Here is a 63,068-nt window from a genome sequence, read left to right as displayed (position 1 = left end):
AGCAGTGGATGCTGCTGGGAGGGAAAAGAGCTTGGGGCCTCCCAGCCAAAGGTGGTGGTGTGTGTCCCTGGAGAAGAGGATGCCAGTGCACTGCTTACCTGGGCGTTGAGCTCGTCCACTTCTCTTCTATATTCAGAACAGAGCTGCTGGGTCTCCTGAAGAGCAGAACGAAGCTGAGTCACCTGAGTGTTCAGTGCCAGGTTCTTTTCTTCCAGCGATCTGAGGCACAGGTTCTTTTCCTCCAGAGACAGAATCAGCCTAGAAGGGAAGCATGCAACTCCTTACTTCATGATATCACATTCCATGAATCCTTAGTACTTCCATCACCTCAGGGAGAAATGCTCTGTCTGATGAGGTTTCTCTAAACAACTTGGCTGTTTGTTCCCCCTGCAGTCCCAGCCCAGCATGTGCCCACTCTGCTTTTGTTCCTGAAAGAACAGGGAGTTCCTGCCTACATGCCCAAACTTCTTTTTGAGATGGGAATGTGAGTACAAACCTAACAAAGTCTTGCAATGAAGACATTAGGGGAGAGGAAGAATTTGCTTCTAACTAACCATGCTCCAAGGGGGAGAGGTTGGGCCAAAATGGAAGAGACATTTCCTTCCCCCATCTTGTATGTCCAGGCAGGAGGAGCAGCACCCTACAGCCAGGGGATCTCTGGCAAGTTCCCTAAGATTTACCAGCACCCATCCTACTGTCAGCTGCAGGAACAAAGGCCAAAGGCAGAAGTGACAACGGAGGCTTGAAGCACAGCCTGATGGCAGATGCAGAAACCTCCAGGCAAGCAAGAGTGCCCTGCCTCTGCTTTGTCGTCGTCTTCTTGGAAGAAGAATCCGGTGGCACTGAAGACTGGCAGGACTTGATCAGCTGGAGGAGCCCCCCTAACCCTGGTCTTGTTTCTTGCATTCTCTGCACAGTCACTAACGCCTGTGACTGTGGAGGGTGTCAGGGACCCTGCTTGACCCCTCTGGGCACTGGGGGCATTTTATGAGGAACAATGCAATGGAGACATTCTGGTTTCTTGGGTGCCTCTGAGGGCAGTCTGGCCTAGGTCTGCAGTCAGGGCCTTAAGATGGTTCTGCCCAGCAAAGGCATCAGACGCCAGGCTGATCCAGATCCCAAGGGCTTCAAGTTACAGCAGCCAAGGTGCAGCTGATGGATGTATCCAGCTCCTTGCACTGCAGCTTGGGCAGTGTTAACACACCCACCTAACGTACACAACACAACATTCCCTGGAGGGAAGGAGCTACCCCCAAAGCCTTGCTTTGCAGAAAAACTCTAACTGGAGGTTTAAAGGGAAAGAAAATGAAGGTAAAGACAATGACACCTGTCAGCACGGACAATTCACTTACCTGGCTTTTTCACTCTCTAGGGCATTCACAGAAGCCTGCAATTCTGAATTTTGCCATGCCACTTCTGCCCAATGACTCCTTTCCCTCTCCAAGTTCTGCAGGTGCACTTGCAGCTCATTTTTCTGATCTTCTACTTCCTCCAGCATCTTCTGGACTCGCTCATCCCCCAACAGCTTCTGCCTTGACTCTTCCTGGGCCTCCCTCACAACTTGCTGGGCTCTCTGGACAATTCTTTCCTGGGACTCTCGGGAGGCTGCCAGCTGGGATGTCAACTCTCCCACCTGCAGTCAAGCAGAACAGAGCAATCAGAGGCTACAGCCACAGCCTGTCACTGTCAGCCACAGCAGAGGCTGTGAGGAAAGGGAAAGGACAACTTTCCATTGCTCCCAGTCCTGAGAGCACCAGATTCACAATGGATATGGACAAGGTGTTTCAATCTCGAAGTGGCCCACCAAGGGCAACTGAAAAAGCACCTCCAAAACCAAGGCCAGCAGTAGAAGGCCAGCAGGAATGCATGCTGGTGGTTCCCTGGCCAACAGCCCAGAAGACTAGCCCAGCTGTCCAGGGCAGCAGCTGAGATTCAGCAGAGCAAAACCTCTGCTGTGTATTTGCCAAATCTACCACATACCCCAGAACTGAGACTGTGTGACAGACCGTCGGAAACAAGCCCTTCTCTCGCAGCTCTCCTGTAACACCCAACGCAAACCTCCCCTTGTACAGCCTGGGGCCATTTCCTCTTGTCCTGTCCCTTGTTCCCTGGGAGCAGAGCCCGACCCTCACCTGGCTGCACCTTCCTGTCACAGGGAGTTGTAAAGAGCAAGAAGGTGCCCCCGGAGCCTCCTTTCCTCCAGGCTGAGCCCCTCCAGCTCCCTCAGCTGCTCCTCATCACACCTGTGCTCCAGACCCTTCCCCAGCTCTGTTCCCTGTTTTAGAGGCTCTGTGGCTGCCCAAAGCAACAAATTCTGCAGAAGCAGGCAACACTTTGCTCATGAACATGCCTATCCCTGGCTAATAAATGCGTATGCCGCCTTCAGCCAGGTGTGCACCGCAGTGTCCCTGTCTTCTACTGCCAGAAACAGTATCTGGGCTGAAGTGCTTGGCACAACTCCCAGTCCCACGGGTGCTGCCTCGGAATAAGGTGTCCAGAGCCACGGTAACATCATCCTTCTTTTGCCCCAGCAGATTCCTCTGAAGCTGCAATTACTCCAATGTCTGCCTCTTGACTTCCCACTGGCTCTGCAATGATGGGTCTTGTCCCTCGAGTGCAGCCAAGTCCTCCACTGTACAAGAAGGGCCAAGACAAGTTTTCAACGGAAAACCAGTCTCATTTCCAAAACCAACCTCCATCCTGTCCTGCTGCTCTGCCTTTTCTGCCTGGGCTGACGCTTCCTTCTGCTGCTTGGTGTTCTTCTGACGCAGAAAAAAGGCTCCTGGCTCCGGGATCCCAATGCATTGATGCAGCATTTCCTTGGACTTCTCAAAGTTTTCACAGTCACTGCAGAGGCAAGGCACAGTCAGAAGAACCAAGAGGCCCGAAGAGTTCCCAATCCCATTTTCAGCACTCCAGCATGGAGCAGGGGGCAGTGGGCTAAGGAAGACCTTGCTCTTTCCCTCCCAGGAAATCCTCCAGAGGCAAAGGGAAAGGAAGGCAGGACTTTGCCTTCTTGCAGCGAGAAGCAGTGGCTGGGCAGGGGCACACAAAGAACAGAATTCAGGGAAGCAGCACAACCAGAAGGAGTCTTCTGTGCCAACATGGCTGTGCACCTCCCACACGGCCTTGGGAGTCACAGTAGAGCATGAAAAACCCAGACAGGAGGAGGAGGGGGAAATGCTCACCTTCTTATTTCTTCTACCAGACAGTCTATGTTCTCATGGCGGCTTCTGAGCGTCCGGCATTTCTCTGCCATTAGCTCAAAACGTCTCTGCAAGCGCTCACAATTCTCCGTGGCTTTCCGAACCAATTTAAAGGGATACTGCGCATCAGTGGATGTCAGAGTTGAGAAGGTGCTCCCAGTTGAGATGATGGAATTGGCCATGCTGTCACTGTTGTCTAACAGCCCCTGCAAGCCCACGTCCAGCTGTTAGTCAGGTATTCTGTTCCTATTCCAAAGTACCACTGAGATGCCTCTTCTGCTCCCACAAGAAGCAGTGTCCGTTAACGGAGAAGCGGTTTCAAAATCCCGGCCAGCTCAGCACAGTTTACTCACCTCAGGGGCTCGGGAGGAACGTCCCTGGTGAGAAAGCCCTCGAGCTCCCTGGAAGAGCACAGGGAAGAGCATGCTCAGACTGCATGGCTGCCCCTGAGGCAGTGGCCTCTAAGTGCTTCCCAGCCTGTCCCAGAGCACAGCAATTCCAGCAGAGCTCTTCTTCCCCCCCCCCCCCCCCCCCCCGGGGAATATTTTCAGCCCAGTAGTTTGACAGCAGCACAAATGAACATGCTGGAAGGTGTCTCATCACTTCTAAGAGCACCAGGAGGGGAACTGCCCGGAGCCCCATCCAACCCGGCCTTGAACACTCTCAGGGATCCAGGGGCAGTCACAGCTTCTCTGGGCAACCTGTGCCAGGGCCTCAGCACCCTCACAGGGCAGATTTCCCTCCCAATATCCCATCCACCCCTGCTCTGTCTCAGTGGTAAGCCACTGTCTCTTGTCCTGTCCCTGCAGGCTCCTGGCTTAAGTCCCTCTCCAGCTATCCTGAAGCCCCTTCATGCATTGCAAGAGGCTGTAAGGTCATCCTGGAACCTTCTCTAGGCTGGACATCTCCAACTTTGCATCCTTTCCCCTTGGCACAGGTGCTCCAGCCCCTGGAGCATCTTCCTGTTATCCCTGTGGCCTCCTCCAGGCCACTGGAGATCATCTCGGACATGTCTGGGAGAAACCCATTCTTGCCTCTGGGAAGCGCTGAGGCTGTGCTGTAAATTGGGCTGAGGGGAAGGCAAGGAAAAGCTGCTCCCTTGTTTGTGCCCACGGCCTCCAGGGGGACAAGGATGGAGGAGGCGATGTGGCTGTGCTCTGGGATGGCCAGGAGCCTCCCATTCCCTCCCACGCCTGTCCCCATGGAAAGCACCAAAGCTACTGCCAGCTCTGAAACAGCCAACTGTGAATCCCTTGCTCTTCCCAAAGGGAACCGTTCCACACGGCATAGCCCAGGCCCACCCAGGCCCCTGCTGGGCTTGGCACAAGGAGAGCAGCAGCTTTCTCACTCACCCGCCGGGTCTCCATCCGCCTGTTGGCACGAGCAGTGACCAAAAGTAAGTGTCCAAAGGTCCTTGGCCTTTGCAGGGTCTAAACACCAGTGTCCAAAGGCCTTTGGCCTTTGCAGGGTCTAAACGCCAGTGCCCAAAGGCCTTTGGCCTTTGCGGGGTCTAAACACCAATCTCCAAAGGTCCTTGGCCTTTGCGGGGTCTAGACACCAATCTCCAAAGGTCCTTGGCCTTTGCAGGGTCAACAGCACACAAAGTGCTGTCAGTATTTGCAAAGTCCAAGCACCAAGGTTCGCCAGCTGTTGACAGCTCCAGGGTCTAAACCCCAATAGCCAGGAGCTGTTGATTGTTGCCAGGGTCCACCCCCCAACATTCCATGGCCTGTTGACAGTTGCCAGGGTCTAACCTCCAACATTCCATGGCCTGTTGACGGTTGCTGGGGTAAGAAGCCCAGCATTCCAGGGGCTGTTGGAGAAGCCCTTCCTGGCTCTCCCCCATCCCAGCTCCCTGCTGGCCCTGGCACCTGCCCTACCTTCCCCCGTGTCCCCAGAGCCCTGCTGGGCAGGGACCTGGCTCATAGCATGAGTTCAAAGTTGCTGGTCCAGACAACATCAGTTTTAAGGCTCAGCATTCTCACGACCTGCATGCTCTTTAGGGATGTGCTTAGTTCCTGAGTCACAGAAATTCTGTCTTCCCTGACAAAGGGGAGATGTAAGAAAAAGGCTAAAAAGGTTCTTGGTGCTTACAAATACTCATGGAAAGTAAAGGTTTGCATTTAGAACGGCCACATGACGAGAAAAATGGTGTTTGAGGGGCTTTTCAGATTCCTACAGAGAAAAGCCGAGAGCTGCAGTGTTTAAGGCTCATAAAATGGATTAAGAATCCTGAGACAGCCACAAGTGCATTTTTTTCCTCTGCTATCTCTTTGGCAATATATCATTAGGTGCTCTAGGCAGAAGAAAAGTCTTGCTGCTTACATCAAAGATTCCTCACTAGGCCCAGACCTTCAAGAACCATATGGGTCTGTTTGGAAAAGCGTCGGCAAGTGGTTTTTGCCCTCATCTTTGGCAGTGTTTGCCTGTGTCCTAGGAGGATTTGTGTGTCCCAGTTGACAGGAACTGGCTTCTGAGCAGGGCACAAATCCTCCGTGGAAGAGAAGAGCTGCACCTGCCTTCTCCAGGGCCTGACTCTCCCGAGACTGACGGCCCAAGGATGTCACTGCCAAGTAAAGCTTCAGAGACCAAGGCAGATTCAAGTCTCTTCTTTCACAAGAGCAGCCTGGGACTCCTTGAGCAGAGCTGCAAAGGAGCACGACAGCTCCTGCTGAAGGTCTGACAGCTCCTGACTGGTCCTTGCACAGCTCTCAATGTAGTTCTTCCCATGCTGCTTCCCTCTGCTTCCCTCTGTGATAAACTAAGATTAGACAACGCCGAGTAAAGGAAGTTACTAGTTGTAAGTTATGAGGTTCCATACATTAGAGGTTAAAACGTCGTTTATAAAAGCTGTAAAATCCCCGTTCCGTACCCCAGATCCTGTCCCCTCCCTCCTCCCTTGGAAACCCCACTTACCTGTCTCATCGTCCTAGGCTACCGACCCCATGCTGAACGTTCAAGTTGAAAAGTTACTAACTATACCCCATTAGTGGTTACATGCTATATTTATCCCAGTTGTGCCCATGAATTGTTACACGTTATATGTATCCCAGCCCGAGTTTTTTCTTCCTTGAGCTGCAAGTTTTGTACCCCTTTTGAAACCCCTTAGAATGCCGTAGCAATTCTCCCAAGTTGGACTGCTGCTGCTGCCCTGCTGGCTTCCCGCCAGCCATCCTTCTATTTCCTGCTAGCCATCTTCCTCCATCCTGTCAGCCCCAGCCTGCCTATCAAGCTGCTGTTGCCACCCCTATGGAAATTATGGAGCCCCACTGCAAACTGGGACAGAACTGACCCCAACAGTCCCCGGCCCAGTCGAATGTACAAAGAATTCAATCCCCCGGAGGACAGCAGTGGACTGTGGACACCTTGAAGTGTTGGCTGACTGATCCTGGTGTCTGGCCGTGACCTCAAAGACACTCCGAGGGAAAGACACCCCTAGACTCGAGGAGCCCCAAGGAGTTCCTGAGGGCTCCCGTGTGCTGAGCGAACTCCCGGATCTGCAGCGGTCTCCGCAGCACCGACTCGGCACCACCTCCTCAGCGGTGGAAGCGAGACTCCCCAGCGGCCGGTGTAGGGCATGCCTCTGACCCAGCCCCTTTCTAATAAAGGCAATTAAGGAGGAAACATTGTCTCCTGCCCATTTTTAGCACCCTCTACTTCCCTTCCAGAGCTACTGGAGGACTCTTGTACTTGAGCTGCTGCACAGCCATGCCAGACATGAGGGGAACGTGGTGCTTGGGGTCTTTTGGTGCTTTCTGGAGGCCTTTTAGCACCCCAAGCCCCATTCTACACGCCCCCATTTTTTTATTATACGTTAACTCTGGCTTTAACTGATTTATATTTTTTCATATTCATTATGCTTCTAGTCAACTTTACTTCACTTCCAGGGACTCTTAAAGGTGTTTTGGAGGTTTTCTTGGTTTTGCCACCTTTGAGTGCGCAATCTGCCTTTTCCCCCCGCCATTGTTTAAATATAACAAAAATATAGCCTTGAGTATTTCACAGTTATTCACATGTATTCCGTTTGTGTCAGTCTTGTTGAAATTTTGAGGAGGTTTTGAGGCTGTTTTGGGTCCCGGCCCAGCCGCTCCCTGAGGGGAGTTTGTCTGAGGCGGGGCCCGCTCCTGCCCCGCCCCCATCCCGCCCAGCCAATCCCTGAGGGCACTTTTCCCCGCCCGCGGGTTGGGCGGGAGCCGCCGCCCCCCCACTGTCAGTCCCTGAGGGGCTTCGGCTGAGGCGGGAACTTCTCCCCGCCGGCCCCCGGCCGATCGCTCCCGCCCCTGCCCTGCCTGGCTCCCAGTGGGCCCCAGTGACTCTGAATTTTCCCCAGCTGCCCCAGTCTGGACTGCTCTCCACTGGTTTATTCTCCTCCCTCCCCAGGTAGGGGAGATCCGGCGCCCTCCGCTCCCACCCCCCAGAGCGTAAAATTCACATCGCTAGAGGTTCGTGTCCACAAAGGAGGCAGAGGAGTCCTGTAAAAGTCCCTGGAGTCAAACAAAGGGACAATGTCCATCAGGCCTGCATCCAACGGGGTCTTTCTCAATTAACTGGAGCAAGTAACCTTCTTTTCTCCTCATTGCCTTTCTCCCTTGGCTGAGGTACTGGCATGATACCGGGAATTTCCTGATCCACCTATCCATGTCCCCCCGTACTATGTGCCCTCTGTAAAACACATGATCCACAATTGCCACTAGATAAATCCATTGAAATTTTTTAGTAAGCTTTATTAATTGACATGGACTGCTCCTCAGCCAAGGTCATGCTAAACTCCTGAACTTGGGGAAGAGGAATAAAGACTTTATGGGATTTTGAGGATGAGGTGATATTTTGCTGAAGCCAAAAGGTTCTTAAGTTAAAGAAGGAAAGTTGTTGGTTCCGTGTGTTGCTCTTTGTGGCTTGGATATGTTCTGGATGGTTTGTTGCGTGTTGCTGTGAGCTGGGAGAGGGGTGGGGTTGAAGATCTGACTAAAAAGGCAGTAGGATGAGAGGGGAGGGGACAGAAGAGTAGGCAGTGGGAGAGAGTGGAAGTTCCCTTGTACCCAGGCAATGGGAAAGGGGACAGGGACCGCCCCGGCCAGGAAGGCTATAAAATTGTCCTGGGTTGTAGTATAGGATGTGCACCGAGTATCCTATCACCATCTTCATGAACTGTTGAATCCAGGTGGGGCAGTGTTTTTCCAGACCCCCTCCCTCTGGGCCATTACCTTCTCTTAATGGCCCATCAAATGCCTTGCCCATGACTCATGGAGAACTCCCTCCAGGAGCTATCTCTGTTTAATGGGCCATCAGGGACCCCCTGCATGACTCATCATCCCATTGTGAGATGCTCCGCCCAGGGGGAGGAACCAAGCATTCCAGCCTGGATATAATCTGGGATGTGGGACAGTACAAGCAGCCCTTACCCACTGGATTCCCAGAGGACCAGAGCTACCAGACCTTTCTACGGGATCACTGCTTCAGGAAGACCACCTCACCTGGACTGCTTCCATCACCCTGCTCAAGTTGTATTCTGACTCTGTCAGTGGTCTTCTGTATTATTGCATCTATTTTATTTTACTTTCTTTCCTTTCTTCCTATTAAAATGTATCTCTGACTTGGAGCCTCTCATTTATTTTGCTTTCAAACCACGACACTGACGAATGGCAAGACATTGCCATTTGGGTAGAGAAGCTACCTGTGAAAGTCTGCAGGTAGATGCCCATGTCCCCAAGAGTTGGGCTAATGAGGAACACTGAAACAACGAGCAGGTGGATCGGGCTGCAAAAATCGAGGTGTTACAGATAGATTTGGATTGGCAACACACGGGACAATTGTTCCTTGCTTGATGGGCCCTGATGCCTCAGGCCATCAGGGCAGAGATGCCACCTATAAGTAGGCACGAGACCGAAGGGTGGATCTAACCATGGGCAGCATCTCCCAGGTTATCCCCGCTTGTGAGATGTGAGCTCAGATCAAGCAAGCAAAGTGAGTGAAGCCCCTGTGATATGGGGGGCCGTGCTCCAAACATAAGTATGGGGAAGCCTGTCAGATTGATTACATTACACTGCCCCAGACCCACCAAGGCAAGTGCTACATGCTCACAGTGGTAGAAGCCACCAGTGGATGGCTGGAGACCTAGCCGGTCACACTACTGCCCGGAACACCATCCTGGGTCTTGAAAAGCAGGTCCTTTGGAGGCATGGTACCCACAAGAGAACTGAGTCCAACAATGGGACTCATTTCAGGAATAGCCTTATAAACACCTGGGCTAGAGAACACGGCATTGAGTGGGTAGACCGTATCCCCTACCATGCACCATCTGCCAGGAAAGTTGAGCAGTGCAATGAACTCTTAAAAAGAACCTTGAAGGCAATGGGGGGGTGGGACCTTCAAGGAGTGGGACGTGCATTTAGCAAAGGCTACACGGTTACTTAACACCGGAGGTTCCAGCAACCAAGCTGGCCATTCCCGATCCCAACCCCCGTGTACGGCAGGTGGAGACAAGGTTCTGGTGGTGCCTATGAGAGGTATGCTAGGAAAGACTGTTTGGGTTAATTCTGCCTTGAGGAAAGACAAACCCATTGCTGGGGTTGTCTTTGTTCAGGGACCAGGTTGCACTTGGTGGGTGATGCGGAAAGATGGAGAAACACGATGTATATCTCAGGGGGATCTTGGTTTTGGGTGAATTGCCTGAGACATTGTGCCTGTATCCATATCTGCATGTATGTATGGATGTATATAATTAGGATAATACATGGATGTATGTTGAAATAAGTCAGCTGAGACTCCATTTTCTTTATGCAGGAAAAGCCAAGTCTTTATGCACTTAACTCAATTTATACAGTTTTCACAGACCTTGGGTGCAACAACCCTACAAAACTACAAGCCACTGGTTCGTAGTTTTCTTGCTACTTCATTTCTTGGTCAGAGGGTGATTTGCGTCTGCTAAGGTTCAGGTTGTTTACATTTTTCCTTTGTGCGTTTTCATGGAGCAGATCTAATGTTTATGCAGATGCACTTATTTTTCTCCCCAAGAATAGATTGTTGCACTAATGAACTTTTCATGCTCAAGATTGTTTTGTATGAGAACTTGTGAGTTATCTGCACTTAGCTAAAGTAGCGGGGCCTAATCCATATTTCATAAGACTTTTCTTTTATAACATCTTTTACCTGTCTGCAACATATGTGTATAGTTTAAAAGTCAAAGTTTGATGTAACATGTTGGCATGGGAAAAAATTCAGGATGGAAAATGTTGTGGGTTTGGAGGCGGGGGGGGGGTGTGTTTAGTGAATTTTCTCCCATATGTTACCTGAGAAGGGAGATGTGGCAAGGAGAGGGCAGTTGATGGCCCTGGGGAATGAATGAGGGGCAACTGAAATACAAAAGAACTGGCCAGTGACCCTCCCACTCCACTGGAAGGCTCCAGGCAGGGCGGGCGGGATCGGGCGCTGCCTTGCTGAGGAAGAACCAGCCGGCTATGCTGGGAGCAGGGCAGTTTGGGCAGGTTTTGGTGCTGGACCCAGCACTGCTTCAGAATTCTCCTTGCCACCCACAGGCGAGCCGGTTGCTTGCAGCAGCTGTTGGTTGACAGGGACTTTTCGACACTTGCCATCGCAAGGAAGACCCTCACCATCTGCATGGGTGCTTCGGGGGAAACCAGACCACCCCACCTATTCTCTCCCTCTCTTGAGAGAGGGAGCCCCAGCTGCTGTTTGCCTGGAACCTCACCAGAGCTGCCATCGCCAGGATGCTGCAACAGACAGGTGAGAACCTGGGAAAACCAGGCCCCCACCTTCTCTGTCTCCCTGAGGCGGCCCTTAACCCCTGGGATGGCTCAGAGCTCGCATCAGTGGCCCCCTGAAGCTGCCTGAGCCAACGGTGCCCTCTGCCCAGGTGGGGCATAACTACAGCAAAGTGAGAACTTCTTAATGGGTGGGAAAAGTCTGTTCCTGCTTTGGGGGGCTGTTGTTGTTCATTCTCTCTTGTTACACATGTGTATACATGTATTCCAGGAAAGAACTGTTATTCCTTTTCCCAGATCTTTGCCTGGAAGCCCTGCAATTTCAAGTTATAATAAATTAGAGGGAGGGGGCTATCTTTCCATTTCAGGAAGATTCCCAGCTTTCTTGGCAGACATCTGTCTTTTAAACCAGGACAATCTGCTGTCATTAATGGAAGAATTGACCTAGGAGGGAAAAGAACTCACAGAAGCACAGTTTCAGCCCTTGCCTAGAAATTGTTCCTGACCTCCACAAAACAGGGGCTTCCATGGTTTGTGGAATAGCCTTTGAGTGATCTCTACGCCCCGGATTTTATCTTCCTCAGAGTCCTCCTTCCCACAGTATGTCACACCTGTCTGGCACAGTTCCTATGCAGCTGGCATCCGCTGTCACCAACAACAGGACCACTTTACCCACCACCCTCTCCCTCCAGTGAGAGGGAGCATGGATCATTACATTTTTCCCACATAAGATATGGAGCAGAAATCCCTGATGTAAATCCTGCCAATTCTTTCTAGAGATTTACATACAAGCAAAGATGCCTTGCAGAAAAATCTACCTTCTTGGATCCCTGGTGGTCAGTGGCACGAGCAGTGTACCCTGGAGGACGGTGCTGACTCCAGTCCTTTCTGACACCTTTGTTAGCAAAGCGGGGGATGGAGCAGAGTGTGCGCTCCCACAAAACCGGGAGGAGTGGCTGATGTGCCAGAGAGACGTGCTGCCATCCACAGGGACGACAGTTCAAGGGTGACAGTTCAACGCCAAGTGCTGAGTGCTGTCCTTGGGAAGGAACAACCACAGGTACCCGTATCTTCTGGGGTGGAAAACTGAGGTTAGGCAGGGTCCTGCTGGGCACCAGGATGCCCATGGGCCAGCAGTGTGCTCCTGCAGCAACGCAGAACAGAGCCCTGGGCTGCACTGGGAGCTGTGACTCGGCTGGTGAAGGGAGGGGATCCTTCCCCTCTGCTCCCCACCAGTGAGGCCAGCCCTGGGGTGCTGGGCCCAGAGCTGGGCTGCCCAGTAGAGGAGACAGGGACAGACTGGACAGAGGCCAGCACAGGGCCATGAAGGTGATGGGGGGACTGGAGCATCTCTGCCATGAGGAGAGGCTGAGAGAGCTGGGACTGCCCAGCCTGGAGCAGAGTAGGCTCAGGGCATCTCACCCCTGGGGATAAATACCTGGGGGGAGGCTGCAGAGGGGCCAGGGCCAGGGACAGCCCCAGGGGCCAGAGGCACAAAGTGACACACAGGAGGGGCCCTCCGAGCTCAGGAGACACTTCTGCACTGGGAGGGTGGCTGAGCACTGGTGCAGGTGCCCAGGGAGGTGGTGGAGTGTCCATCCCTGGAGGGACTCAAAAGCCCCCTGGACACATCCTGGGCAGCTGCCCCTGGGTGGCTCTGATGGAGCAGGGGCTGGGCAAGGTGACCTCCAGAGGTGCCTCACCCAGCCTGAGGTTCTGTGACTCTGAGAAAAAACAGGTTGCAGTTTCCTAAGGACAAATGGAAAAGCTCCACACATGGCAGGTTTCTCCTGCCCTCACCAAAGTGGTTCATGTCACATGTTTCCCTTCTGCACATTCCTCCCTGGAGGGAGGATGCCCCTAAGGTCACTCCTTGAGGCAGAGAGAAGTGTTTGCCTGTTGGAGTCCAGGGCATTCCTTTGGGCACCCTGGGAGGCCACAGACCTCGGCAGAGAGGTCTGGGACCCTAGCAAGAGGGTTAGAGATCTGTACAGGGGGGTCTGGAATCTGTACAGGGGGGTTGGAGACCCTGGCACAGAGCCCAGAGAGACACTGTCTTTGACTTCAGTCCATGCAAAAAAGCTTCTAACACTGAGAGAAGAATTACAAGTCACAAAGATGTAACTGACAGTAGTGTAGTGTGTCGCAGGGTGGAAAATTTTGTAGTTTTAGGATTCTTAGTATGTAGGTGCATGGAGAACAAGATGGAGGATTTAGGGTGTTGCCCTGAGTTCTTCCTTCTTCTCCCCTGGCGTCCATCTCCTGGTGACGGTGGCACAAAGTAGTTTAAGCAGATTGGGTCAGAGTAGAGTTGACCCCTTTAGTGTAGGTAATAGGCATTGGCACATAATTGCAAATAATAGACAGGTAGTTATCTGTATAAAAGGCAGCGACCTCCCATGGCGGGGGGAGTCGTCCTGTGTCCGAGCAGCTGTGAACATCTCAGCCGGGCACAGAGAAAATTGTAAGATAAGAAACTAATAAACAACGCGAGAAACCAAAGAGAAAAAGACCTTGAAGACTCCGCTTTTTTCTCGCGTCTGGCTCGGGGCCTTCAGAGGGCAAAAAGGGCCCACTCGAACCACCACCTGAATCTCGGGAAAAGAAAACCAAACCTGAGATTTGCCCATGGTCATTGGTTTGGGTGATCAGTCTTTACTTAAGAACTGGTTTTGCTGGCTTGAAGGGAATTGCTTCAATGTTGCTTCAAATAGAACTCACTATACTGGAAGCTATAGTTCTCTGTACTGGGTAGTAAGTAATTCTGAGAAAGATCTTTTCATTTAATCATGACCATAATAAACTCTGTATTTGCTTACAAATACAACCTTCGTGCCATGGAACACAGTTATATAAAGGTTCAATTACACCTATACTATCCTTTAAACACAAACTACTGACTAAGTCTATGGCTGCATCCAGCGGCGTCCGGGCTCTTCTCTGAGAAGTCGAGGAAGCAAGGAGGTCCTTTCTGCACCTTGTGACTCAACAGGAGCGTCCTGCCTGCTCCCTGCACAGCTCTCCAGGTGGTCCTGCTGGTCCCGGGCCAGCTGTGACTGCAGCAGGGACACCTGGAAGAGGCAAAGGCCCGGCTCAGACAAGCCCACGCTGGCAGGAGCATCCGCAGCCCCACGGAACCGGCTGTCGGGGCAGACACAGCCTCCAAGTCCAGCCCTCACCAACACTCTGCCCTTGGGGAAGGGGAAAGGAACAGGCTCCCAGACTGCCCCTCAACAGAGCTCAGAGGATCAACAGGTCCACTTCATGGCTGGCAAACCCTTCCCACGTACATCCCTCAGCCACCACAGGTCTATTAGAGAGAGTTCCGACAGCATTTAGGAACCCAGCTCTGATTTCCAAAGCACAGACTTGGGCCACTGACCCCTTTCTCCACAGGCTGTGCCTCAGCACAAGGGCTACTGCTCCTCTGAGCTACTGAAGGACTCTTCCTGAGACGCCGATATAGTCTGCCGGTCAGACTGGGAGACAGGCAACATAAAGTGTCTGGGGGGAACACTCTCCTAAAAGTTCTGATTCTTCTCCCTTCAGGTTCCACCAGCATGTTGGATGGGAGAAAGGGTCACAGAAACCTGTCAGCAAGCGTGGAGCAAAAGGATCTGTGGCCATCAAGGCATGGAGATCTCTGCTCTGAGACTCTGAATTGCACCAGACAACACTGGGGGCAAAAAGCTCTCTCTGGGGGCTGTGCAAGAGAGGTCAGTGAGTGTCTGGGGACACGGGGCCAGAGAGGCAGCAGAGTGAAGGTGCCTTTGTTAAAGCCATGGGCTGCCACAAGAGAGAGAACAAACAGAAGGGTGTGCCCACAGCAGGCACAGGGAGAGGCAAGGAAACAAGCAGAGATCTCCAAAGCACTGCCTGGGCTAACATGTTGTGTTCCAGAGCAGCCCCGAGGCTCTGCACAGGCAGCGCACTTTACCTGCTCGCCAGTTCTCCTGGGCTCAGTAGTTGATTCAGGCTTCTTTGTCTTGACCTTCTGGAGACTCACACGCAGCTGGGACACTGCAGCCCGCAGCACTTGCACAGAGTCCTTCAAGCGCCGTTCTCTTGCTCGGGACTCCTCCAGCTGCTGCAGCAGCTGCTTCTCTCGAGCTGCCTGGGTAGCCTCCATCTGCTGCACTGTGTCCTGCAGTATGTGGATCTGGAAGATGGATGCACAGAGCCTCAGGGACAGGGCTGCTTCTGAGGCTCAGAGTGGGCAGTAGGGAGAGCAAGAATAGAGAAACGACGTCAAGCAAAAAACACGCCGGAAATAGAAAGCCCAGAAGCAAGGATTGTAATGGAGACAAATGTGGAGAAAACAGGGAGAGGGAGGCAAGGGCCATCCTTGAGGCTGCAGCTCTGAACACCGGCTGAACTGGCTGTGCTGGAAGTGCCCTCCCCAGCCTGCCACAGCCACGTCTGTGTCCCCACATTGCTCAGGGCCTGGCACAGGCACCAACTCTGCCTGGGACAACACTGCTAACAGAGGGACAGAGAAGCTCCAAAGGAGTCCGCTGCAGCCTCTCCTCCCACATTTCCTGCTGGGAGCCGGCAGAGAATGGGTGAAAACAGTGGCAGCACAAGGCACCACATGCAGACTTGGCCTCAGGGTTCAGCAGCAGCACAAGGCAGAGCACGGCAGCAGTGGATGCTGCTGGGAGGGAAAAGAGCTTGGGGCCTCCCAGCCAAAGGTGGTGGTGCGTGTCCCTGGAGAAGAGGATGCCAGTGCACTGCTTACCTGGGCATTGAGCTCGTCCACTTCTATATTCGCAACAGAGCTGCAGGGTCTCCTGAAGAGCAGAACGAAGCTCAATCACCTGAGTGTTCAGTGCCAGGGCCTTTTCTTCCAGTGATCTGAGGCACAGGTTCTTTTCCTCCAGAGACAGAATCAGCCTAGAAGGGAAGCATGCAACTCCTTACTTCATGATATCACATTCCATGAATCCTTAGTACTTCCATCACCTCAGGGAGAAATGCTCTGTCTGATGAGGTTTCTCTAAACAACTTGGCTGTTTGTTCCCCCTGCAGTCCCAGCCCAGCATGTGCCCACTCTGCTTTTGTTCCTGAAAGAACAGGGAGTTCCTGCCTACATGCCCAAACTTCTTTTTGAGATGGGAATGTGAGTACAAACCTAACAAAGTCTTGCAATGAAGACATTAGGGGAGAGGAAGAATTTGCTTCTAACTAACCATGCTCCAAGGGGGAGAGGTTGGGCCAAAATGGAAGAGACATTTCCTTCCCCCATCTTGTATGTCCAGGCAGGAGGAGCAGCACCCTACAGCCAGGGGATCTCTGGCAAGTTCCCTAAGATTTACCAGCACCCATCCTACTGTCAGCTGCAGGAACAAAGGCCAAAGGCAGAAGTGGCAACGGAGGCTTGAAGCACAGCCTGACGGCAGATGCAGAAACCTCCAGGCAAGCAAGAGTGCCCTGCCTTTGCTTTGTCGTCGTCTTCTTGGAAGAAGAATCCGGTGGCACTGAAGACTGGCAGGACTTGATCAGCTGGAGGAGCCCCCCTAACCCTGGTCTTGTTTCTTGCATTCTCTGCACAGTCACTACCGCCTGTGACTGTGGAGGGTGTCAGGGACCCTGCTTGACCCCTCTGGGCACTGGGGGCATTTTATGAGGAACAATGCAATGGAGACATTCTGGTTTCTTGGGTGCCTCTGAGGGCAGTCTGGCCTAGGATTGCAGTCAGGGCCTTAAGATGGTTCTGCCCAGCAAAGGCATCAGACGCCAGGCTGATCCAGATCCCAAGGGCTTCAAGTTACAGCAGCCAAGGTGCAGCTGATGGATGTATCCAGCTCCTTGCACTGCAGCTTGGGCAGTGTTAACACACCCACCTAACGTACACAACACAACATTCCCTGGAGGGAAAGAGCTACCCCCAAAGCCTTGCTTTGCAGAAAAACTCTAACTGGAGGTTTAAAGGGAAAGAAAATGAAGGTAAAGACAATGAGACCTGTCTGCACGGACAATTCACTTACCTGGCTTTTTCACACTCTAGGGCATTCACAGAAGCCTGCAATTCTGAATTTTGCCATGCCACTTCTGCCCAATGACTCCTTTCAATCTCCAAGTTCTGCAGGTGCACTTGCAGCTCATTTTTCTGATCTTCTACTTTCTCCAGCATCTTCTGGACTCGCTCATCCTCCAACAGCTTCTGCCTTGACTCTTCCTGGGCCTCCCTCACAACTTGCTGGGCTCTCTGGACAATTCTTTCCTGGGACTCTCGGGAGGCTGCCAGCTGGGATGTCAACTCTCCCACCTGCAGTCAAGCAGAACAGAGCAATCAGAGGCTACAGCCACAGCCTGTCACTGTCAGCCACAGCAGAGGCTGTGAGGAAAAGGAAAGGACAACTTTCCATTACTCCCAGTCCTGAGAGCACCAGATTCACAATGGATATGGACAAGGTGTTTCAATCTCGAAGTGGCCCACCAAGGGCAACTGAAAAAGCACCTCCAAAACCGAGGCCAGCAGTAGGAGGCCAGCAGGAATGCATGCTGGTGGTTCCCTGGCCAACAGCCCAGAAGACTAACCCAGCTGTCCAGGGCAGCAGCTGAGATTCAGCAGAGCACTGAGTGTCCTTCCGAGCAGCTGCCATGGAGTCCCCAGAGCACGATGGATCACCCCATCAGCTGCTGTTCTGCCATGGAAAGGCTCGAAGGGCACAGACCCCTTGGTTGGATGACTGCAGTTCCTGTGCTGTCTCACTCACCTGATTTTGTAGAGCCTCCCTCTGCTCAAGGAGCACATTCATTTCCTCTTTGATGCCTTGTACTTCTTCCTGGTGCCTCGTCTGCGCTGCCTGGAATTCATTCTGAGCCACCTGCAGCTCAGCTTGCAGCTCTGCCTTGATGGTCTGGCAACAAAATGCAGAGCAGCTTCCTGAGATCTTTCCTCACGCCCAGCTTTTCCCACTTGCTGTCTCAAAATCTCCTTCCTTCCACAACTTCTTTTGGCTTCTCTTCCCAGCTCTGCTTCCACTGCAAGCCTTCCTTCCTGGGGCTGAGCTCTGCAGCTTAGCAGGCTCTGTGCTCCCAGGGCCTGAAGCAGCCCTTGCCTCCTCAGTCCCAGGAGCTGCCTTTTGTGCCCTTGTCCCTGCGCTGCACTCTGATTCCTGCCTACTCAGGCTTACCTGCCCCTTCTCTTGCTGCGCTTCCACCTCCTGCCTGAGCTGCTGGACCTGCTGGCACGCTTGGCTGAGCTCCCGCCGAGTTTGGAGCAGTGCCTCTGATAAAGCATTTTTCTCATTCTGCTCTTCCAGCAGGACCTGCACAGAAGGAAAGAGCAGAGGGCTTCACACTTCTCCTGCAACATCCGTGTCGCAGGAGGCAAAGAGTGATGGGCTCACGGGCTCGCAGAGCACTGGGCTGATGCTCCCCTGGGCCACTGTCTGCCCCGAGGGAGACACAGCTTCCCAGGAAGTGACTGAAAACACAGCCCAGAAGACATCTCTGGGTTACTGTTCAGAAATACTCCAGACGAGTCTTTAAAAGGATTTTTCTCTTCTCAGCACTCCTGCTGTACCTTCCCTGTGCCTGTAAAAGAAAAGCCCTACAAACTCCCTTTGGCTACGAACACCTACCAGTACACTCCAAAACAGGTGTGGTAAGAAAACAGGGAAGATACTCTAAAGTAAAATTCAAAAATCGGAGCACAAGAGCAGCACAAAAATCTCAGCTGAAAGCTGATGTTTCTGCCCGGCTTCCTACGAGGGGGCTCATTCCTGGTCCCAAAGATGGCCCCGTTCACCTTTCACCTTCCCACATTCAAGGCAGAAGACACGCAGGGCATGCTCCACACAGCCCCATACGCTGCCATCTCCCACAGCTCCAGCCTTGCAGAAAATCACACCAGTTCTCCTTTCACAATCGTTACCTCTCGCTTGGCATCTTCAAATCTTGTCCGTTCTTCTTCCTGTTGTGCCTGCAGGGAGGCAACTTTCTGCCTCATCTCAAACAGCACTTTCTCGTGCTCCTCCTCTCTCCCTGCCTTCTCTTTTTCCCATTGCTCCAGCGTCTCCTGCATCTCTGCACGGTGCCTTTCGCGCTCACTTGCCTGAGGAGGGGAGGAGAAATTTGCAAGGTGAAGTCCCCGGCAAGCTCCTTGCTGCAAAATGTGAAGCTTCATCCCTCCCACTAACCCCAACCTGAAAAGACTACAGCACTGACTTTCTGCCCTCCAGAAACCACGTCCTGTCAGGGAATTTAAAAGGAGGCTCAGCAGGTATAAGAATCACGGACTCGTGGAATGATTTCTGTTGGGAAAGACCTTCCCAAGCATTGAGTCCAACCACTCAGGAAAGGAGGTGTCACCTTCCCCTCTCTGATGCCCCAGGAACAAGCACTGAAGGAGCAGGGACAAGGGGCGTGTTCCATTTGCTTCCAGCCCAAAGCTAATCCATTTGTCCACCACGGAAGCACAGCAAGGAAGGAACCGAGTTCCCAGGCCTGCAGCCAGCAGCACTGTTGGCATCTGCTCCACGTTGGCATCTGCTCCACGTGGCAGGTGGGACCTGGGGACAATCCTGCCCTGGGCTGCCACGCTTTGGCTGGACACTGCCCAACCTGCTCTGGAACTCGTCTTACGCCCTGACTGGAGCCCTGGCTGCATTTACTGTCCCAGCACCATCCTGGGGGCCTTCAGGTGCCTCCAAGTCCGAGCCGATGGCTCTGCTGCCCGGCCCAGCAGCAGGAGTCCTCTGGCAGAGGATTGCTGTCCTTTCACACCCACCCAGTGGCTCTGCTTGTGCTAAACCAACCCACAGTGCCAGCCTGGACAATTCAGAAGTGTATTGTCCCCTACCAGCTCTTGCAGGAGCTTGTTTATTTGCAGTTGCTGAGCAGCTTCCTGAAGCCTGAGGCTTTCGTGATGCTGCTGCTCTGCCTGCAAGAGCTGTTGAGCTGTGTCTTCCTGTTCCTGCCACCTGACAGCTCTCTCTGCTTCCAGCTCATGTTGCAGGCCCTTCACTTGTCCTGCAAACAAGACCAACAGCAAGAGTCAGAGTCTTTACTGACTTTCCTGACCTCAGGCCCTTTCAGTGCCCCCAGCCCCACCACTCCTCAGAAGCCCTGTGGACAGAGGTGGCTTTACAGCAGCCTCTCTAGGCAGGGGCGGCACCACAAACAAAGCACACGAGGTTCTCACCTTCTATCACCTCCTTGGCCTGTGTCATTGTGACCACTTGAGCCTGCAGATGGTCCCTGGTCTTCTCCAGCTGAGATATCTGCTGCTGAGCAGCAAACAGGCTGCATTCCAGGCTCTCCTTTGCCGATCTACAAGTAGCAAATATGGAGAGACATGAGTTGCTTGCTCCTGACGCCCACACTCTGGTATTCCAGGACAACATGGCTCAAGATTCCCACACATGAGTATGAAAAATGGGAGGCATGGAAAGTCGTCCAGAGAAGGCACATTTGTGCTATTTCAATGGCAAAGCAGGGCCCTCTGAGGGAGTGCCCCGGCTTTCCTTATGGCCTCCCATGGCCTTTACCTGGTCTCTGCCAGCTGCTTGGAAAGGTCATGTCTGTGCTGCTCCACGGCTGCCAGTTGGCCCTCAAGGGCAGCCTTCTCCTGGCACAGCAGCTCCTTCTCTCTGCACACCTGGGCCAGTGTGTGCCTTTGGCCAGAGGATTCCCAGTGCAGCTGCTCCAGAGCCCTCCTTGACGACTCTTGCTGCTGGGAAACCTGGAAGCGGGACAAGGTACAGGTCGAGCCCTTCCTCAGGAGCCCTGTGCAGAGCCAGCCAGTGCCAGCTCGCAGGCAGCCAGAGGACAAGGAGCACCTGTGCTCTGGGCTCAAAGTTTCACAGCATCTGCCCTATGCTGCTCTGATACCCTGAGCTCCAAAAGCCTCTGGCACTGCTCCCTTGCAAGTGCTGTGTCAGGCCCTGCTGGCTTTCCTGGGACCAGACAGCTCCTTCCCAACAAACATCCCTACTCCTGACTCCGTGTCGTCACTCAGAATTACCACATCTTCTACTACTGCCAAAACAATTTACTCTGAGCACCAGCAGTGCAGACACTTTTCAGGCACTGGTCCAAAGCTCTGCTGGGTTTAGTCCCTCACTCTGCTCACCTGCTCTATTCCTTTCCACACCAAATCCAAGTTCCCACGTGTCCCCGCCCTTTGTGTGGGCACAGAAGAAGCAGCTCCCCATGCCCAGCTTTTGGCCTGGAGCTGATTGGAACAGCAAACTCCAGAGCTGTGTCAATCATTCCGGGCATGCCAGGAAACAGTCTGGCGGTCAATGGTCTCTGGCTGGAGCCAGGCACACAGACAAGGCTGCCTGCTGCAGCCCAGGCTGCCTTGCCCAAGCAGGCCTGGACTGACGGGGATATAGAGTCCCACCTCTTTATGGGAAACCTCATTGGAATAATTCAGGGATGTTGTAGTGGACTAAAGGTCAATGCCAGGGCCTACCTGGAGATGAGACTGGCCCATGCCAGTGTCAGGAGCCCTTCCCTTTGGGATTGCCAAATCTTTCTTCCAAGTCCTATTGGCAATTTCACTCTTGTGCGGTGCAGCACTCAGGACTTGAGCGTCCTGTCTCCCTTTGAGTTCTTTTCCTGTCAGATTCAAGGTGGCAGCAGCCCCATGCTCCAAGTCCTCCTGCATGCCTTCCCTCTCCATTTCTGGTTGCTGGGTTATGTCATTCCAACTTTGCATGTGGGGTGCACGCATTTCATTCTTCTTTTCCAGATCTCTCACCTTCTGCTCGTACAATTGCCGTTCATGCTGCCAAAACAGGGAGAAAAAGGGTCCCTCATTCCCTCTCTCAGTTTGCTTTTCATACCACAAATGGACTCCTGCAGCAGGGGCAGGCACGAGCTGCCCCTCTCTCTCTGCCTCTCGGGATGCCGCAGACCTTTGCTGGGCCCCCCTTGATGCTGCATCTTTCCCAGCTCACTCAGCCCCTCCCAGCTTCCTTTCTGCCCTTCCCCGACCTCTTGCAGCTCCACTCCCCTGTTCCTTTGGGGAGGAGCTGCCAGAACTGCAGCCAGGATTTCAAGTCCACGCCAAGCAGGATTTAGGCAGTGCCACGAGGCTGTGCTCTCCATCAGGGAGGAAGGGAAGAGCAAACACCCCCAGCATTTCATTCCCTGGAGCTGGGCCCAACAGGACTGGATTCTCACCTCTCCTGTGTAGAGTTTCCATGGCACCATCCCCATGGCACCACTGCCCTCTTGGAGCAGCCGTGGCCAGACCAGTCTGTCATTCTCTGCTGCCACTCAGGACGAGTCCTGCCCTTGCAGGCACGTTGTATTGCACTAAGTAGTTAGTTCGTTTTGCACTGGGTGTTCCTGGTCACACCTTCCCGTGCACCTTTGCGCCCTCTTCACCTGATACCCTCTATCTCTCCCCTCCCCCTGAGTCAGCCCCCACTGGTCAACAGACTCCCCTCCCCTCCCCCTCTCCCCTAGGGCTTCAAACTCCCCACACGGGGGATCTCACCCTCTCTTTCCTCCTAGACATTAAGGTGTGAGTTCTACATTAAACTTGTGGGACTGTTCCCACAAGCAGTAAGAGCGCCTTTTGTCTTTGATCATCGCCCTAGCCCAGATTCCCCCCTGAGATCCACAGCTAGCCAGGGCCGGACCGAGGGCTGAAGGAACTAGGGCACAGGCACACGTCCTTATCTGGATCAGCATTTGGCTTTCCCCTCTTCTCTCCCCACTGGCTGCTCTCAGATGGCCAAGGCCGAACACATTTCTATTAACAGCAAACTTGCTCTTCTCACCACTCCTCCAAGGTCCAGATATTTAGAAATCTCAACATGGGTTTGGACACTAAAAATTGCCCAAACTATGCAATGTCACTAGAGACAGTGTGGACATTGAGAACTAAAACTTCTAGGGCACTGAATTCGCACCTGGAGGAAAACCAGCAGCCTCAGCACCACCTGGCTTTGGCATGACTACAATATCTTTTCCTCCTTTTTCAGAAGAATGAAATTAGAAATGTTAAACTGGAAAAAGGAGCTCCTTAGAACTAGTAACGCAAGGTCCAATCATAGCCAGGAAACGGCCCTTTGTAGCATCCGCCAATCTCACCTGCACATCCTTCCTTTCCTTCTCCAGGCTCTCCAACTGCCTTTGCAGAGATGTCACCTTCTGACGAAGAGCCACAGCCTCTTGCTTCAGGATACCTTGAAAAGAGGTGTTCTGGTGTTCTGCTCTCCACATTGCTGCAGGAGGGAAGGGGAAGGACAAGAAGGGGGAAAGCAAAGCAAAAGCAAACTGATGTGCATCCTGCAGAGCCAACAGCACTGTCTTCTCTGCCTGCCTGTCTTTGCCAGGCCCTAAGCCCACAAGGGCGTCAAAACTGACAGAAATGAAGGAAGCTTCCAGGCAGAGAGAAAAGCAGGAATGGAAGGGACAAGGTTCAGAAGAGTAGGGAAGTGTCTTTGCTCCTGGACTTCTGCAGAGTGAGCAGTCCAAGAGAGACAAAGGAGCAGGAATGCCTGTGCAGCCCTGCTCCAGACAGGCCAATAGCCTGGAGGCTCTGGCAGGGCTTGGAGTTTGGGGGAACGGAGCTGAGGCAGCCAGCTACAGCTCCTTAGCACAGACAGGGCACCTGAAAGGCACCAGCTGTGCACGGGATCAGCCACAGCACAGCCAGATGGCACTGCCAGCCATGGCATCTTTCTTGAGAAAAAGCTTCCACTGGCACTAGGATGGATAAATCTCCTGCTGATCGTTTTCCCCCTCTGCCATCCCTGGGCACTTTTATTCTGTGTGGCATCAGACATCCTCGCTGGCAAGACAGGATGGGGCAATGGGTGGAAGAGGAAAAGCTGTACCTTGCTCACTTTCCTCCAGCTGTTTCAGCAGCTTCTGATTCTTGGCATTTAGTTGGTCTCTCTGAGCCTTTGTATTCCGCAGCTTCATCTTCAGGGCCTTACACTGTATGACCATGGCCTCTGCTTTTTTCTCAGAGCTCTGGAGCCGCACACGAAGCTCAGACACCTCAGTTTCCAGCAGCTGCTTCTCTCGAGCTGCCTTCTCCTTCACTGCGTCCTGCAGGGTGTGGATTTGGAAGATGGATGCACAGAGCCTCAGGGACAGGGCTGCTTCTGAGGCTCAGAGTGGGCAGTAGGGAGAGCAAGAATGGAGAAATGACGTCAAGCAAAAAACACGCCGGAAATAGAAAGCCCAGAAGCAAGGATTGTAATGGAGACAAATGTGGAGAAAACAGGGAGAGGGAGGCAAGGGCCATCCTTGAGGCTGCAGCTCTGAACACCGGCTGAACTGGCTGTGCTGGAAGTGCCCTCCCCAGCCTGCCACAGCCACGTCTGTGTCCCCACATTGCTCAGGGCCTGGCACAGGCACCAACTCTGCCTGGGACAACACTGCTAACAGAGGGACAGAGAAGCTCCAAAGGAGTCCGCTGCAGCCCCTCCTCCCACATTTCCTGCTGGGAGCCGGCAGAGAATGGGTGAAAACAGTGGCAGCACAAGGCACCACATGCAGACTTGGCCTCAGGGTTCAGCAGCAGCACAACGCAGAGCACGGCAGCAGTGGATGCTGCTGGGAGGGAAAAGAGCTTGGGGCCTCCCAGCCAAAGGTGGTGGTGCGTGTCCCTGGAGAAGAGGATGCCAGTGCACGGCTTACCAGGGCGTGGAGCTCGTCCACTTCTCTTCTATATTCAGAACAGAGCTGCTGGGTCTCCTGAAGAGCAGAACGAAGCTCAGTAACCTGAGTATTCAGTGCCAGGGCCTTTTCTTCCAGCGATCTGAGGCACAGGTTCTTTTCCTCCAGAGACAGAATCAGCCTAGAAGGGAAGCATGCAACTCCTTACTACACGATAACACATTCCATGAATCCTTAGTACTTCCATCACCTCAGGGAGAAATGCTCTGTCTGATGAGGTTTCTCTAAACAACTTGGCTGTTTGTTCCCCCTGCAGTCCCAGCCCAGCATGTGCCCACTCTGCTTTTGTTCCTGAAAGAACAGGGAGATCCTGCCTACATGCCCAAACTTCTTTTTGAGATGGGAATGTGAGTACAAACCTAACAAAGTCTTGCAATGAAGACATTAGGGGAGAGGAAGAATTTGCTTCTAACGAATCATGTTCCAAGGGGGAGAGGTTGGGCCAAAATGGAAGAGACATTTCCTTCCCCCATCTTGTATGTCCAGGCAGGAGGAGCAGCACCCTACAGCCAGGGGATCTCTGGCAAGTTCCCTAAGATTTACCAGCACCCATCCTACTGTCAGCTGCAGGAACAAAGGCCAAAGGCAGAAGTGGCAACGGAGGCTTGAAGCACAACCTGATGGCAGATGCAGAAACCTCCAGGCAAGCAAGAGTGCCCTGCCTTTGCTTTGTCGTCGTCTTCTTGGAAGAAGAATCCGGTGGCACTGAAGACTGGCAGGACTTGATCAGCTGGAGGAGCCCCCCTAACCCTGGTCTTGTTTCTTGCATTCTCTGCACAGTCACTACCGCCTGTGACTGTGGAGGGTGTCAGGGACCCTGCTTGACCCCTCTGGGCACTGGGGGCATTTTATGAGGAACAATGCAATGGAGACATTCTGGTTTCTTGGGTGCCTCTGAGGGCAGTCTGGCCTAGGACCGCAGTCAGGGCCTTAAGATGGTTCTGCCCAGCAAAGGCATCAGACGCCAGGCTGATCCAGATCCCAAGGGCTTCAAGTTACAGCAGCCAAGGTGCAGCTGATGGATGTATCCAGCTCCTTGCACTGCAGCTTGGGCAGTGTTAACACACCCACCTAACGTACACAACACAACATTCCCTGGAGGGAAGGAGCTACCCCCAAAGCCTTGTTTTACAGAAAAACTCTAACTGGAGGTTTAAAGGGAAAGAAAATGAAGGTAAAGACAATGACACCTGTCTGCACGGACAATTCACTTACCTGGCTTTTTCACTCTCTAGGGCATTCACAGAAGCATGCAATTCTGAATTTTGCCATGCCACTTCTGCCCAATGACTCCTTTCCCTCTCCAAGTTCTGCAGGTGCACTTGCAGCTCATTTTTCTGATCTTCTACTTCCTCCAGCATCTTCTGGACTCGCTCATCCTCCAACAGCTTCTGCCTTGACTCTTCCTGGGCCTCCCTCACAACTTGCTGGGCTCTCTGGACAATTCTTTCCTGGGACTCTCGGTAGGCTGCCAGCTGGGATGTCAACTCTCCCACCTGCAGTCAAGCAGAACAGAGCAATCAGAGGCTACAGCCACAGCCTGTCACTGTCAGCCACAGCAGAGGCTGTGAGGAAAAGGAAAGGACAACTTTCCATTACTCCCAGTCCTGAGAGCACCAGATTCACAATGGATATGGACAAGGTGTTTCAATCTCGAAGTGGCCCACCAAGGGCAACTGAAAAAGCACCTCCAAAACCAAGGCCAGCAGTAGGAGGCCAGCAGGAATGCATGCTGGTGGTTCCCTGGCCAACAGCCCAGAAGACTAGCCCAGCTGTCCAGGGCAGCAGCTGAGATTCAGCAGAGCAAAACCTCTGCTGTGTATTTGCCAAATCTACCACATACCCCAGAACTGAGACTGTGTGACAGACCGTCGGAAACAAGCCCTTCTCTCGCAGCTCTCCTGTAACACCCAACGCAAACCTCCCCTGGTACAGCCTGGGGTCATTTCCTCTTGTCCTGTCCCTTGTTCCCTGGGAACAGAGCCCGACCCTCACCTGGCTGCACCTTCCTGTCACAGGGAGTTGTAAAGAGCAAGAAGGTGCCCCCGGAGCCTCCTTTCCTCCAGGCTGAGCCCCTCCAGCTCCCTCAGCTGCTCCTCATCACACCTGTGCTCCAGACCCTTCCCCAGCTCTGTTCCCTGTTTTAGAGGCTCTGTGGCTGCCCAAAGCAACAAATTCTGCAGAAGCAGGCAACACTTTGCTCATGAACATGCCTATCCCTGGCTAATAAATGCGTATGCCGCCTTCAGCCAGGTGTGCACAGCAGTGTCCCTATCTTCTACTGCCAGAAACAGTATCTGGGCTGAAGTGCTTGAAACAACTCCCAGTCCCACGGGTGCTGCCTTGGAATAAGGTGTCCAGAGCCACGGTAACATCACCCTTCTTTTGCCCCAGCAGATTCCTCTGAAGCTGCAATTACTCCAGTGTCTGCCTCTTGACTTCCCACTGGCTCTGCAATGATGGGTCTTGTCCCTCGAGTGCAGCCAAGTCCTCCACTGTACAAGAAGGGCCAAGACAAGTTTTCAACAGAAAACCAGTCTCATTTCCAAAACCAACCTCCATCCTGTCCTGCTGCTCTGCCTTTTCTGCCTGGGCTGACGCTTCCTTCTGCTGCTTGGTGTTCTTCTGACGCAGAAAAAAGGCTCCTGGCTCCGGGATCCCAATGCATTGATGCAGCATTTCCTTGGACTTCTCAAAGTTTTCACAGTCACTGCAGAGGCAAGGCACAGTCAGAAGAACCAAGAGGCCCGAAGAGTTCCCAATCCCATTTTCAGCACTCCAGCATGGAGCAGGGGGCAGTGGGCTAAGGAAGACCTTGCTCTTTCCCTCCCAGGAAATCCTCCAGAGGCAAAGGGAAAGGAAGGCAGGACTTAGCCTTCTTGCAGCGAGAAGCAGTGGTAGGGCAGGGGCACACAAAGAACAGAATTCAGGGAAGCAGCACAACCAGAAGGAGTCTTCTGTGCCAACATGGCTGTGCACCTCCCACACGGCCTTGGGAGTCACAGTAGAGCATGAAAAACCCAGACAGGAGGAGGAGGGGGAAATGCTCACCTTCTTATTTCTTCTACCAGACAGTCTATGTTCTCATGGCGGCTTCTGAGCGTCCGGCATTTCTCTGCCATTAGCTCAAAACGTCTCTGCAAGCGCTCACAATTCTCCGTGGCTTTCCGAACCAATTTAAAGGGATACTGCGCATCAGTGGATGTCAGAGTTGAGAGGGTGCTCCCAGTTGAGATGATGGAATTGGCCATGCTGTCACTGTTGTCTAACAGCCCCTGCAAGCCCACATCCAGCTGTTAGTCAGGTATTCTGTTCCTATTCCAAAGTACCACTGAGATGCCTCTTCTGCTCCCACAAGAAGCAGTGTCCGTTAATGGAGAAGCGGTTTCAAAATCCCGGCCAGCTCAGCACAGTTTACTCACCTCAGGGGCTCGGGAGGAACGTCCCTGGTGAGAAAGCCCTCGAGCTCCCTGGAAGAGCACAGGGAAGAGCATGCTCAGACTGCATGGCTGCCCCTGAGGCAGTGGCCTCTAAGTGCTTCCCAGCCTGTCCCAGAGCACAGCAATTCCAGCAGAGCTCTTCCTCCCCTCCCCACCCCCCACCACCACCCACCCCCCCCCACCCCCCACCCCCCCCCCCCGGGGAATATTTTCAGCCCAGTAGTTTGACAGCAGCACAAATGAACATGCTGGAAGGTGTCTCATCACTTCTAAGAGCACCAGGAGGGGAACTGCCCGGAGCCCCATCCAACCTGGCCTTGAACACTCTCAGGGATCCAGGGGCAGTCACAGCTTCTCTGGGCAACCTGTGCCAGGGCCTCAGCACCCTCACAGGGCAGATTTCCCTCCCAATATCCCATCCACCCCTGCTCTGTCTCAGTGGTAAGCCACTGTCTCTTGTCCTGTCCCTGCAGGCTCCTGGCTTAAGTCCCTCTCCAGCTATCCTGAAGCCCCTTCATGCATTGCAAGAGGCTGTAAGGTCATCCTGGAATCTTCTCTAGGCTGGACATCTCCAACTTTGCATCCTTTCCCCTTGACACAGGTGCTCCAGCCCCTGGAGCATCTTCCTGTTATCCCTGTGGCCTCCTCCAGGCCACTGGAGATCATCTCGGACATGTCTGGGAGAAACCCATTCTTGCCTCTGGGAAGCGCTGAGGCTGTGCAGCAAAATTGAGCTGAGGGGAAGGCAAGGAAAAGCTGGTCCCTTGTTTGTGCCCACGGCCTCCAGGGGGACAAGGATGGAGGAGGCGATGTGGCTGTGCTCTGGGATGGCCAGGAGCCTCCCATTCCCTCTCATGCCTGTCCCCATGGAAAGCACCAAAGCTACTGCCAGCTCTGAAACAGCCAACTGTGAATCCCTTGCTCTTCCCAAAGGGAACCGTTCCACACGGCATAGCCCAGGCCCACCCAGGCCCCTGCTGGGCTTGGCACAAGGAGAGCAGCAGCTTTCTCACTCACCCGCCGGGTCTCCATCCGCCTGTTGGCACGAGCAGTGACCAAAAGTAAGTGTCCAAAGGTCCTTGGCCTTTGTGGGGTCTAAACCACAGTGTCCAAAGGCCCTTGGCCTTTGCGGGGTCTAAACCACAGTGTCCAAAGGCCCTTGGCCTTTGCAGGGTCTAAACACCAATCTCCAAAGGTCCTTGGCCTTTGCAGGGTCAACAGCACACAAAGTGCTGTCAGCCTTTGCAAAGTCCAAGCACCAAGGTTCGCCAGCTGTTGACAGCTCCAGGGTCTAAACCCCAATAGCCAGGAGCTGTTGATTGTTGCCAGGGTCCACCCCCCAACATTCCATGGCCTGTTGACAGTTGCCAGGGTCTAACCTCCAACATTCCATGGCCTGTTGACGGTTGCTGGGGTAAGAAGCCCAGCATTCCAGGGGCTGTTGGAGAAGCCCTTCCTGGCTCTCCCCCATCCCAGCTCCCTGCTGGCCCTGGCACCTGGCCTACCTTCCCCCGTGTCCCCAGAGCCCTGCTGGGCAGGGACCTGGCTCATAGCATGAGTTCAAAGTTGCTGGTCCAGACAACATCAGTTTTAAGGCTCAGCATTCTCACGACCTGCATGCTCTTTAGGGATGTGCTTAGTTCCTGAGTCACAGAAATTCTGTCTTCCCTGACAAAGGGGAGATGTAAGAAAAAGGCTAAAAAGGTTCTTGGTGCTTACAAATACTCATGGAAAGTAAAGGTTTGCATTTAGAACGGCCACATGATGAGAAAAATGGTGTTTGAGGGGCTTTTCAGATTCCTACAGAGAAAAGCCGAGAGCTGCAGTGTTTAAGGCTCATAAAATGGATTAAGAATCCTGAGACAGCCACAAGTGCATTTTTTTCCTCTGCTATCTCTTTGGCAATATATCATTAGGTGCTCTAGGCAGAAGAAAAGTCTTGCTGCTTACATCAAAGATTCCTCACTAGGCCCAGACCTTCAAGAACCATATGGGTCTGTTTGGAAAAGCGTCGGCAAATGTTTTTTGCCCTCATCTTTGGCAGTGTTTGCCTGCATCCTAGGAGGATTTGTGTGTCCCAGTTGACAGGAACTGGCTTCTGAGCAGGGCACAAATCCTCTGTGGAAGAGAAGAGCTGCACCTGCCTTCTCCAGGGCCTGACTCTCCCGAGACTGACGGTTCAAGGATGTCACTGCCAAGTAAAGCTTCAGAGACCAAGGCAGATTCAAGTCTCTTCTTTCACAAGAGCAGCCTGGGACTCCTTGAGCAGAGCTGCAAAGGAGCACAACAGCTCCTGGTGAAGGTCTGACAGCTCCTGACTGGCCCTTGCACAGCTCTCAATGTAGTTCTTCCCATGCTGTCGGTCCCGGGCCAGCTGTGACTGCAGCAGGGACACCTGGAAGAGGCAAAGGCCCGGCTCAGACAAGCCCACGCTGGCAGGAGCATCCGCAGCCCCACGGAACCGGCTGTCGGGGCAGACACAGCCTCCAAGTCCAGCCCTCACCAACACTCTGCCCTTGGGGAAGGGGAAAGGAACAGGCTCCCAGACTGCCCCTCAACAGAGCTCAGAGGATCAACAGGTCCACTTCATGGCTGGCAAACCCTTCCCACGTACATCCCTCAGCCACCACAGGTCTATTAGAGAGAGTTCCGACAGCATTTAGGAACCCAGCTCTGATTTCCAAAGCACAAACCTGGGCCACTGACCCCTTTCTCCACAGGCTTTGCCTCAGCACGAGGACTGCTGCTTCCCTCTGCTTCCCTCTGTGATAAACTAAGATTAGACAACTCCGAGTAAAGGAAGTTACTAGTAGTAAGTTATGAGGTTCCATACATTAGAGGTTAAAACGTCGTTTATAAAAGCTGTAAAATCCCCGTTCCGTACCCCAGATCCTGTCCCCTCCCTCCTCCCTTGGAAACCCCACTTACCTGTCTCATCGTCCTAGGCTACCGACCCCATGCTGAACGTTCAAGTTGAAAAGTTACTAACTATACCCCATTAGTGGTTACATGCTATATTTCTCCCAGTTGTGCCCATGAATTGTTACACGTTATATGTATCCCAGCCCGAGTTTTTTCTTCCTTGAGTTGCAAGTTTTGTACCCCTTTTGAAACCCCTTAGAATGCCGTAGCAATTCTCCCAAGTTGGACTGCTGCTGCTGCCCTGCTGGCTTCCCGCCAGCCATCCTTCTATTTCCTGCTAGCCATCTTCCTCCATCCTGTCAGCCCCAGCCTGCCTATCAAGCTGCTGTTGCCACCCCTATGGAAATTATGGAGCCCGACTGCAAACTGGGACAGAACTGACCCCAACAGTCCCCGGCCCAGTCGAATGTACAAAGAATTCAACCCCCCGGAGGACAGCAGTGGACTGTGGACACCTTGAAGTGTTGGCTGACTGATCCTGGTGTCTGGCCGTGACCTCAAAGACACTCCGAGGGAAAGACACCCCTAGACTCGAGGAGCCCCAAGGAGTTCCTGAGGGCTCCCGTGTGCTGAGCGAACTCCCGGATCTGCAGCGGTCTCCGCAGCACCGACTCGGCACCACCTCCTCAGCGGTGGAAGCGAGACTCCCCAGCGGCCGGCGTAGGGCATGTCTCTGACCCAGCCCCTTTCTAATAAAGGCAATTAAGGAGGAAACATTGTCTCCTGCCCATTTTTAGCACCCTCTACTTCCCTTCCAGAGCTACTGGAGGACTCTTGTACTTGAGCTGCTGCACAGCCATGCCAGACATGAGGGGAACGTGGTGCTTGGGGTCTTTTGGTGCTTTCTGGAGGCCTTTTAGCACCCCAAGCCCCATTCTACACGCCCCCATTTTTTTATTATACTTTAACTCTGGCTTTAACTGGTTTATATTTTTTCATATTCATTATGCTTCTAGTCAACTTTACTTCACTTCCAGGGACTCTTAAAGGTGTTTTGGAGGTTTTCTTGGTTTTGCCACCTTTGAGTGCGCAATCTGCCTTTTCCCCCCGCCATTGTTTAAATATAACAAAAATATAGCCTTGAGTATTTCACAGTTATTCACACGTATTCCGTTTGTGTCAGTCTTGTTGAAATTTTGAGGAGGTTTTGAGGCTGTTTTGGGTCCCGGCCCAGCCGCTCCCTGAGGGGAGTTTGTCTGAGGCGGGGCCCGCTCCTGCCCCGCCCCCATCCCGCCCAGCCAATCCCTGAGGGCACTTTTCCCCGCCCGCGGGTTGGGCGGGAGCCGCCGCCCCCCCACTGTCAGTCCCTGAGGGGCTTCGGCTGAGGCGGGAACTTCTCCCCGCCGGCCCCTGGCCGATCGCTCCCGCCCCTGCCCTGCCTGGCTCCCAGTGGGCCCCAGTGACTCTGAATTTTCCCCAGCTGCCCCAGTCTGGACTGCTCTCCACTGGTTTATTCTCCTCCCTCCCCAGGTAGGGGAGATCCGGCGCCCTCCGCTCCCACCCCCCAGAGCGTAAAATTCACATCGCTAGAGGTTCGTGTCCACAAAGGAGGCAGAGGAGTCCTGTAAAAGTCCCTGGAGTCAAACAAAGGGACAATGTCCATCAGGCCTGCATCCAACGGGGTCTTTCTCAATTAACTGGAGCAAGTAACCTTCTTTTCTCCTCATTCCCTTTCTCCCTTGGCTGAGGTACTGGCATGATACCGGGAATTTCCTGATCCACCTATCCATGTCCCCCCGTACTATGTGCCCTCTGTAAAACACATGATCCACAATTGCCACTAGATAAATCCATTGAAATTTTTTAGTAAGCTTTATTAATTGACATGGACTGCTCCTCAGCCAAGGTCATGCTAAACTCCTGAACTTGGGGAAGAGGAACAAAGACTTTATGGGATTTTGAGGATGAGGTGATATTTTGCTGAAGCCAAAAGGTTCTTAAGTTAAAGAAGGAAAGTTGTTGGTTCCGTGTGTTGCTCTTTGTGGCTTGGATATGTTCTGGATGGTTTGTTGCGTGTTGCTGTGAGCTGGGAGAGGGGTGGGGTTGAAGATCTGACTAAAAAGGCAGTAGGATGAGAGGGGAGGGGACAGAAGAGTAGGCAGTGGGAGAGAGTGGAAGTTCCCTTGTACCCAGGCAATGGGAAAGGGGACAGGGACCGCCCCGGCCAGGAAGGCTATAAAATTGTCCTGGGTTGTAGTATAGGATGTGCACCAAGTATTCTATCACCATCTTCATGAACTGTTGAATCCAGGTGGGGCAGTGTTTTTCCAGACCCCCTCCCTCTGGGCCATTATCTTCTCTTAATGGCCCATCAAATGCCTTGCCCATGACTCATGGAGAACTCCCTCCAGGAGCTATCTCTGTTTAATGGGCCATCAGGGACCCCCTGCATGACTCATCATCCCATTGTGAGATGCTCCGCCCAGGGGGAGGAACCAAGCATTCCAGCCTGGATATAATCTGGGATGTGGGACAGTACAAGCAGCCCTTACCCACTGGATTCCCAGAGGACCAGAGCTACCAGACCTTTCTACGGGATCACTGCTTCAGGAAGACCACCTCACCTGGACTGCTTCCATCACCCTGCTCAAGTTGTATTCTGACTCTGTCAGTGGTCTTCTGTATTATTGCATCTATTTTATTTTACTTTCTTTCCTTTCTTCCTATTAAAATGTATCTCTGACTTGGAGCCTCTCATTTATTTTGCTTTCAAACCACGACACTGACGAATGGCAAGACATTGCCATTTGGGTAGAGAAGCTACCTGTGAAAGTCTGCAGGTAGATGCCCATGTCCCCAAGAGTTGGGCTAATGAGGAACACTGAAACAACGAGCAGGTGGATTGGGCTGCAAAAATCGAGGTGTTACAGATAGATTTGGATTGGCAACACACGGGACAATTGTTCCTTGCTTGATGGGCCCTGATGCCTCAGGCCATCAGGGCAGAGATGCCACCTATAAGTAGGCACGAGACCGAAGGGTGGATCTAAGCATGGGCAGCATCTCCCAGGTTATCCCCGCTTGTGAGATGTGAGCTCAGATCAAGCAAGCAAAGTGAGTGAAGCCCCTGTGATATGGGGGGCCGTGCTCCAAACATAAGTATGGGGAAGCCTGGCAGACTGATTACATTACACTGCCCCAGACCCACCAAGGCAAGTGCTACATGCTCACAGTGGTAGAAGCCACCAGTGGATGGCTGGAGACCTAGCCGGTCACACTACTGCCCGGAACACCATCCTGGGTCTTGAAAAGCAGGTCCTTTGGAGGCATGATACCCACAAGAGAACTGAGTCCAACAATGGGACTCATTTCAGGAATAGCCTTATAAACACCTGGGCTAGAGAACACGGCATTGAGTGGGTAGACCGTATCCCCTACCATGCACCATCTGCCAGGAAAGTTGAGCAGTGCAATGAACTCTTAAAAAGAACCTTGAAGGCAATGGGGGGGTGGGACCTTCAAGGAGTGGGACGTGCATTTAGCAAAGGCTACACGGTTACTTAACACCGGAGGTTCCAGCAACCAAGCTGGCCATTCCCGATCCCAACCCCCGTGTACGGCAGGTGGAGACAAGGTTCTGGTGGTGCCTATGAGAGGTATGCTAGGAAAGACTGTTTGGGTTAATTCTGCCTTGAGGAAAGACAAACCCATTGCTGGGGTTGTCTTTGTTCAGGGACCAGGTTGCACTTGGTGGGTGATGCGGAAAGATGGAGAAACACGATGTATATCTCAGGGGGATCTTGGTTTTGGGTGAATTGCCTGAGACATTGTGCCTGTATCCATATCTGCATGTATGTATGGATGTATATAATTAGGATAATACATGGATGTATGTTGAAATAAGTCAGCTGAGACTCCATTTTCTTTATGCAGGAAAAGCCAAGTCTTTATGCACTTAATTTATACAGTTTTCACAGACCTTGGGTGCAACAACCCTACAAAACTACAAGCCACTGGTTGGTAGTTTTCTTGCTACTTCATTTCTTGGTCAGAGGGTGATTTGCATCTGCTAAGGTTCAGGTTGTTTACATTTTTCCTTTGTGCGTTTTCATGGAGCAGATCTAATGTTTATGCAGATGCACTTATTTTTCTCCCCAAGAATAGATTGTTGCGCTAATGAACTTTTCATGCTCAAGATTGTTTTGTATGAGAACTTGTGAGTTATCTGCACTTAGCTAAAGTAGCGGGGCCTAATCCATATTTCATAAGACTTTTCTTTTATAACATCTTTTACCTGTCTGCAACATATGTGTATAGTTTAAAAGTCAAAGTTTGATGTAACATGTTGGCATGGGAAAAAATTCAGGATGGAAAATGTTGTGGGTTTGGAGGCGGGGGGGGTGTGTTTAGTGAATTTTCTCCCATATGTTACCTGAGAAGGGAGATGTGGCAAGGAGAGGGCAGTTGATGGCCCTGGGGAATGAATGAGGGGCAACTGAAATACAAAAGAACTGGCCAGTGACCCTCCCACTCCACTGGAAGGCTCCAGGCAGGGCGGGCTGGATCGGGCGCTGCCTTGCTGAGGAAGAACCAGCCGGCTATGCTGGGAGCAGGGCAGTTTGGGCAGGTTTTGGTGCTGGACCCAGCACTGCTTCAGAATTCTCCTTGCCACCCACAGGCGAGCCGGTTGCTTGCAGCAGCTGTTGGTTGACAGGGACTTTTCGACACTTGCCATCGCAAGGAAGACCCTCACCATCTGCATGGGTGCTTCGGGGGAAACCAGACCACCCCACCTATTCTCTCCCTCTCTGGAGAGAGGGAGCCCCAGCTGCTGTTTGCCTGGAACCTCACCAGAGCTGCCATCGCCAGGATGCTGCAACAGACAGGTGAGAACCTGGGAAAACCAGGCCTCCACCTTCTCTCTCTCCCTGAGGCTGCCCTTAACCCCTGGGATGGCTCAGAGCTCGCATCAGTGGCCCCCTGAAGCTGCCTGAGCCAACGGTGCCCTCTGCCCAGGTGGGGCATAACTACAGCAAAGTGAGAACTGCTTAATGGGTGGGAAAAGTCTGTTCCTGCTTTGGGGGGCTGTTGTTGTTCATTCTCTCTTGTTACGTATGTGTATACATGTATTCCAGGAAAGAACTGTTATTCCTTTTCCCAGATCTTTGCCTGGAAGCCCTGCAATTTCAAGTTATAATAAATTAGAGGGAGGGGGCTATCTTTCCCTTTCAGGAAGATTCCCAGCTTTCTTGGCAGACATCTGTCTTTTAAACCAGGACAATCTGCTGTCATTAATGGAAGAATTGACCTAGGTGGGAAAAGAACTCACAGAAGCACAGTTTCAGCCGTTGCCTAGGAATTGTTCCTGACCTCCACAAAACAGGGGCTTCCATGGTTTGTGGAATAGCCTTTGAGTGATCTCTACGCCCCGGATTTTATCTTCCTCAGAGTGCTCCTTCCCACAGTATGTCACACCTGTCTGGCACAGTTCCTATGCAGCTGGCATCTGCTGTCACCAACAACAGGATCACTTTACCCACCACCAGTGAGAGGGAGCATGGATCATTACATTTTTCCCACATAAGATATGGAGCAGAAATCCCTGATGTAAATCCTGCCAATTCTTTCTCAAGATTTACATACAAGCAAAGATGCCTTGCAGAAAAATCTACCTTCTTGGATCCCTGGTGGTCAGTGGCACGAGCAGTGTACCCTGGAGGACGGTGCTGACTCCAGTCCTTTCTGACACCTTTGTTAGCAAAGCGGGGGATGGGGCAGAGTGTGCGCTCCCACAAAACCGGGAGGAGTGGCTGATGTGCCAGAGAGCCGTGCTGCCATCCACAGGGACGACAGTTCAAGGGTGACAGTTCAACGCCAAGTGCTGAGTGCTGTCCTTGGGAAGGAACAACCACAGGCACCCGTATCTTCTGGGGTGGAAAACTGAGGTTAGGCAGGGTCCTGCTGGGCACCAGGATGCCCATGGGCCAGCAGTGTGCTCCTGCGGCAACGCAGAACAGAGCCCTGGGCTGCACTGGGAGCTGTGACTCGGCTGGTGAAGGGAGGGGATCCTTCCCCTCTGCTCCCCACCAGTGAGGCCAGCCCTGGGGTGCTGGGCCCAGAGCTGGGCTGCCCAGTAGAGGAGACAGGGACAGACTGGACAGAGGCCAGCACAGGGCCATGAAGGTGATGGGGGGACTGGAGCATCTCTGCCATGAGGAGAGGCTGAGAGAGCTGGGACTGCCCAGCCTGGAGCAGAGTAGGCTCAGGGCATCTCACCCCTGGGGATAAATACCTGGGGGGAGGCTGCAGAGGGGCCAGGGCCAGGGACAGCCCCAGGGGCCAGAGGCACAAGGTGACACACAGGAGGGGCCCTCCGAGCTCAGGAGACACTTCTGCACTGGGAGGGTGGCTGAGCACTGGTGCAGGTGCCCAGGGAGGTGGTGGAGTGTCCATCCCTGGAGGGACTCAAAAGCCCCCTGGACACATCCTGGGCAGCTGCCCCTGGGTGGCTCTGTGTTGGGGGTTGGGTTTGTTCCTTCTTTCTCTGGGGAATTTTTTCCCCACGGGTTGCCAAGGGGACCGGGTGTTGGATACTTGAGAGTGCTTGGCTGAAACAAAGAGATGGACAAAAGGTGGAAGGGGGAGATAACGCAGGTAAAAGACACAGCTTGAGGCAGCTGCGTGCTTTTCTGCTTCCGGCGTTCGGGAGACGCGTGTCGGCCGCTCCTCGAGGATCTCAGCCGCCGCAAAGCACGCCGAGGAGAAGCTGGGCCGCTTTTCTGCCTCGCCTTCGAGCTTCTTCGGCGCTGCTCCTCTAGCTGCAGCGTGACCCTGCACCCCCTGCGCTGCCGGGACATCCTGCCCCTGCCTGCCGGGACACCCTGCCATCCCAGCTACCAGCCCGGGACTTTTCCACTGTTCCAGCTTGGTACTCTGAGGATCCTGCAGGGACACCGAAACCAAACTGCCCTGGGTTTTGTGAAACAAAGCCCTCAAGGTTCTTGGTACTGTTGTCGTTTGTCATTAATGCTGTAGTTGTTTGGTGGGGGGGGGAGTTTTTTTTTTTGTGTTTGTTTGCTTTGTATTACATACACTAAAGAACTGCTATTCCTATTTCCCAAATCTTTGCCAAAGAGCCTCTGATTGTAATTTTACCTAGCAGATACCTGTCTTCCTAAACCAAGACACTCTGATGGAGCAAAGGCTGGGCAAGGTGACCTCCAGAGGTGCCTCACCCAGCCTGAGGTTCTGTGACTCTGAGAAAAAACAGGTTGCAGTTTCCTAAGGACAAATGGAAAAGCTCCACACATGGCAGGTTTCTCCTGCCCTCACCAAAGTGGTTCATGTCACATGTTTCCCTTCTGCACATTCCTCCCTGGAGGGAGGATGCCCCTAAGGTCACTCCTTGAGGCAGAGAGAAGTGTTTGCCTGTTGGAGTCCAGGGCATTCCTTTGGGCACCCTGGGAGGCCACAGACCTCGGCAGAGAGGTCTGGGACCCTAGCAAGAGGGTTAGAGATCTGTACAGGGGGGTCTGGAATCTGTACAGGGGGGTTGGAGACCCTGGCACAGAGCCCAGAGAGACACTGTCTTTGACTTCAGTCCATGCAAAAAAGCTTCTAACACTGAGAGAAGAATTACAAGTCACAAAGATGTAACTGACAGTAGTGTAGTGTGTCGCAGGGTGGAAAATTTTGTACTTTTAGGATTCTTAGTATGTAGGTGCATGGAGAACAAGATGGAGGATTTAGGGTGTTGCCCTGAGTTCTTCCTTCTTCTCCCCTGGCGTCCATCTCCTGGTGACGGTGGCACAAAGTAGTTTAAGCAGATTGGGTCAGAGTAGAGTTGACCCCTTTAGTGTAGGTAATAGGCATTGGCACATAATTGCAAATAATAGACAGGTAGTTATCTGTATAAAAGGCAGCGACCTCCCATGGCGGGGGGAGTCGTCCTGTGTCCGAGCAGCTGTGAACATCTCAGCCGGGCACAGAGAAAATTGTAAGATAAGAAACTAATAAACAACGCGAGAAACCAAAGAGAAAAAGACCTTGAAGACTCCGCTTTTTTCTCGCGTCTGGCTCGGGGCCTTCAGAGGGCAAAAAGGGCCCACTCGAACCACCACCTGAATCTCGGGAAAAGAAAACCAAACCTGAGATTTGCCCATGGTCATTGGTTTGGGTGATCAGTCGTTACGTAAGAACTGGTTTTGCTGGCTTGAAGGGAATTGCTTCAATGTTGCTTCAAATAGAACTCACTATACTGGAAGCTATAGTTCTCTGTACTGGGTAGTAAGTAATTCTGAGAAAGATCTTTTCATTTAATCATGACCATAATAAACTCTTTATTTGCCTACAAATACAACCTTCGTGCCATGGAACACAGTTATATAAAGGTTCAATTACACCTATACTATCCTTTAAACACAAACTACTGACTAAGTCTATGGCTGCATCCAGCGGCGTCCGGGCTCTTCTCTGAGAAGTCGAGGAAGCAAGGAGGTCCTTTCTGCACCTTGTGACTCAACAGGAGCGTCCTGCCTGCTCCCTGCACAGCTCTCCAGGTGGTCCTGCTGGTCCCGGGCCAGCTGTGACTGCAGCAGGGACACCTGGAAGAGGCAAAGGCCCGGCTCAGACAAGCCCACGCTGGCAGGAGCATCCGCAGCCCCACGGAACCGGCTGTCGGGGCAGACACAGCCTCCAAGTCCAGCCCTCACCAACACTCTGCCCTTGGGGAAGGGGAAAGGAACAGGCTCCCAGACTGCCCCTCAACAGAGCTCAGAGGATCAACAGGTCCACTTCATGGCTGGCAAACCCTTCCCACGTACATCCCTCAGCCACCACAGGTCTATTAGAGAGAGTTCCGACAGCATTTAGGAACCCAGCTCTGATTTCCAAAGCACAGACTTGGGCCACTGACCCCTTTCTCCACAGGCTGTGCCTCAGCACAAGGGCTACTGCTCCTCTGAGCTACTGAAGGACTCTTCCTGAGACGCCGATATAGTCTGCCGGTCAGACTGGGAGACAGGCAACATAAAGTGTCTGGGGGGAACACTCTCCTAAAAGTTCTGATTCTTCTCCCTTCAGGTTCCACCAGCATGTTGGATGGGAGAAAGGGTCACAGAAACCTGTCAGCAAGCGTGGAGCAAAAGGATCTGTGGCCATCAAGGCATGGAGATCTCTGCTCTGAGACTCTGAATTGCACCAGACAACACTGGGGGCAAAAAGCTCTCTCTGGGGGCTGTGCAAGAGAGGTCAGTGAGTGTCTGGGGACACGGGGCCAGAGAGGCAGCAGAGTGAAGGTGCCTTTGTTAAAGCCATGGGCTGCCACAAGAGAGAGAACAAACAGAAGGGTGTGCCCACAGCAGGCACAGGGAGAGGCAAGGAAACAAGCAGAGATCTCCAAAGCACTGCCTGGGCTAACATGTTGTGTTCCAGAGCAGCCCGAGGCTCTGCACAGGCAGCGCACTTTACCTGCTCGCCAGTTCTCCGGGGCTCAGTAGTTGATTCAGGCTTCTTTGTCTTGACCTTCTGGAGACTCACACGCAGCTGGGACACTGCAGCCCGCAGCACTTGCACAGAGTCCTTCAAGCACCGTTCTCTTGCTCGGGACTCCTCCAGCTGCTGCAGCAGCTGCTTCTCTCGAGCTGCCTGGGTAGCCTCCATCTGCTGCACTGTGTCCTGCAGTATGTGGATCTGGAAGATGGATGCACAGAGCCTCAGGGACAGGGCTGCTTCTGAGGCTCAGAGTGGGCAGTAGGGAGAGCAAGAATGGAGAAATGACGTCAAGCAAAAAACACGCCGGAAATAGAAAGCCCAGAAGCAAGGATTGTAATGGAGACAAATGTGGAGAAAACAGGGAGAGGGAGGCAAGGGCCATCCTTGAGGCTGCAGCTCTGAACACCGGCTGAACTGGCTGTGCTGGAAGTGCCCTCCCCAGCCTGCCACAGCCACGTCTGTGTCCCCACATTGCTCAGGGCCTGGCACAGGCACCAACTCTGCCTGGGACAACACTGCTAACAGAGGGACAAAGAAGCTCCAAAGGAGTCCGCTGCAGCCCCTCCTCCCACATTTCCTGCTGGGAGCCAGCAGAGAATGGGTGAAAACAGTGGCAGCACAAGGCACCACATGCAGACTTGGCCTCAGGGTTCAGCAGCAGCACAAGGCAGAGCACGGCAGCAGTGGATGCTGCTGGGAGGGAAAAGAGCTTGGGGCCTCCCAGCCAAAGGTGGTGGTGCGTGTCCCTGGAGAAGAGGATGCCAGTGCACTGCTTACCAGGGCGTGGAGCTCGTCCACTTGTCTTCTATATTCAGAACCGAGCTGCTGGGTCTCCTGAAGAGCAGAACGAAGCTCAGTCACCTGAGTGTTCAGTGCCAGGTTCTTTTCTTCCAGCGATCTGAGGCACGGGTTCTGTGATCTACAAGTTGCAAATATGGAGAGACATGAGTTGCTTGCTCCTGACTCCCACAGTCAGGTATTCCAGGACAACATGGCTCAAGATCCCCACACCTGAGTATGAAAAATGGGAGGCATGGAAAGTCGTCCAGAGAAGGCACATTTGTGCCATTTCAATGGCAAAGCAGGGCCCTCTGAGGGAGTGCCCAGGCCTTCCTTATGGCCTGGCACAGCACAGACAGCCCAGCCCAGCTTGACTTCGAGAGCCAAGCCTTCAGTTGCTGTTCCTGACCTATGACACTGGGTAGCTGCGCCCAAACAGGCCGGGCTGGCGAGCGAAAGCCCAGCCCCTGCTCACAGCCCTTCTCTCCTCAGCACTTCTAAGCTGCTCTGCTGGGGGACAGAACAGATTCTTGTCCTGGCTGACTCCTGATGCTGTAATGCTCTTGATAATGGACATGAAGGTACATCATCTTCCAGACACCCTGTCTTTAAGAGACTTGCAAACTACTTTGCATGATACAGTAAAATCTCATGGCCATGGCAGCACTTGTAAAAAATCAGAACACACGGATTTTTCTCTGAACAACAACTACCTGAATGAAGAGACTGCAGTTTAAACTCTTGCAAAGTCAAGGAGTAGACTTGCCAGCTTTGTTTTAGTGTTGCTGGCTAAGCAGGCAGTAGCCCAAGTGACTTGTCCACCTTTACAGAGTGCGAGGGACCATCCAAAGGGGCCTTGGCGGGTTTGGCAGGTGGCTGCCCATCAACAATCAGCAAGAATCCTCAGAGGCTGTTGAGAATTCCAAAGAGCTTTTCCTGCTGCTCTCTAAGCAGTTCTAGGACCTGCCCCACACTTCTCAAGAGTGTGCTTGGAAGCAGAAGGCCCTCAAGACATTCAGCAGCAGCCTCTGGCTTCGTGCTACTCCCAATGTCCAAAGGTAAGAGCCTGGAATGCTGAAGATGAATCTTCAGTTCCAGAGATCGGGATCATGTCAAGCTACTTTGTAAGGAATGAGGGATATTCAATGCCCAGAACCAGGAACCAAACCCAAGAGACACGTGTGGTTTCACTCAACATCTGCATGGTTTAACTACTACTCAATTCAGGATGGGTGGCTTGCTTTGGACTTCCCACAGGAGTGTGCTCAGCGGCACAAACAGGAGCCCAAGGCTCACGAGAGCTTTGCTGGCTTTAGGTGCCAGAAAAATAATCTTCACATGGTGGCATAGTTTTGGGTTTTTTTCTTGAGACTCTTCCATATTCTGTCCATAGAGTGTAAAAACATCTGGAAAGGATCTGCTCCCTGCCTTTACCTGGTCTCTGCCAGCTGCTTGGAAAGGTCATGTCTGTGCTGCTCCACGGCTGCCAGTTGGCCCTCAAGGGCAGCCTTCTCCTGGCACAGCAGCTCCTTCTCTCTGCACACCTGGGCCAGTGTGTGCCCTTGGCCAGAGGATTCCCGGTGCAGCCGCTCCAGAGCCCTCCTTGACGACTCTTGCTGCTGGGAAACCTGGAAGCGGGACAAGGTACAGGTCGAGCCCTTCCTCAGGAGCCCTGTGCAGAGCCAGCCAGTGCCAGCTCGCAGGCAGCCAGAGGACAAGGAGCACCTGTGCTCTGGGCTCAAAGTTTCACAGCATCTGCCCTATGCTGCTCTGATACCCTGAGCTCCAAAAGCCTCTGGCACTGCTCCCTTGCAAGTGCTGTGTCAGGCCCTGCTGGCTTTCCTGGGACCAGACAGCTCCTTCCCAACAAACATCCCTACTCCTGACTCCGTGTCGTCACTCAGAATTACCACATCTTCTACTACTGCCAAAACAATTTACTCTGAGCACCAGCAGTGCAGACGCTTTTCAGGCACTGGTCCAAAACTCTGCTGGGTTTAGTCCCTCACTCTGCTCACCTGCTCTATTCCTTTCCACACCAAATCCAAGTTCCCATGTGTTCCCGCCCCTTGTGTGGGCACAGAAGAAGCAGCTCCCCATGCCCAGCTTTTGGCCTGGAGCTGATTGGAACAGCAAACTCCAGAGCTGTGTCAATCATTCCGGGCATGCCAGGAAACAGTCTGGCGGTCAATGGTCTCTGGCTGGAGCCAGGCACACAGACAAGGCTGCCTGCTGCAGCCCAGGCTGCCTTGCCCAAGCAGGCCTGGACTGACGGGGATATAGAGTCCCACCTCTTTATGGGAAACCTCATTGGAATAATTCAGGGATGTTGTAGTGGACTAAAGGTCAATGTCAGGGCCTACCTGGAGATGAGACTGGCCCATGCCAGTGTCAGGAGCCCTTCCCTTTGGGATTGCCAAATCTTTCTTCCAAGTCCTATTGGCAATTTCACTCTTGTGCGGTGCAGCACTCAGGACTTGAGCGTCCTGTCTCCCTTTGAGTTCTTTTCCTGTCAGATTCAAGGTGGCAGCAGCCCCATGCTCCAAGTCCTCCTGCATGCCTTCCCTCTCCATTTCTGGTTGCTGGGTTATATCATTCCAACTTTGCATGTGGGGTGCACGCATTTCATTCTTCTTTTCCAGATCTCTCATCTTCTGCTCGTACAATTCCCGTTCATGCTGCCAAAACAGGGAGAAACAGGGTCCCTCGTTCCCTCTCTCAGTTTGCTTTTCATACCACAAATGGACTCCTGCAGCAGGGGCAGGCACGAGCTGCCCCTCTCTCTCTGCCTCTCGGGATGCCGCAGACCTTTGCTGGGCCCCCCTTGATGCTGCATCTTTCCCAGCTCACTCAGCCCCTCCCAGCTTCCTTTCTGCCCTTCCCCGACCTCTTGCAGCTCCACTCCCCTGTTCCTTTGGGGAGGAGCTGCCAGAACTGCAGCCAGGATTTCAAGTCCACGCCAAGCAGGATTTAGGCAGTGCCACGAGGCTGTGCTCTCCATCAGGGAGGAAGGGAAGAGCAAACACCCCCAGCATTTCATTCCCTGGAGCTGGGCCCAACAGGACTGGATTCTCACCTCTCCTGTGTAGAGTTTCCATGGCACCATCCCCATGGCACCACTGCCCTCTTGGTGCAGCCGTGGCCAGACCAGTCTGTCATTCTCTGCTGCCACTCAGGACGAGTCCTGCCCTTGCAGGCACGTTGTATTGCACTAAGTAGTTAGTTCGTTTTGCACTGGGTGTTCCTGGTCACACCTTCCCGTGCACCTTTGCGCCCTCTTCACCTGATACCCTCTATCTCTCCCCTCCCCCTGAGTCAGCCCCCACTGGTCAACAGACTCCCCTCCCCTCCCCCTCTCCCCTAGGGCTTCAAACTCCCCACACGGGGGATCTCACCCTCTCTTTCCTCCTAGACATTAAGGTGTGAGTTCTACATTAAACTTGTGGGACTGTTCCCACGAGCAATAAGAGCGCCTTTTGTCTTTGATCATCGCCCTAGCCCAGATTCCCCCCTGAGATCCACAGCTAGCCAGGGCCGGACTGAGGGCTGAAGGAACTAGGGCACAGGCACACGTCCTTATCTGGATCAGCATTTGGCTTTCCCCTCTTCTCTCCCCACTGGCTGCTCTCAGATGGCCAAGGCTGAACACATTTCTATTAACAGCAAACTTGCTCTTCTCACCACTCCTCCAAGGTCCAGATATTTAGAAATCTCAGCCTGGGTTTGGACACTAAAAATTGCCCAAACTATGCAATGTCACTAGAGACAGTGTGGACATTGAGAACTAAAACTTCTAGGGCACTGAATTCGCACCTGGAGGAAAACCAGCAGCCTCAGCACCACCTGGCTTTGGCATGACTACAATATCTTTTCCTCCTTTTTCAGAAGAATGAAATTAGAAATGTTAAACTGGAAAAAGGAGCTCCTTAGAACTAGTAACGCAAGGTCCAATCATAGCCAGGAAACGGCCCTTTGTAGCATCTGCCAATCTCACCTGCATATCCTTCCTTTCCTTCTCCAGGCTCTCCAACTGCCTTTGCAGAGATGTCACCTTCTGACGAAGAGCCACAGCCTCTTGCTTCAGGACACCTTGAAAAGAGGTATTCTGGTGTTCTGCTCTCCACATTGCTGCAGGAGGGAAGGGGAAGGACAAGAAGGGGGAAAGCAAAGCAAAAGCAAACTGATGTGCATCCTGCAGAGCCAACAGCACTGTCTTCTCTGCCTGCCTGTCTTTGCCAGGCCCTAAGCCCACAAGGGCGCCAAAACTGACAGAAATGAAGGAAGCTTCCAGGCAGAGAGAAAAGCAGGAATGGAAGGGGCAAGGTTCAGAAGAGTAGGGAAGTGTCTTTGCTCCTGGACTTGTGCAGAGTGAGCAATCCAAGAGAGACAAAGGAGCAGGAATGCCTGTGCAGCCCTGCTCCAGACAGGCCAATAGCCTGGAGGCTCTGGCAGGGCCTGGAGTTTGGGGGAACGGAGCTGAGGCAGCCAGCTACAGCTCCTTAGCACAGACAGGGCACCTGAAAGGCACCAGCTGTGCACGGGATCAGCCACAGCACAGCCAGATGGCACTGCCAGCCATGGCATCTTTCTTGAGAAAAAGCTTCCACTGGCACTAGGATGGATAAATCTCCTGCTGATCGTTTTCCCCCTCTGCCATCCCTGGGCACTTTTATTCTGTGTGGCATCAGACATCCTCGCTGGCAAGACAGGATGGGGCAATGGGTGGAAGAGGAAAAGCTGTACCTTGCTCACTTTCCTCCAGCTGTTTCAGCAGCTTCTGATTCTTGGCATTTAGTTGGTCTCTCTGAGCCTTTGTATTCCGCAGCTTCATCTTCAGGGCCTTACACTGTATGACCATGGCCTCTGCTTTTTTCTCAGAGCTCTGGAGCTGCACACGAAGCTCAGACACCTCAGTTTCCAGCAGCTGCTTCTCTCGAGCTGCCTTCTCCTTCACTGCGTCCTGCAGGGTGTGGATTTGGAAGATGGATGCACAGAGCCTCAGGGACAGGGCTGCTTCTGAGGCTCAGAGTGGGCAGTAGGGAGAGCAAGAATGGAGAAATGACGTCAAGCAAAAAACACGCCGGAAATAGAAAGCCCAGAAGCAAGGATTGTAATGGAGACAAATGTGGAGAAAACAGGGAGAGGGAGGCAAGGGCCATCCTTGAGGCTGCAGCTCTGAACACCGGCTGAACTGGCTGTGCTGGAAGTGCCCTCCCCAGCCTGCCACAGCCACGTCTGTGTCCCCACATTGCTCAGGGCCTGGCACAGGCACCAACTCTGCCTGGGACAACACTGCTAACAGAGGGACAGAGAAGCTCCAAAGGAGTCCGCTGCAGCCTCTCCTCCCACATTTCCTGCTGGGAGCCGGCAGAGAGTGGGTGAAAACAGTGGCAGCACGCGGCACCACATGCAGACTTGGCCTCAGGGTTCAGCAGCAGCACAAGGCAGAGCACGGCAGCAGTGGATGCTGCTGGGAGGGAAAAGAGCTTGGGGCCTCCCAGCCAAAGGTGGTGGTGTGTGTCCCTGGAGAAGAGGATGCCAGTGCACTGCTTACCAGGGCGTGGAGCTCGTCCACTTGTCTTCTATATTCAGAACCGAGCTGCTGGGTCTCCTGAAGAGCAGAACGAAGCTGAGTCACCTGAGTGTTCAGTGCCAGGTTCTTTTCTTCCAGTGATCTGAGGCACAGGTTCTTTTCCTCCAGAGACAGAATCAGCCTAGAAGGGAAGCATGCAACTCCTTACTACACGATAACACATTCCATGAATCCTTAGTACTTCCATCACCTCAGGGAGAAATGCTCTGTCTGATGAGGTTTCTCTAAACAACTTGGCTGTTTGTTCCCCCTGCAGTCCCAGCCCAGCATGTGCCCACTCTGCTTTTGTTCCTGAAAGAACAGGGAGTTCCTGCCTACATGCCCAAACTTCTTTTTGAGATGGGAATGTGAGTACAAACCTAACAAAGTCTTGCAATGAAGACATTAGGGGAGAGGAAGAATTTGCTTCTAACTAACCATGCTCCAAGGGGGAGAGCTTGGGCCAAAATGGAAGAGACATTTCCTTCCCCCATCTTGTATGTCCAGGCAGGAGGAGCAGCACCCTACAGCCAGGGGATCTCTGCAAGTTCCCTAAGATTTACCAGCACCCATCCTACTGTCAGCTGCAGGAACAAAGGCCAAAGGCAGAAGTGGCAACGGAGGCTTGAAGCACAACCTGATGGCAGATGCAGAAACCTCCAGGCAAGCAAGAGTGCCCTGCCTCTGCTTTGTCGTCGTCTTCTTGGAAGAAGAATCCGGTGGCACTGAAGACTGGCAGGACTTGATCAGCTGGAGGAGCCCCCCTAACCCTGGTCTTGTTTCTTGCATTCTCTGCACAGTCACTACCGCCTGTGACTGTGGAGGGTGTCAGGGACCCTGCTTGACCCCTCTGGGCACTGGGGGCATTTTATGAGGAACAATGCAATGGAGACATTCTGGTTTCTTGGGTGCCTCTGAGGGCAGTCTGGCCTAGGTCTGCAGTCAGGGCCTTAAGATGGTTCTGCCCAGCAAAGGCATCAGACGCCAGGCTGATCCAGATCCCAAGGGCTTCAAGGTACAGCAGCCAAGGTGCAGCTGATGGATGTATCCAGCTCCTTGCACTGCAGCTTGGGCAGTGTTAACACACCCACCTAACGTACACAACACAACATTCCCTGGAGGGAAGGAGCTACCCCCAAAGCCTTGCTTTGCAGAAAAACTCTAACTGGAGGTTTAAAGGGAAAGAAAATGAAGGTAAAGACAATGAGACCTGTCTGCACGGACAATTCACTTACCTGGCTTTTTCACTCTCTAGGGCATTCACAGAAGCATGCAATTCTGAATTTTGCCATGCCACTTCTGCCCAATGACTCCTTTCCCTCTCCAAGTTCTGCAGGTGCACTTGCAGCTCATTTTTCTGATCTTCTACTTCCTCCAGCATCTTCTGGACTCGCTCATCCCCCAACAGCTTCTGCCTTGACTCTTCCTGGGCCTCCTTCACAACTTGCTGGGCTCTCTGGACAATTCTTTCCTGGGACTCTCGGGAGGCTGCCAGCTGGGATGTCAACTCTCCCACCTGCAGTCAAGCAGAACAGAGCAATCAGAGGCTACAACCACAGCCTGTCACTGTCAGCCACAGCAGAGGCTGTGAGGAAAGGGAAAGGACAACTTTCCATTGCTCCCAGTCCTGAGAGCACCAGATTCACAATGGATATGAACAAGGTGTTTCAATCTCGAAGTGGCCCAAGAAGGGCAACTGAAAAAGCACCTCCAAAACCAAGGCCAGCAGTAGGAGGCCAGCAGGAATGCATGCTGATGGTTCCCTGGCCAACAGCCCAGAAGACTAGCCCAGCTGTCCAGGGCAGCAGCTGAGATTCAGCAGAGCAAAACCTCTGCTGTGTATTTGCCAAATCTACCACATACCCCAGAACTGAGACTGTGTGACAGACCGTCGGAAACAAGCCCTTCTCTCGCAGCTCTCCTGTAACACCCAACGCAAACCTCCCCTTGTACAGCCTGGGGCCATTTCCTCTTGTCCTGTCCCTTGTTCCCTGGGAGCAGAGCCCGACCCTCACCTGGCTGCACCTTCCTGTCACAGGGAGTTGTAAAGAGCAAGAAGGTGCCCCCGGAGCCTCCTTTCCTCCAGGCTGAGCCCCTCCAGCTCCCTCAGCTGCTCCTCATCACACCTGTGCTCCAGACCCTTCCCCAGCTCTGTTCCCTGTTTTAGAGGCTCTGTGGCTGCCCAAAGCAACAAATTCTGCAGGAGCAGGCAACACTTTGCTCATGAACATGCCTATCCATGGCTAATAAATGCGTATGCTGCCTTCAGCCAGGTGTGCCCAGCAGTGTCCCTGTCTTCTACTGCCAGAAACAGTATCTGGGCTGAAGTGCTTGGCACAACTCCCAGTCCCACGGGTGCTGCCTCGGAATAAGGTGTCCAGAGCCACGGTAACATCATCCTTCTTTTGCCCCAGCAGATTCCTCTGAAGCTGCAATTACTCCAATGTCTGCCTCTTGACTTCCCACTGGCTCTGCAATGATGGGTCTTGTCCCTCGAGTGCAGCCAAGTCCTCCACTGTACAAGAAGGGCCAAGACAAGTTTTCAACAGAAAACCAGTCTCATTTCCAAAACCAACCTCCATCCTGTCCTGCTGCTCTGCCTTTTCTGCCTGGGCTGACGCTTCCTTCTGCTGCTTGGTGTTCTTCTGACGCAGAAAAAAGGCTCCTGGCTCCGGGATCCCAATGCATTGATGCAGCATTTCCTTGGACTTCTCAAAGTTTTCACAGTCACTGCAGAGGCAAGGCACAGTCAGAAGAACCAAGAGGCCCGAAGAGTTCCCAATCCCATTTTCAGCACTCCAGCATGGAGCAGGGGGCAGTGGGCTAAGGAAGACCTTGCTCTTTCCCTCCCAGGAAATCCTCCAGAGGCAAAGGGAAAGGAAGGCAGGATTTTGCCTTCTTGCAGCGAGAAGCAGTGGCTGGGCAGGGGCACACAAAGAACAGAATTCAGGGAAGCAGCACAACCAGAAGGAGTCTTCTGTGCCAACATGGCTGTGCACCTCCCACACGGCCTTGGGAGTCACAGTAGAGCATGAAAAACCCAGACAGGAGGAGGAGGGGGAAATGCTCACCTTCTTATTTCTTCTACCAGACAGTCTATGTTCTCATGGCGGCTTCTGAGCGTCCGGCATTTCTCTGCCATTAGCTCAAAACGTCTCTGCAAGCGCTCACAATTCTCCGTGGCTTTCCGAACCAATTTAAAGGGATACTGCGCATCAGTGGATGTCAGAGTTGAGAGGGTGCTCCCAGTTGAGATGATGGAATTGGCCATGCTGTCACTGTTGTCTAACAGCCCCTGCAAGCCCACATCCAGCTGTTAGTCAGGTATTCTGTTCCTATTCCAAAGTACCACTGAGATGCCTCTTCTGCTCCCACAAGAAGCAGTGTCCGTTAATGGAGAAGCGGTTTCAAAATCCCGGCCAGCTCAGCACAGTTTACTCACCTCAGGGGCTCGGGAGGAACGTCCCTGGTGAGAAAGCCCTCGAGCTCCCTGGAAGAGCACAGGGAAGAGCATGCTCAGACTGCATGGCTGCCCCTGAGGCAGTGGCCTCTAAGTGCTTCCCAGCCTGTCCCAGAGCACAGCAATTCCAGCAGAGCTCTTCTTCCCCCCCCCCCCCCCCCCCCCGGGGAATATTTTCAGCCCAGTAGTTTGACAGCAGCACAAATGAACATGCTGGAAGGTGTCTCATCACTTCTAAGAGCACCAGGAGGAGAACTGCCTGGAGCCCCATCCAACCCGGCCTTGAACACTCTCAGGGATCCAGGGGCAGTCACAGCTTCTCTGGGCAACCTGTGCCAGGGCCTCAGCACCCTCACAGGGCAGATTTCCCTCCCAGTATCCCATCCACCCCTGCTCTGTCTCAGTGGTAAGCCACTGTCTCTTGTCCTGTCCCTGCAGGCTCCTGGCTTAAGTCCCTCCCCAGCTATCCTGAAGCCCCTTCATGCATTGCAAGAGGCTGTAAGGTCATCCTGGAACCTTCTCTAGGCTGGACATCTCCAACTTTGCATCCTTTCCCCTTGGCACAGGTGCTCCAGCCCCTGGAGCATCTTCCTGTTATCCCTGTGGCCTCCTCCAGGCCACTGGAGATCATCTCGGACATGTCTGGGAGAAACCCATTCTTGCCTCTGGGAAGCGCTGAGGCTGTGCTGTAAATTGGGCTGAGGGGAAGGCAAGGAAAAGCTGCTCCCTTGTTTGTGCCCACAGCCTCCAGGGGGACAAGGATGGAGGAGGCGATGTGGCTATGCTCTGGGATGGCCAGGAGCCTCCCATTCCCTCCCACGCCTGTCCCCATGGAAAGCACCAAAGCTACTGCCAGCTCTGAAACAGCCAACTGTGAATCCCTTGCTCTTCCCAAAGGGAACCGTTCCACACGACATAGCCCAGGCCCACCCAGGCCCCTGCTGGGCTTGGCACAAGGAGAGCAGCAGCTTTCTCACTCACCCGCCGGGTCTCCATCCGCCTGTTGGCACGAGCAGTGACCAAAAGTAAGTGTCCAAAGGTCCTTGGCCTTTGTGGGGTCTAAACCACAGTGTCCAAAGGTCCTTGGCCTTTGTGGGGTCTAAACCACAGTGTCCAAATGCCTTGGCCTTTGCGGGGTCTAGACACCAATCTCCAAAGGTCCTTGGCCTTTGCAGGGTCAACAGCACACAAAGTGCTGTCAGCCTTTGCAAAGTCCAAGCACCAAGGTTCGCCAGCTGTTGACAGCTCCAGGGTCTAAACCCCAATAGCCAGGAGCTGTTGATTGTTGCCAGGGTCCACCCCCCAACATTCCATGGCCTGTTGACAGTTGCCAGGGTCTAACCTCCAACATTCCATGGCCTGTTGACGGTTGCTGGGGTAAGAAGCCCAGCATTCCAGGGGCTGTTGGAGAAGCCCTTCCTGGCTCTCCCCCATCCCAGCTCCCTGTTGGCCCTGGCACCTGCCCTACCTTCCCCGTGTCCCCAGAGCCGTGCTGGGCAGGGACCTGGCTCATAGCATGAGTTCAAAGTTGCTGGTCCAGACAACATCAGTTTTAAGGCTCAGCATTCTCACGACCTGCATGCTCTTTAGGGATGTGCTTAGTTCCTGAGTCACAGAAATTCTGTCTTCCCTGACAAAGGGGAGATGTAAGAAAAAGGCTAAAAAGGTTCTTGGTGCTTACAAATACTCATGGAAAGTAAAGGTTTGCATTTAGAACGGCCACATGATGAGAAAAATGGTGTTTGAGGGGCTTTTCAGATTCCTACAGAGAAAAGCCGAGAGCTGCAGTGTTTAAGGCTCATAAAATGGATTAAGAATCCTGAGACAGCCACAAGTGCATTTTTTTCCTCTGCTATCTCTTTGGCAATATATCATTAGGCGTTCTAGGCAGAAGAAAAGTCTTGCTGCTTACATCAAAGATTCCTCACTAGGCCCAGACCTTCAAGAACCATATGGGTCTGTTTGGAAATGCGTCGGCAAATGTTTTTTGCCCTCATCTTTGGTAGTGTTTGCCTGCATCCTAGGAGGATTTGTGTGTCCCAGTTGACAGGAACTGGCTTCTGAGCAGGGCACAAATCCTCCGTGGAAGAGAAGAGCTGCACCTGCCTTCTCCAGGGCCTGACTCTCCCGAGACTGACGGCCCAAGGATGTCACTGCCAAGTAAAGCTTCAGAGACCAAGGCAGATTCAAGTCTCTTCTTTCACAAGAGCAGCCTGGGACTCCTTGAGCAGAGCTGCAAAGAAGCACGACAGCTCCTGGTGAAGGTCTGACAGCTCCTGACTGGCCCTTGCACAGCTCTCAATGTAGTTCTTCCCATGCTGTCGGTCCCGGGCCAGCTGTGACTGCAGCAGGGACACCTGGAAGAGGCAAAGGCCCGACTCAGACAAGCCCACGCTGGCAGGAGCATCCGCAGCCCCACGGAACCGGCTGTCGGGGCAGACACAGCCTCCAAGTCCAGCCCTCACCAACACTCTGCCCTTGGGGAAGGGGAAAGGAACAGGCTCCCAGACTGCCCCTCAACAGAGCTCAGAGGATCAACAGGTCCACTTCATGGCTGGCAAACCCTTCCCACGTACATCCCTCAGCCACCACAGGTCTATTAGAGAGAGTTCCGACAGCATTTAGGAACCCAGCTCTGATTTCCAAAGCACAAACCTGGGCCACTGACCCCTTTCTCCACAGGCTTTGCCTCAGCACGAGGACTGCTGCTTCCCTCTGCTTCCCTCTGTGATAAACTAAGATTAGACAACGCCGAGTAAAGGAAGTTACTAGTTGTAAGTTATGAGGTTCCATACATTAGAGGTTAAAACGTCGTTTATAAAAGCTGTAAAATCCCCGTTCCGTACCCCAGATCCTGTCCCCTCCCTCCTCCCTTGGAAACCCCACTTACCTGTCTCATCGTCCTAGGCTACCGACCCCATGCTGAACCTTCAAGTTGAAAAGTTACTAACTATACCCCATTAGTGGTTACATGCTATATTTCTCCCAGTTGTGCCCATGAATTGTTACACGTTATATGTATCCCAGCCCGAGTTTTTTCTTCCTTGAGTTGCAAGTTTTGTACCCCTTTTGAAACCCCTTAGAATGCCGTAGCAATTCTCCCAAGTTGGACTGCTGCTGCTGCCCTGCTGGCTTCCCGCCAGCCATCCTTCTATTTCCTGCTAGCCATCTTCCTCCATCCTGTCAGCCCCAGCCTGCCTATCAAGCTGCTGTTGCCACCCCTATGGAAATTATGGAGCCCGACTGCAAACTGGGACAGAACTGACCCCAACAGTCCCCGGCCCAGTTGAATGTACAAAGAATTCAACCCCCCGGAGGACAGCAGTGGACTGTGGACACCTTGAAGTGTTGGCTGACTGATCCTGGTGTCTGGCCGTGACCTCAAAGACACTCCGAGGGAAAGACACCCCTAGACTCGAGGAGCCCCAAGGAGTTCCTGAGGGCTCCCGTGTGCTGAGCGAACTCCCGGATCTGCAGCGGTCTCCGCAGCACCGACTCGGCACCACCTCCTCAGCGGTGGAAGCGAGACTCCCCAGCGGCCGGCGTAGGTGTTGGGGGTTGGGTTTGTTCCTTCTTTCTCTGGGGAATTTTTTCCCCACGGGTTGCCAAGGGGACCGGGTGTTGGATACTTGAGAGTGCTTGGCTGAAACAAAGAGATGGACAAAAGGTGGAAGGGGGAGATAACGCAGGTAAAAGACACAGCTTGAGGCAGCTGCGTGCTTTTCTGCTTCCGGAGTTCGGGAGACGCGTGTCGGCCGCTCCTCGAGGATCTCAGCCGCCGCAAAGCACGCCGAGCAGAAGCTGGGCCGCTTTTCTGCCTCGCCTTCGGCTCCTTCGGCGCTGCTCCTCTTGCTGCAGCGTGACCCTGCACCCCCTGCGCTGCCGGGACATCCTGCCCCTGCCTGCCGGGACACCCTGCCATCCCAGCTACCAGCCCGGGACTTTTCCACTGTTCCAGCTTGGTGCTCTGAGGATCCTGCAGGGACACCGAAACCAAACTGCCCTGGGTTTTGTGAAACAAAGCCCTCAAGGTTCTTGGTACTGTTGTCGTTTGTCATTAATGCTGTAGTTGTTTGGTGGGGGGGGAGGGGTTTTTTTTTTTGTGTTTGTTTGCTTTGTATTACATACTAGTAAAGAACTGCTATTCCTATTTCCCAAATCTTTGCCAAAGAGCCTCTGATTGTAATTTTACCTAGCAGATACCTGTCTTCCTAAACCAAGACAGATTTTGGCGCCCAAGTGTGGGGCTTGAGGGCACTGAGAAAAGAAAAGGGAAGAGAAATAGCAGTTCTTAACTAACCTAGTACTTTCTTTTGTGTGCGTTGGATATAAAAACCTCATTAGGCTGCATCATGTGGTCTAACTTAGCCTGGTTTGGGTGGCATGTGGTTGTGGCTGTATTCCTTCCATTTGCAGGCCCTTATCTAAACATGGGCCCTATAACTAAGGCTACTGTGACTGTCATCCAGTTTATTTTATGGCTTAATAAGGTGAAGAACTCATGGACCATCCCAATACGCCACATTCATCGCAACAATTAATGCCGAGGATAACCGAGAGACAGTGGGTTCTGTTGCCAACAAGCTCAGAAATTATGAAAGTATGATCAGTGGCCCAATGCAGGCTCATGTCTCTGCGGTGGTGAAGGAACTCAAAGAGGAGATAAAGGAGGTGAGAGAGGAGATGAGAAGGAACAGTTCCCATGTAGCACCGGTGCGAGTCACAGGCCCCAGAATCAGAGCCCAACATCCCCCAGCAAGAGAGAGAGGGTACACCCCTCGAGCTGACCTGTGGTTTTATCTGCGGGACCATGGGGAGGACATGGGAGCGTGGCATGGGAAACCTACTTCTGTCCTGGCAGCACGGGTACGTGAGCTCAAGGAGAGAAACGCTAACAGAGGGAGTTCCACTAGAATGAAGGTAGCCTCAGCCTCCCATGAGCAAGCTGCCAGGTATTACGGAGGTGGGAATGCTGTGTCAGATTCCCTCGAAGGAACCTCTACCATGTATGTCCAAGAAGGGAATAATAACCAGTGCTAGAGGGGCCCTGCCTCTAGCCAGGAAGAGGCACGGGAAAATCGGGTTTTTTGGACTGTGTGGATTCGATGGCCTGGCACATCAGAGCCACAAAAATATGAAGCTTTAGTAGATACTGGGTCGCAGTGTACTCTAATGCCATCAGGACATGTGGGGGCAGAACCGATTTCCATTGCCGGGGTGACGGGGGGATCACAGGAATTGACTCTGGTTGAAGCCGAGGTGAGCCTGACCGGGAAGGAGTGGCAGAAACTTCCGATTGTGACCGGCCCAGAGGCTCCATGTATTCTGGGCATAGACTTCCTCAGGAATGGATATTATAAAGACCCTAAAGGACTCAGATGGGCTTTTGGAATAGCTGCTGTGGAGACAGAGAACATTAAGCAGTTGAACACCTTGCTGGGACTATCAGAGAACCCATCTGCAGTGGGACTCCTGAAGGGAGAAGAACAACAAGTACCTGTTGCCACCTCGACAGTGCACCGTCGGCCGTATCGGACAAATCGGGACGCCGTGATCCCCATCCACAAGATGATCCGTGAGCTGGAGAGCCAAGGGGTGGTCAGCAAAACCCACTCACCCTTCAACAGCCCCATCTGGCCTGTGCGCAAGTCTGATGGAGAATGGAGACTGACTGTGGACTATCGTGCATTGAATGAAGTGACTCCACCGCTGAGCGCTGCTGTGCCGGACATGCTGGAACTTCAGTACGAGCTGGAGTCCAAGGCAGCGAGGTGGTATGCCACTATTGACATTGCCAATGCATTTTTCTCCATTCCTCTGGCTGCAGAATGCAGGCCTCAGTTTGCTTTCACCTGGAGGGGCGTGCAGTACACCTGGAACCGGCTGCCCCAGGGGTGGAAACACAGCCCCACCATCTGCCATGGGCTGATCCAGGCTGCACTGGAGAAAGGTGAGGCTCCGGAACATCTACAGTACATTGATGACATCATTGTGTGGGGAAAGACTGCAGCTGAAGTGTTCGAGAAAGGAGAGAGGATCATCCAGATGTTGCTGAAAGCCGGGTTTGCCATCAAGAAGAGCAAAGTCAAGGGACCTGCCAGAGGGATCCAGTTCCTGGGAGTAAAGTGGCAAGATGGACGGCGGCAGATCCCCACTGAGGTCATTGATAAGATCACAGCAATGTCTCCACCGACCAGCAAAAAGGAAACACAAGCTTTCCTAGGAGCCATAGGTTTTTGGAGGATGCACATTCCTGAGTACAGTCAGATCGTGAGCCCTCTCTACCTGGTTACCCGCAAGAAAAACAATTTCCACTGGGGCCCTGAACAGCAACAAGCCTTTGCCCAGATCAAGCAGGAGATTGCTCATGCAGTAGCCCTTGGCCCAGTCAGGACGGGACCAGATGTGAAGAATGTGCTTTATTCTGCAGCCGGGAACAACGGTTTGTCCTGGAGCCTTTGGCAGAAGGTGCCAGGGGAGACCCGAGGCCGACCACTGGGATTCTGGAGTCGAAGTTACAGAGGATCTGAAGCCAACTACACTCCCACAGAGAAGGAGATCTTGGCCGCCTATGAAGGAGTTCAAGCCGCCTCAGAAGTGATTGGCAGAGAAGCACAACTCCTCTTGGCACCCCGACTACCAGTGCTGGGGTGGATGTTTAAAGGAAAGGCTCCCTCCACGCACCATGCCACCGATGCCACATGGAGCAAATGGACTGCCCTCATCACACAGCGTGCCCGTATTAGAAACCCAAATCGCCCTGGGATTTTGGAGATAATTACAAACTGGCCGGAAGGAGAAAACTTCGGTCTCACGGACGAAGAGGAGCAGGAACAAGTGACACGGGCTGAAGAAGCTCCTCCATACAACCAACTGCCAGCAGAAGAAACACACTACGCTCTTTTCACTGATGGTTCCTGTCGCATCGTGGGAATGAACCGTAAGTGGAAAGCAGCCGTATGGAGCCCCACACGACAGGTTGCAGAAGCCACTGAAGGAGATGGGGGATCAAGTCAGCTTGCTGAACTCAAAGCTGTTCAATTAGCCCTTGACATTGCTGAAAGAGAGAAGTGGCCAAAGCTCTACCTCTACACTGATTCGTGGATGGTAGCCAATGCTCTGTGGGGCTGGCTGGAAAGGTGGAAAAAGGCCAACTGGCAGCGTAGAGGAAAACCAATCTGGGCTGCTGATGAATGGAAGGACATTGCCACTCGTGTAGAGAAGTTGCCTGTGAAAGTCCGCCATGTAGATGCCCATGTTCCCAAGAGTCGGGCTAATGAGGAACACCAAAACAACAAGCAGGTAGATCAGGCTGCCAAGATAGAAGTGTCAAAGATAGATTTAGATTGGCAACACAAGGGAGAGTTGTTCCTAGCTCGATGGGCCCATGATGCCTCGGGTCATCAGGGCAGAGATGCCACCTATAAGTGGGCCCGAGACCGAGGGGTGGATTTAACCATGGACAGTATTTCTCAGGTTATCCATGACTGTGAGACATGTGCTGCAATCAAGCAAGCCAAGCGGGTGAAGCCCTTATGGTATGGTGGGCGGTGGTCCAAATATAAATATGGGGAAGCCTGGCAGATTGACTACATCACCCTTCCCCAAACCCGCCAGGGCAAGCGTTATGTGCTAACCATAGTGGAAGCCACCACTGGATGGTTGGAGACCTACCCTGTGCCTCATGCTACTGCCCGGAACACCATCCTGGGCCTGGAAAAACAAGTCCTGTGGAGACATGGCACCCCTGAGAGAATCGAGTCGGACAATGGGACTCATTTCAAGAATAGTCTTATAAGCACCTGGGCTAGAGAACATGGCATTGAGTGGGTGTACCATATTCCTTATCATGCACCAGCGGCCGGGAAAGTTGAACGGTGCAATGGCCTGCTTAAAACTACCTTGAAGGCACTGGGTGGGGGAACCTTCAAGAATTGGGATATTAATTTAGCAAAGGCCACCTGGTTGGTGAACACTCGAGGTTCCACCAACCGAGCAGGTCCTGCCCAATCTGAGCCCTTGCAAAAGACAGACGGAGATAAGGTTCCAGTGGTACACATGAGAGGTATGCTGGGAAAAACTGTTTGGATTAATCCTGCCTCCAGCAAAGACAATCCCATCCGTGGGGTTGTCTTCGCCCAGGGACCAGGTTGCACCTGGTGGGTGATGCAAAAGGATGGAGAGACCCGATGCATACCTCAAGGGGACCTTGTTTTGGGGTGAACTACCCATGACAATGTGGCTGCATCCATATTTGCATATATATATATATGTATTTTTAATAGTTAAAACTCAATGTAATATGTTTGTATGGAAAAAAAATTCGAAGTGGATAATGTTGGGGGTTGGGTTTGTTCCTTCTTTCTCTGGGGAATTTTTTCCCCACGGGTTGCCAAGGGGACCGGGTGTTGGATACTTGAGAGTGCTTGGCTGAAACAAAGAGATGGACAAAAGGTGGAAGGGGGAGATAACGCAGGTAAAAGACACAGCTTGAGGCAGCTGCGTGCTTTTCTGCTTCCGGCGTTCGGGAGACGCGTGTCGGCCGCTCCTCGAGGATCTCAGCCGCCGCAAAGCACGCCGAGCAGAAGCTGGGCCGCTTTTCTGCCTCGCCTTCGGCTCCTTCGGTGCTGCTCCTCTTGCTGCAGCGTGACCCTGCACCCCCTGCGCTGCCGGGACATCCTGCCCCTGCCTGCCGGGACACCCTGCCATCCCAGCTACCAGCCCGGGACTTTTCCACTGTTCCAGCTTGGTGCTCTGAGGATCCTGCAGGGACACCGAAACCAAACTGCCCTGGGTTTTGTGAAACAAAGCCCTCAAGGTTCTTGGTACTGTTGTCGTTTGTCATTAATGCTGTAGTTGTTTGGTGGGGGGGAGTTTTTTTTTTTTTTGTGTTTGTTTGCTTTGTATTACATACTAGTAAAGAATGCTATTCCTATTTCCCAAATCTTTGCCAAAGAGCCTCTGATTGTAATTTTACCTAGCAGATACCTGTCTTCCTAAACCAAGACAGTAGGGCATGCCTCTGACCCAACCCCTTTGTAATAAAGGCAATTAAGGAGGAAACATTGTCTCCTGCTCATTTTTAGCACCCTCTACTTCCCTTCCAGAGCTACTGGAGGACTCTTGTACTTGAGCTGCTGCACAGCCATGCCAGACATGAGGGGAACGTGGCGCTTGGGGTCTTTTGGTGCTTTCTGGAGGCCTTTTAGCACCCCAAGCCCCATTCTATACGTCCCCATTTTTTTATTATACGTTAACTCTGGCTTTAACTGGTTTATATTTTTTCATATTCATTATGCTTCTAGTCAACTTTACTTCACTTCCAGGGACTCTTAAAGGTGTTTTGGAGGTTTTCTTGGTTTTGCCACCTTTGAGTGCGCAATCTGCCTTTTCCCCCCGCCATTGTTTAAATATAACAAAAATATAGCCTTGAGTATTTCACAGTTATTCACACGTATTCCGTTTGTGTCAGTCTTGTTGAAATTTTGAGGAGGTTTTGAGGCTTTTTTGGGTCCCGGCCCAGCCGCTCCCTGAGGGGAGTTTGTCTGAGGCGGGGCCCGCTCCTGCCCCGCCCCCATCCCGCCCAGCCAATCCCTGAGGGCACTTTTCCCCGCCCGCGGGTTGGGCGGGAGCCGCCGCCCCCCCACTGTCAGTCCCTGAGGGGCTTCGGCTGAGGCGGGAACTTCTCCCCGCCGGCCCCTGGCCGATCGCTCCCGCCCCTGCCCTGCCTGGCTCCCAGTGGGCCCCAGTGACTCTGAATTTTCCCCAGCTGCCCCAGTCTGGACTGCTCTCCACTGGTTTATTCTCCTCCCTCCCCAGGTAGGGGAGATCCGGCGCCCTCCGCTCCCACCCCCCAGAGCGTAAAATTCACATCGCTAGAGGTTCATGTCCACAAAGGAGGCAGAGGAGTCCTGTAAAAGTCCCTGGAGTCAAACAAAGGGACAATGTCCATCAGGCCTGCATCCAACGGGGTCTTTCTCAATTAACTGGAGCAAGTAACCTTCTTTTCTCCTCATTGCCTTTCTCCCTTGGCTGAGGTACTGGCATGATACCGGGAATTTCCTGATCCACCTATCCATGTCCCCCCGTACTATGTGCCCTCTGTAAAACACATGATCCACAATTGCCACTAGATAAATCCACTGAAATTTTTTAGTAAGCTTTATTAATTGACATGGACTGCTCCTCAGCCAAGGTCATACTAAATTCCTGAACTTGGGGAAGAGGAACAAAGACTTTATGGGATTTTGAGGATGAGGTGGTATTTTGCTGAAGCCAAAAGGTTCTTAAGTTAAAGAAGGAAAGTTGTTGGTTCCGTGTGTTGCTCTTTGTGGCTTGGATATGTTCTGGATGGTTTGTTGCGTGTTGCTGTGAGCTGGGAGAGGGGTGGGGTTGAAGATCTGACTAAAAAGGCAGTAGGATGAGAGGGGAGGGGACAGAAGAGTAGGCAGTCGGAGAGAGTGGAAGTTCCCTTGTACCCAGGCAATGGGAAAGGGGACAGGGACCGCCCCGGCCAGGAAGGCTATAAAATTGTCCTGGGTTGTAGTATAGGATGTGCACCGAGTATTCTATCACCATCTTCATGAACTGTTGAATCCAGGTGGGGCAGTGTTTTTCCAGACCCCCTCCCTCTGGGCCATTACCTTCTCTTAATGGCCCATCAAATGCCTTGCCCATGACTCATGGAGAACTCCCTCCAGGAGCTATCTCTGTTTAATGGGCCATCAGGGACCCCCTGCATGACTCATCATCCCATTGTGAGATGCTCCGCCCAGGGGGAGGAACCAAGCATTCCAGCCTGGATATAATCTGGGATGTGGGACAGTACAAGCAGCCCTTACCCACTGGATTCCCAGAGGACCAGAGCTACCAGACCTTTCTACGGGATCACTGCTTCAGGAAGACCACCTCACCTGGACTGCTTCCATCACCCTGCTCAAGTTGTATTCTGACTCTGTCAGTGGTCTTCTGTATTATTGCATCTATTTTATTTTACTTTCTTTCCTTTCTTCCTATTAAAATGTATCTCTGACTTGGAGCCTCTCATTTATTTTGCTTTCAAACCACGACACTGACGAATGGCAAGACATTGCCATTTGGGTAGAGAAGCTACCTGTGAAAGTCTGCAGGTAGATGCCCATGTCCCCAAGAGTTGGGCTAATGAGGAACACTGAAACAACGAGCAGGTGGATCGGGCTGCAAAAATCGAGGTGTTACAGATAGATTTGGATTGGCAACACACAGGACAATTGTTCCTTGCTTGATGGGCCCTGATGCCTCAGGCCATCAGGGCAGAGATGCCACCTATAAGTAGGCACGAGACCGAAGGGTGGATCTAACCATGGGCAGCATCTCCCAGGTTATCCCCGCTTGTGAGATGTGAGCTCAGATCAAGCAAGCAAAGTGAGTGAAGCCCCTGTGATATGGGGGGCCGTGCTCCAAACATAAGTATGGGGAAGCCTGGCAGACTGATTACATTACACTGCCCCAGACCCACCAAGGCAAGTGCTACATGCTCACAGTGGTAGAAGCCACCAGTGGATGGCTGGAGACCTAGCCGGTCACACTACTGCCCGGAACACCATCCTGGGTCTTGAAAAGCAGGTCCTTTGGAGGCATGGTACCCACAAGAGAAATGAGTCCAACAATGGGACTCATTTCAGGAATAGCCTTATAAACACCTGGGCTAGAGAACACGGCATTGAGTGGGTAGACCGTATCCCCTACCATGCACCATCTGCCAGGAAAGTTGAGCAGTGCAATGAACTCTTAAAAAGAACCTTGAAGGCAATGGGGGGGTAGGACCTTCAAGGAGTGGGACGTGCATTTAGCAAAGGCTACACGGTTACTTAACACCGGAGGTTCCAGCAACCAAGCTGGCCATTCCCGATCCCAACCCCCGTGTACGGCAGGTGGAGACAAGGTTCTGGTGTTGCCTATGAGAGGTATGCTAGGAAAGACTGTTTGGGTTAATTCTGCCTTGAGGAAAGACAAACCCATTGCTGGGGTTGTCTTTGTTCAGGGACCAGGTTGCACTTGGTGGGTGATGCGGAAAGATGGAGAAACACGATGTATATCTCAGGGGGATCTTGGTTTTGGGTGAATTGCCTGAGACATTGTGCCTCTATCCTTATCTGCATGTATGTATGGATGTATATAATTAGGATAATACATGGATGTATGTTGAAATAAGTCAGCTGAGACTCCATTTTCTTTATGCAGGAAAAGCCAAGTCTTTATGCACTTAATTTATACAGTTTTCACAGACCTTGGGTGCAACAACCCTACAAAACTACAAGCCACTGGTTGGTAGTTTTCTTGCTACTTCATTTCTTGGTCAGAGGGTGATTTGCGTCTGCTAAGGTTCAGGTTGTTTACATTTTTCCTTTGTGCGTTTTCATGGAGCAGATCTAATGTTTATGCAGATGCACTTATTTTTCTCCCCAAGAATAGATTGTTGCGCTAATGAACTTTTCATGCTCAAGATTGTTTTGTATGAGAACTTGTGAGTTATCTGCACTTAGCTAAAGTAGCGGGGCCTAATCCATATTTCATAAGACTTTTCTTTTATAACATCTTTTACCTGTCTGCAACATATGTGTATAGTTTAAAAGTCAAAGTTTGATGTAACATGTTGGCATGGGAAAAAATTCAGGATGGAAAATGTTGTGGGTTTGGAGGCGGGGGGGGTGTATTTGGTGAATTTTCTCCCATATGTTACCTGAGAAGGGAGATGTGGCAAGGAGAGGGCAGTTGATGGCCCTGGGGAATGAATGAGGGGCAACTGAAATACAAAAGAACTGGCCAGTGACCCTCCCACTCCACTGGAAGGCTCCAGGCAGGGCGGGCGGGATCGGGCGCTGCCTTGCTGAGGAAGAA

General features: G+C 52.7%; 1 protein-coding gene across 1 annotated transcript; it reads right to left on the bottom strand.

Moving 5' to 3' along the window:
- Nucleotides 1-13,749: 13,749 nt before the first annotated feature.
- On the bottom strand, nucleotides 13,750-27,834 carry LOC136298497 (centrosome-associated protein CEP250-like). Its single transcript, XM_066199237.1, has 17 exons — nucleotides 27,635-27,834; nucleotides 27,140-27,293; nucleotides 25,799-26,079; nucleotides 24,545-24,704; nucleotides 23,734-23,950; nucleotides 22,985-23,118; nucleotides 21,642-21,668; nucleotides 20,425-20,618; nucleotides 20,079-20,206; nucleotides 19,737-19,906; nucleotides 18,810-18,989; nucleotides 18,067-18,201; nucleotides 17,647-17,790; nucleotides 16,915-17,195; nucleotides 15,666-15,717; nucleotides 14,865-15,086; nucleotides 13,750-13,998 (listed from the first exon to the last, which is right to left on the bottom strand). The coding sequence occupies exons 1-17, from the start codon at nucleotides 27,832-27,834 to the stop codon at nucleotides 13,834-13,836; spliced, it is 2,844 nt and encodes a 947-aa protein (XP_066055334.1). The 3' UTR covers nucleotides 13,750-13,833.
- Nucleotides 27,835-63,068: the final 35,234 nt, after the last annotated feature.

This window comes from Chamaea fasciata, unplaced genomic scaffold, assembly GCF_029207755.1.
Source record: "Chamaea fasciata isolate MVZ Bird 193981 ecotype frontalis unplaced genomic scaffold, bChaFas1.0.hap1 SCAF_17, whole genome shotgun sequence".
Classification (NCBI taxonomy): domain Eukaryota; kingdom Metazoa; phylum Chordata; class Aves; order Passeriformes; family Sylviidae; genus Chamaea; species Chamaea fasciata.
The sequence above is the reverse complement of the archived record's forward strand: the minus strand, read 5'-3'. Positions and strand labels throughout refer to the sequence as shown.

Excerpts from the sequence above, each read along its gene's own strand:
- LOC136298497 (XM_066199237.1), bottom strand. The coding sequence starts at position 27,834 with ATGGCCAATTCCATCATCTCAACTGGGAGCACCCTCTCAACTCTGACA. Across the intron at positions 26,080-27,139 it reads AGCAGCAGGACAGGATGGAG|GTGGGAGAGTTGACATCCCA; the intron begins GTTGGTTTTGGA and ends GCTTGACTGCAG. Across the intron at positions 20,207-20,424 it reads AAGCAGCTGGCAGAGACCAG|ATCGGCAAAGGAGAGCCTGG; the intron begins GTAAAGGCCATG and ends TGCTACTTGTAG.